This window comes from Salmo trutta, chromosome 20 (assembly GCF_901001165.1).
Source record: "Salmo trutta chromosome 20, fSalTru1.1, whole genome shotgun sequence".
NCBI lineage: Eukaryota > Metazoa > Chordata > Actinopteri > Salmoniformes > Salmonidae > Salmo > Salmo trutta.
This window is the reverse complement of record NC_042976.1, coordinates 27,075,181-27,147,269: the sequence shown is the minus strand read 5'-3', so window position 1 is coordinate 27,147,269 and position 72,089 is coordinate 27,075,181. Positions and strand designations below refer to the sequence as shown.

Sequence of the window (72,089 nt, the reverse complement as noted above, 5' to 3'; positions counted from 1 at the left end):
AATAATGAAAGATGAACGCCATGCTTCTCAGAGTGGTGGAATTTGAAAACCCTCTAGATGAAATTATTTATCCCTGTCAGTAGAGAGAGAGCGAGAGAGGGACAGAGAGAGAGAGAGAGAGAATACAAAAAAGGAAAGGGAAAAAGAGGAGAGAATGAAATGAGGGCCTCTCGCACTCTTTGATGCCAGTCCAATATTTCTGTGCGTGTGTGTTTGTATGCATATATGTGTGCGAGATTGTATGTATGTTTGTGTGTGTTTGGGAGTATGTGTGTGTTTGGGGTGTGTGTGTGTTTGGGGGTGTATGTGTTTGGGGGTGTGAGCTCACACAGCCCTGGTGCACAGGTGTCAACCTCAAAGCTGTTTCTGTTGAGAAGAAAGAGGGGTAGAATAAGAGGAAGAGGGAGTGATTAAACGAGTCCTGCTATTTTTTCTAATCTTCTCTAATTTACAGTGAGATGAAGAGCTCAGAGAACAGACTGCCTACGCAGCTCTGTACACACTACCTTTCTCAGTCTCAATGGAGACAACACACACACAGCACCTATACTCTCTCATACACTCCTCTGTCTAAAGTAAATACACACTAACACACAGAAATGTGCACATACACACAAACACAAAAACAAATGATTTGTTTTCAGCTTCTACAGACATTCCTTTACATGTATATCCCTGCCTAAGCTCTTCTCTCTCCCTCTCAGCTATTCTCCTTCCCACCACCTCTCCTTCTCTCATTTCTAGTACTGCTATCCTTGACCCTAGGACACAAAACACACACACATTCTCAATACACACTCACCTGAATAGACTACTGAGCTATCAACACACAAACACACACTCCCTCCTCATTAGCCCTGATTCCCCCTGAGTGACATCTTTAACAAAAGGATGCAGCGCTGCCGCCATGGCAACCATGCCTCCTCCATCTCTATGCAGCACCTCAGAGTGTTTAGAGGACACCATAAGTGATCTCCCTCTCTATATATCTGTGTGTGTGTGTGTGTGTGTGTGTGTGTGTGTGTGTGTGTGTGTGTGTGTGTGTGAGAGAGGGGGGGTCAAAGCAAATCAGCTGCACACCGCCCACACACACATTCACACACACACACACAGTCACACACACTCCCCCAAATCTGAGGAGTGAGACTAAGAATAGATCACCATGGAAGTGTTGTCTTTTCGGCTTCTTACTCCTCTCCTTTTTCTCCCCCCTTCCTTCTTCCATTCCTGCTATCATCATTTGTGGTGTGTTGTAAGTCACCCAATTCATTTTAGATTCTATCGCCTTCCCTGAGCTTAGCCCAGCAATAGCGCTCCTTCCTGGGCATGATGTCCCTCATGCAGCCCTGGTCCTGGATGTCCCAATTGGTTGGGAAAAGCAGGACACTCTTGGCATTATCTCAACCAGCTTCATGAGGTAGTCACCTGGAATGCATTTCCATTAACAGGTGTGCCTTGTTAAAAGTTCATTTGTGACATTTCTTTCCTTCTTAATGTGTTTGAGCCAATCAGTTGTGTTGTGACAAAGTATGGATGTTATACAGAAGATAGCCCTATTTGGTAAAAGACCAAGTCCATATTATGTCAAGAACAGCTCAAATAAGCAAAGAGAAACGACAGTCCATCATTACTTTAAGACAAGAAGGTCAGTCAATCCGGAAAGTTTCAAGCGCTATGATGAAACTGGCTCCCATGAGGACCGCCACAGGAATGGAAGACCCAGAGTTACCTCTGCTGCAGAGGAGAAGTTCATTAGAGTTACCAGCCTCAGAAATTGCAGCCCAAATAAATTCTTCAGAGTTCAAGTAACAGACACATCTCAACATCAAGTGTTCAGAAGAGACTACGCGAAGCAGGCCTTCTTGGTCGAATTTAATCAAAGAAACCACTACTAAAGGACACTAATAAGAAGAGACTTGCTTGGGCCAAGGCACACTTGACCAGCATGTCTACCACAGCATTTTGCAGCGATATGCCATCCCATCTGGTTTGGGCTTAGTGAGACTATAATTTGTTTTCAACAGGACAATGAACCAACACACCTACAGGCTGTGTGAGGGCTATTTGACCAAAAAGGAGAGTGATGGAGTGCTGCATCAGATGACCTGGCCTACACAATCACCCGACCTCAACCCAATTGAGATGGTTTGGGATGAGTTGGACCGCAGAGAGAAGGAAAAGCAGCCAACAAGTGCTCAGCATATGTAGGAACTCCTTCAAGACTGTTGGAAAAGCATTCCAGGTGAAGCTGGTTGAGAGAATGCCAAGAGTGTGCAAAGCTGTCATCAAGGCGAAGGGGGGCTACTTTGAAGAATCTCAAATATAAAATATATTTTGATTTGTTTAACACTTTTTTTGGTTACTACATGAATCCATATGTGTTATTTCATAGTTTTGAAGAGACTTGCTTCACTATTACTCTGTAGAAAATACCCCCAAAAAACTCCTTAGTCTTTGCCAATGACGAGTATATCCATAACATGATGCAGCCACCACCATGCTTGAAAATATGAAGAGTGGTACTCAGTGATGTGTTGGATTTGCCCCAAACAAAACACTTTGTATTCATGACATTTCTTTGCCACATTATTTGCAATATTACTTTAGTGCCTTATTGCAAACAGGATGCATATTTTCATATCACAACCATTAAACTCTGTTTTAAAATCCCCATTGGCCTCATGGTGAAATCCCTGATCAGTTTCCTTCCTCTCCGGAAACTGAGTTAGGAAGGACGCCTGTATCTTTGTAGGGACTGGGTGTATTGATACACCATCCAAAATGTAATTAATAACTTCACCATGCTCAAAGGAATATTCAATATCTGCTTTTTTCCTTTTTTACCCATCTACCAATAAGTGCCCTTCTTTGCAAGCCATTGGAAAACCTCCCTGGTCTTTGTGGCTGAATCTGTGCTTGAAATTCACTACACGAATGAGGGACCTTGTATGTGTTTAATTGTATGTGTGGGGTACAGAGATGGGGTAATCATTCAAAAAGCATGTTGACCACTATTATTGCACACAGAGCTTTACATTATTTTTTATATCATTTGTAAAAGTGTCTAAACAAAATTCCACTTTTATATTATGGGTTATTGTGTGTAGATCTGTAGCACAAAATCTAAATTTAATCCATTTTAAATTCAGGCTGTAACACAATAAATGTGGAAAAAGTCAAGGGCTGTGAACTTTCTGAAGGCACTGTACATATTTTATATATCCATGCATGCTGAACACACACACGTCAGTACATGCAGAATAAAGTGTGTGTGTGTGTGGTATTGTCCTGCTCTCCGTCTGGCTCCTCTGTTTCTGTGCTGTCTGAGGCCTCCTCTTCTCCATGAATACTAATGTGCTTCAAACCCCTGAGATCACCCCTCCTCCCCTCCCTCCATCCCTACCTCCTGCTCTTCCCTCCCTCTCTCCATTCCTTCCTTTCCATCTTTCCCCACTCCCTCTATTGCCCCTTTCCCCTTCTGTGCATCCCTCCCTCCCCCCTTTCCTCTTACTCCATCACCCTTCCTCTATCAGTCCTCCCCTCTCCTTCCATCCATTCACCTATGTTCTCTTATACCTCGCTCAGAGCTGAGTCTCCTGAATACAGCTTCCACACCAACTTACAGCTGTAGGTAGGTGTAGGTGTGTGTGTGATTACTGTTTCTCCTCTCTACCAGCCCCTCCAGTGAACCATCCAGCACCCCAGTCGTATACACTCCTTAAGCCAAACACGTTTCCACAGCCACAACATTATTCAGTTATTAACTTATAATTACACATCCTTTTTTAAGAGTCTTTTAAAACCATAAGTGCAATAAATGAAAAGGGAACAGGGGTTTCTGATTGTTGTAGAGTAGAAACAGACTGCTGACTGGACATTCTGGAACTTTACTGCTTTTCCACACAAAAAAGATTCAGTCTGGAAATAAAACCTCTGTGACTGCCAACAGGAGTGTGTGTGTGTGTGTGTGTGTGTGTGTGTGTGTGTGTGTGTGTGTGTGTGTGTGTGTGTGTGCGGATGACTGAACACAAAATGTTCCTTATAGAAAGAGAGCGAGAGGGGAGGAAAAGAGGAAAGAAGAGCAGAGGGGAGTGGATTAGGGAAGACTCCATTCAATGTGGGCTTTTAAAGTGGTTGATTTAATTGAATCAAACTCATTTTTTCCTTCATTAATATAGAACTAATTTAGATTGTTAGGAATTTGTCTTTCACTTTCTGATGTCAGATAAATCCTGCCATGGGTGCTCCCTCTGAAAAGGAAAGATCCTATACGCCGTGAAAAGGATGGAGAGAGAAAGTGGGAATATGTCTCTGCCTGGGTTTCTTATTGATGCAGATGGGAGAGGAGTGGATAGGGGGGAAGGCAACAGGCTGTACTGCCACAGCACAACCACACACATTCTCAAGACTATTACAACCCCTACTGGGGAACAGGGGAGAGACATGCTGGTGTTTACACAAACACACACATATTGCAAACACACAAAGCACACACACAAAGCAAGATGCACCAGGTGTGTGTCTGGACTCTTTTGAAGAGATGTCTCTGTATCGTACACATGCAAACATGCACACACAGTCTACATGAACACTTTGGGTTTCATCATCTTTTTTCCCTCTGTTTTTCCTTCTATTTCTCCTGTGTGGAGGGAGGGGGAGAAAGGGGTGTCTCATTCCCTCTCTTTGTTGCCGTTTGTGAAAGAGAGCACATATCCATACAGAACACTCTCTCCGGCAACCTCTCACTCTCTCTCTCTCTCTCTCTCTCTCTCACACACACACACACACACAAAGATGCACACCAGGGCAGCATCAAAGCGTAGAGGAATCACTTCAGCCACACACTGGCTGCTCAGTTGGAGTCCGTTTTCCCTGTTGAACCCCCTCCTGGCTTTCACTTGGTACAGTCCACGCATTCCTGCCAAGTAGCATTCACACATGGAGGGGAAGCTTGTCTCAAGCAATTGCTGACAAGCAACAAACAAGACAGACCCTCTGTCCCTTTCCCTCCCTCTCTTGCCTCTCCCCCTCCCCCTTCTTTAACCTCCCACCCACATACTCCTTACCCCTTCTGACCTCTCTCTCTCCCACTTTCTCTCTCTCCCACTCTCTCTGAGAATGTGGGGGCCCCACTAGACATGTATTAAATAGTCAGCTGTTCCTGGGCGTTCTCTACTCTCCTAACTGTCATAAACACGCACATGCAGCCGCTGGAAACCGTAAGGTTACCTAAAGAGCGATGGTATGTATTAACAGAATATTCATTGTTAAAAAATGAATGGATTTTTTGAGAACTTACTGTAGTAGTGAACCCCAACTATATATCCTCAGGTTTCAGTCCAATTCACATGGCGTGTTTGTATATATGGTATCTACACAACAATCATTATCATGAACATTATCATCTCTATAACGGTTAACATGATCATTATCAACAGCTGGATTGTCATACTCCTATGGGAATCATCATCAGCAGCAGATCCCCATTGATCATGATGATTGACATACTGAGTATGCCAATCCAGCTGTTGATAGTGATAATGTTAACAGTTGAGGAGACTGTATACATCCTGTGATGACTGGGACTGCGCAGTTGTATTTTGACAGGTGTGGCACAGCATTTAGGAAGTAACCTATTAGGAGATGGTGATAAAAGTATTTCCTAAGTTGGGATCAATAAAGTACTACTACTCTACAGATGGCCTGCCTGGTACCATGATCCTAGAGAACCCTATAGGCTGAACCCTAACCCTGTGTTGTTCAGTGTCATGGAGAGCGCTACACTTTAAAAAAATGCTATACCTGCGTTTATACATTGTGAATGACAACAGTTCCACTCTCAATGCGACAAATCTTTCCAACACTCCCCCTCGATAACCACCCAGCCTCAATATGAAATAGAACATCTCTACATAGTTTTGTGAACAAGCGTACGCTCAATGGATGTGGTTTGATGTAGATTACAATCGAAGTTACCTGCTGCAGTATATCTCCGAGTTCTGTGCTCAGCTCTTTTGCTGCCAGTTGCTCTTGGTGTATCATACAATGCGTCCATATGGCAGAGGGAGACACATTCATAACTAGAGTGCAGAGGCCTGCCCCCCGTCCCGTTATAGATAGAGCCCCATCTGTGCAAAAGCCCACCATTCAATCCCATGGAATCTGTTTTTCGTCACTAAACAGTAGCCACGCAGCACACTGAACATCCCCTGTGCCGTTTCATGCTCAGGAATCGTGAGACAGAACAATATGTCCTCATGAATTGCATCCCGACATGTAGCCAACAAATGTCAATGCATGGGCATCTCGGCTCTCACAGCTAACGTCCATTTGGAGAACATAAGCTGGGGAGTTTGAGTCGTTCAGTCAGTTTCCTCTTTATTGCTAGCTATAGCATCAATTCTTAGTTTCACAGTGTGATCTGACAAAGGTATTGATGTGAGTTTCTGTTCTTCTGCTGGCGGCCTCCCCACACATTGTTTTCACCATGTCAATTGCCGCTGGGAATATCAAAGTCTCTGCAATAATGTGTGGTTTCATAGTGTAACGGGCTCAGCCATTCACCGGGGGAATAATTCAAGTGCAACGGTCAAGTTTTCCTTCGCCATGATCTAAGAGCGCTCTCTGGTTGAATTTTATCTTTTCGATTTGAATCATTTTCATTTAGATTTTTAAGGTTAACCACATTACAATGATTGAGATATAAAGACGATATTATATATATATATATATATATATATATATATATTTAGGATTACGAAAACTCTCCAGCGATCCCTAGATTGGGAACTGCTGCTTTAGTCATCACAGTAGTGGAAAGTTACCAAACAGTATAGCAGAGAAGCTAACAATTATGATAATTAAATCTGTTAAATATACCAGGCAGGGGTGTCGTCTTCAAAGTCAGACTTGCAGACTGTGTGGAACCACTCCATCTTGGGGGACGGCGTGATCGCCTCACCATTTGCCTTTCCCTCCACCGTTCGTTCTCGTTAATGATCTTCTCAACTTGTCCCACGTGATCTGAGCCGTCTCCTTCACCTCCGGGGGCCTGTTGTTATTCTGGACCTACCTTCATCCTCAACGTCTTCCCACAGTTCCTACTAGTTTGTGGGAAACCACACTTTCAGTTCAAGATGGAACCTTGAATGCAAAAAGTGTTTTGTAGTATCCGGGTTGACCCATTTCTACACATTTCTACATTCCAAATCGATTCAAATGGCCAAGTATACACTGTAAAATGGTTTCCTGTACATTTACAGCATTATACTGGCAGCAGAGTTGCCCGCTAAATACTGTAAAATGTTTTACAGAAAGAAAAACAGTGCTGTATGGTACATTATACTGTAAATTAGCATACTGTAATCATTACAGCAACATAGCTGTATTATATATTTACAGTAATACTGGCAACTCTGCTGCCAGTATAATGCTGTAAATTTACAGAACAGCATGTAACAATCAGTTTTGTGGTACCAATACTCTTACTGTAATTGTAATGAGTTAATTTCATTGAGGGGAAGCGGAGTTTGTATTGTACAAGTATTTTACTGTAATTGTATGGGATTGGTGAAAGCAGGTTGGCTGCTAGGTAATGTGTTAAAATATTACAGCATATCAAATAAATATATATATATTTATAAACACTCAGCAAAAAAATAAATGTCCCTTTTTCAGGACCCTGTCTTTCAAAGATAATTCGTAAAAATCCAAATAACTTCACAGATCTTCATTGTAAAGGGTACACTGTTTCCCATGCTTGTTCAATGAACCATAAACAATTAATGAACATGCACCTGTGGAACGGTCGTTAAGACACTAACAGCTTACAGACTGTAGGTAATTAAGGTCACAGTTATGAAAATTTCTACTGACTCTGAAAACACCAAAAGAAATATGCCCAGGGTCCCTGCTCATCTGCGTGAACGTGCCTTAGGCATGCTGCAAGGAGGCATGAGGACTGCAGATGTGGCCAGGGCTATAAATTGCAATGTCCGTACTGTGAGACGCCTGAGACAGCACTACAGGGAGACAGGACGGACAGCTGATCGTCCTCGCAGTGGCAGACCATGTGTAACAACACCTGCACAGGATTGGTTTATCAGAACATCACACCTGCGGGACAGGTACAGGATGGCAACAACAACTGCCCGAGTTACACCAGGAACACAATGGCGCCGGAAGAAATGGCAGCAGTTTTACGGGCGCCCAACCAATTGTGCTATTATGTGGGTTTTTTTGCGTTATTTGTAACTTATTTTGTACATAATGTTTCTGCAACCGTATCTTACGGCAAAAAAAGAGCTTCTGGATACTAGGACAGAGATCCCTCACCTTGGATTAGACAAAGATTTTTTCTTCAACAAGCAAGACGCACAAGACATTCTCCAAACACCCGACAGGGCCATCATCCCCGTTATTTGCAAGAGGAAGCGACGCAGGTACAGAGGATAAAGAGCCGGATGCCTGGTCAGGACCCGGAAAAGGCGGGTGGGAAAGCTGCTGTTACCGTCAATACTACTCGCGAACCTGCAATCATTGGACAATAAACTAAACGAGGTACGATCACGAATATCCTACCAACGGGACATCAAAAACTCTAATATCCCATCTTTCACGGAATCGTGGCTGAATGACGACATGGATATTCAGCTAACGGGATATACGCTGCACCGGCAAGATAGAACAGCACACTCCGGTAAGACGAGGGGGGGGTCGGTCTGTGCAAATTTGTAAACAACAGCTGGTGCACGAAATCTAAGGAAGTCTCTAGATTTTGCTCGCCTGAAGTAGAGTATATTGTGATAAATTGCAGGCCACACCACTTGCCTAGAGAGTTTTCAGCTATACTTTTTGTGGCTGTTTATTTACCACCACAGACAGATGCTGGCATGAAGTCCGCACTCAGTCAGCTGTATAAGGAAATAAGCTAACAGGAAACCACTCCCCCAGAGGCGGCGCTCCTAGTGGCCGGAGACTTTAATGCAGGGAAACTTAAATCAGTTCTACCAAATTTCTATCAACATGTTAAATGTGCAACCAGAGGGAAAGAAATTGTAGATCACCTGTACTCCACACACAGAGACGCGTACAAAGCTCTCACTCGCCCTCCATTTGGTAAATCTGACCACAACTCTATCCTCCTGAATCCTGTTTACAAGCAAAAATTAAAGCAGGAAGCACCAGTGACTCGGTCTATAAAAAAGTGGTCAGATGAAGCAGATGCTAAACTACAGAACTGTTTTGCTATCACAGACTGGAACATGTTCCGGGATTCTTCCGATGGCATTGAGGAGTACACCACATCAGTCACTGGCTTTATCAATAAGTGTATCGAGGACGTTGTCCCCACAGTGACTGTACGTACATACCCCAAACAGAAGTCATGGATTACAGGCAATATTCGCACTGAGCTAAAGGGTAGAGCTGCCGCTTTCAAGGTGCGGAAGCTTACAAGAAATCCTGCTAAGCCCTGCGACGAACCATCAAATAGGCAAAGCGTCAATACAGGGCTAAGATTGAATCATACTACACCGGCTCCGATGCTCGTCTTATGTGGCAGGGCTTGCAAATTATTACAGACTACAAAGGGAAGCACAACCGCCCAGTGACACGAGCCTACCAGACGAGCTAAATCACTTCTATGCTCGCTTCGAGGCAAGCAACACTGAGGCATGCATGAGAGCATCAGCTGTCCCAGACGACTGTGTGAATACGCTCTCCATAGTCGACGTGAGTAAGACCTTTAAACAGGTCAACATACACAAGGCTGCGGGGCCAGACGGATTACCAGGACGTGTGCTCCGGGCATGTGCTGACCAACTGGCAGGTGTCTTCACTGACATTTTCAACATGTCCCTGATTGAGTCTGTAATACCAACATGTTTCAAGCAGATCACAATAGTCCCTGTGCCCAAGAACACAAAGGCAACCTGCCTAAATGACTACAGACCCGTAGCACTCACGTCCGTAGCCATGAAGTGCTTTGAAAGGTTGGTAATGGCTCACATCAACACCATTATCCCAGAAACCCTAGACCCACTCCAATTTTCATACCGCCCAAAGAGATCCACAGATGATGCAATCTTTATTGCACTCCACACTGCCCTTTCCCACCTGGACAAAAGGAACACTTATGTGAGAATGCTATTCATTGACTACAGCTCAGCGTTCAACACCATTGTACCCTCAAAGCTCATCACTAAGCTAAGAATCCTGGGACTAAACACCTCCCTCTGCAACTGGATCCTGGACTTCCTGACGGGCTGCCCCCAGGTGGTGAGGGTAGGTAGCAACACATCTGCCACGCTGATCCTCAACACTGGAGCTCCCCAGGGGTGCGTGCTCAGTCCCCTCCTGTACTCCCTGTTCACCCACGACTACATGACCAGGCACGACACCAACACCATCATTAACCTCTCTAGGGGAGGTGGGACGAAATCGTCCCACACTATTCAACAGCCAGTGACAAATCAGAGCGCCAAATTTAAAACCACAAAATGTCATAATTCAAAGTTCTCAAACATAGGACTATTTTACACCATTTTATAGATACACTTCTCCTGAATCGAACCACATTGTCCGATTTCCAAAAGGCTTTACAGCGAAAGCAAAACATTAGATTATGTTAGGAGAGTACATAGGCACAAATAATCACACAGCCATTTTCCAAACAAGCATTAATGTCACATAAAGCCAAACCACAGCTAAATGCAGCACTAACCTTTGATGATCTTCATCAGATGACACTCCTAGGACATTATGTTATATAATACATGCATGTTTTGTTCAATCAAGTTCATATTTATATCAAAAAACAGCTTTTTACATTAGCATGTGATGTTCAGAACTAGCATACCCACCGAAACCTTCCGGTGAATTTACTAAATTACTCACGATAAACGTTGACAGAATACATAACAATTATTTTAAGAATTATAGATACAGAACTCCTTTATGCAATCGCTATGTCCGATTTTAAAATAGCTTTTCGGTGAAAGCACATTTTGCAATAATCTGAGTACATAGCTCGGCCATCACGGCTAGCTAATTTGACACCCACCAATTTTGGGGCTCACTAAACACAGAATTACTATTAGAAAAATTGAATTACCTTTGCTGTTCTTCGTCAGAATGCACTCCCAGGACTTCTACAACAAATGTTGTTTTGGTTCCAAATAATCAATAGTTATATCCAAATACCGCCGTTTTGTTCATGCGTTCAGGTAACTATCCAAACGGTGACGCGCGAGCGCATTTCGTGATAAAAAAATTCAAAATATTCCATTACCGTACTTAGAAGCATGTCAAACGCTGTATAAAATACATTTTTATGCTACTTTTCTTGTAAAATAGGGATAATATTCCAACCGGGCAACATTGTATTCATTCAAAGGCTGAAAGAAAAAAATGGAGAAGTCTCGTGAACGCGCATCTCAGTCTCACTGTCCCCAGGCTGACCACTTACAAATTCTCCTGCTGTTCTTTGCCCAGAGACAGCAGACACCCCATTCCACTTTCTGGCGGCTTTAGAGAGCCAATGGAAGCCTTAGAAAATGTCACGTTGCAGCACAGATGCTGTATTTTCGATAGAGATGCAACAGAAGGACAACAAATTGTCAGACAGGGCACTTCCTGTATGGAATCTTCTCAGGTTTTGGCCTGCCATATGAGTTCTGTTATACTCACAGACACCATTCAAACAGTTTTAGAAACTATTTCTAGTTTCTATTTCTAGTATTCTAGTTTCTGGGCAGGAGTAGTAACCAGATTAAATCGGGTACGTTTTTTATCCGGACGTGAAAATACTGCCACCTATCCCAAAGAAGTTAAGTTTGCAGACAACACAACAGTGGTAGGCCTGATCACCAACAACGACGAGACAGCCTATAGGGAGGAGGTCAGAGACCTGGCCAGGTGGTGCCAGAATAACAACCTATCCCTCAACGTAACCAGGACAAAGGAGATGATTGTGAACTACAGGAAAAGGAGGACCGAGCACGCCCCCATTTTCATCGACGGGGCTGTAGTGGAGCAGGTTGAGAGCTTCAAGTTCCTTGGTGTCCACATCAACAACAAACTAGAATGGTCCAAACATACCAAGACAGTTGTGAAGAGGGCACGACAAAGCTTATTACCCCTCAGGAAACTGAAAAGATTTGGCATGGATCCTCAGATCCTCAAAAGGTTCTACAGCTGCAACATCGAGAGTATCCTGACTGGTTGCATCACTGCCTGGTACGGCAATTGCTCGGCCTCTGACCGCAAGGCACTACAGAGGGTAGTGTGTATGGCCCAGTACATCACTGGGGCTAAGCTGCCTGCCATCCAGGACTTCTACACCAGGCGGTGTCAGAGGAATGCCCTAAAAATTGTCAAAGATCCCAGCCACCCCAGTGAAAGACTGTTCTCTCTACTACCGCATGGCAAGCGGTACCGGAGTGCCAAGTCTAGGACAAAAAGACTTCTCAACAGTTTTTACACCCAAGCCATAAGACTCCTGAACAGGTAATCAAATGGCTACCTGGACTATTTGCATTGTGTTCCCCCCCAACCAACCCCACTTTTTACACTGCTGCTACTCTCTGTTTATCATATATGCATAGTCACTTTAACTATACATTAATGTACATTAGAGGTCAACCGATTATGATTTTTCAACGCCAAAACCGATTATTGGAGGACCCCAAAAAAAAGCCGATGCCGATTAATCAGCCGATTGTTTTTATTTATTTGTAATAATGACAATTACAACAATACTGAATGGAACACTTATTTTAACTTAATATAATACATCAATAAAATCAATTTAGCCTCAAATAAATAATGAAACATGTTCAATTTGGTTTAAATAATGCAAAAACAAAGTGTTGGAGAAGAAAGTAAAAGTGCAATATGTGCCATGTAAGAAAGCTAACGTTTAAGTTCCTTGCTCAGAACATGAGAACATATGAAAGCTGGTGGTTCCTTTTAACATGAGTCTTCAATATTCCCAGGTAAGAAGTTTTAGGTTGTAGTTATTATAGGAATTATAGAACTATTTCTCTCTATACAATTTGTATTTCATATATGACTATTGGATGTTCTTATAGGCACTTTAGTATTGCCAGTGTAACAGTATAGCTTCCGTCCCTCTCCTCGCTCCTACCTGGGCTCGAACCAGGAACACATCGACAACAGCCACCCTCGAAGCAGCGTTACCCATGCAGAGCAAGGGGAACAACTACTCCAAGTCTCAGAGCGAGTGACGTTTGAAGCGCTACTAGCTCGCACCCCGCTAACTAGCTAGCCATTTCACATCGGTTACACCAGCCTAATCTTGGGAGTTGATAGGCTTGAAGTCATAAACAGCGCAATGCATTGCGAAGGATTGCTGGCAAAACGCACGGAAGTGCTGTCTGAATGAATGCTTACGAGCCTGCTGGTGCCTACCATCGCTCAGTCAGACTGCTCTATCAAATCATAGACTTAATTATAACATAATAACACACAGAAATACGAGCCTTAGGTCATTAATATGGTCGAATCCGGAAACTATCATCTCGAAAACAAACGTTATTCCTGTCAGTGAAATACGGAACCGTTCCGTATTTTATATAACGGGTGGCATCCAGAACTCTAAATATTCCTGTTACATTGCACAACCTTGTAACGCCCTGGCCATAGAGAGGGGGTTTTTGTTCTTTATTTTGGTTAGGCCAAGGTGTTACATTGGGTGGGCGTTCTATGTGCATTTTTCTATGTTGGTTTGTTTTGTTGATTTTGGCCGTGTGGCTTCCAATCAGGCACAGCTGTAGAGTGTTGTTGCTGATTGGGAGTCACACATAAGTGCCTGTTTTTCCGTTGGGGTTTTGTGGGTAATTGTTTCTGTCTAGTGTTTTCTGTCTTGTGTAGAGTTAATCCTGACAGGACTGTTTTGCTGTTGTCTTTTGTTTATTTTTGTAGTGTTCTCTTTTTCATTAAAACTCTAATTATGAACACATCCTCCGCTGCACCTTGGTCTAATTCTGACGACGGCCGTTACAAACCTTCAATGTTATGTCACAATTATGTACAATTCTGGCAAAATAGTTCGCAACGAGCCAGGCGGCCCAAACTGTTGCATATACCCTGACTGCGTGCAATGAACGCAAAATGACACAATTTCACCTGGTTAATATTGCCTGCTAACCTGGATTTCTTTTAGCTAAATATGCAGGTTTAAAAATATATACTTCTGTGTATTGATTTTAAGAAAGGCATTGATGTTTATGGTTAGGTACAGTCGTGCAACGATTGTGCTTTTGCGCAAATGCGCTTTTGTTAAATCATCCCCCGTTTGGCGAAGTCGGCTGTCTTTGTTAGGAAGAAATAGTCTTCACAGTTCGCAACGAGCCAGGCGGCCCAAACTGCTGCATATACCCTGACTCTGTTTGCAAGAGAAGTGACACATTTTCCCTAGTTAAAAGAAATTCATGTTAGCAGGTAATATTAACTAAATATGCAGGTTTAAAAATATATACTTGTGTATTGATTTTAAGAAAGGCATTGATGTTTATGGTTGGAGCAACGTGTACCTAAGCGATTATATGCAACACAGGACAGGCTAGATAAACTAGTAATATCATCAATCATGTGTAGTTAACTAGTGATTATGATTGATTGATTGTTTTTTATAAGATAAGTTTAATGCTAGCTAGCAACTTCCCTTGGCTTCTTACTGCATTCACATAACAGGCAGGCTCCTCGTGGAGTGCAATGTAAAGCAGGTGGTTAGAGCGTTGGACTAGTTAACTGTAAGGTTGCAAGATTGAATCCCCGAGCTGATAAGGTAAAAATCTGTCGTTCTGCCCCTGATCAAGGCAGTTAACCCACCGTTCCTAGGCCGTCATTGAAAATAAGAATGTGTTCTTAATTAACTTGCTTAATTAAATAAAGGTCTAAAAAAATATATATATCTTTTTTTTTTTTAAAGAATCAGCCAAATCGGCGTCCAAAAATACCGATTTCCGATTGTTATGAAAACTTGAAATCGGCCCTAATTCATTGGCCATTCCGATTAATCGGTCAACCTCTAATACACACACACACACACACACACACACACACACACTGGGGTCCAAAATGATTGACACCCTTGATAAAGATGAGCAATATTGACTGTATAAAATAAATTATTCCAATACTGAGCTATATTGTATGCTCCAAAAAAATGGGAGATTATATTCTTTATACAAATACAATTGCCCAGAGGAAGAGATTTTGTAGTAGTTGTAGTTATTGTGTGCTAGGAATATGGGACCAAATACTAAACTTTTGACTACTTTATTTTTAAGAATCTTTAGGGGTGTCAATAATTTTGACCCCTACATTTTTGTGAAATAAAATATTACTTGAAAACAAAGTATTTTTCTCTAAGCAATTGTATTAGTCTAAAATAATATATATATATCCCCATTTGTTTAGCATACAATATAGCTCAGTAATTGAATTGTTTATTTTATGCAGTCATTATTGCTCAATTATTGTCAGTAATTTCGGACCCCACTGTATATATACCAAATATGTATTTTTTATTTAACCAGGCAAGTCGGGTAAGAAATCATTTTTTTTACAATGACGGCCTGGCAAGAGGCAAAAGGTACGGGGCTGAAATCAAAAAATAACTAAACAATGTAAGACAACATGAATAGACAGCACTGTAGAGAGGGTGAGTAATCGACAGCACTGTAGAGATGGTGAGTAATCGACAGCACTGTAGAGATGGTGAGTAATCGACAGCACTGTAGAGATGGTGAGTAATCGACAGCACTGTAGAGATGGTGCGTAATCGACAGCACTGTAGAGATGGTGCGTAATCGACAGCACTGTAGAGATGGTGAGTAATAGACAGCACTGTAGAGATGGTGAGTAATAGATGTATCTGATTGGTTTTGTCACCAAAGGCTGCAAGATACAGAATCAAGATCCTTCAGTGTAGAGCTTGAGGCATGCACATAAACCAGGGATGCAAACTGGTGAGGGCCCAAAAAGGTGACACTTTTTTTTGCACTGAAACATGCCAAATAAATCCCTTCTTGGGGGAAATGCAGGTTTTAACTAATAAAACAACAAAGAATATGATCTACATGCTCAGTCTCTGTGTGTAAAATAAAAAGTGGTTAATGTGAACGTAACTCACAGCTAAAAAATGTAAAGAAAGCAATCCAATGTTATTTGTTGCCTAGACTTCACTGCAAATGACACTCAAGTCTTGAGAAAAAAACAATACACTAATATTGCTGTTAGCCATGACAGCCTTTATAATAGAATGCTTGTGACCACACACACATCTAAATATTGCACTTGAGAGAAAAACATCTTAAGTGGAAATAAAACGAAAACAATCCCCCCTCATTCACAAGTGTTACTGTCAAGTTCAACACAACAAAAGCAATATCTTTGGGCTACACTGCACATTATTACATTGTAGAACAGATGTCCACAGGCAGAAAGTGTACAATGTGCCAGCAGAGCATGATACCCTTTGTTGGCATAATTGATCTCTTTCAGGCAGAGTACACCTGGCATACCCCTTTTTATCCACTATATTGAAAAAGTGAGATAGGGAAAGTGTGTGGTGTTCCTTTCACCTCTACACTTGATTGCTGAATGCACTTGTTTAACTTGTTATGGATAGGGGGCAGTATTTTCACGGCCGGATAAAAAACGTACCCGATTTAATCTGGTTATTACTCCTGCCCAGAAACTAGAATATGCATATAATTAGTAGCTTTGGATAGAAAACACTCCAAAGTTTCTAAAACTGTTTGAATGGTGTCTGTGAGTATAACATAACTCAAATGGCAGGCCAAAATCTGAGAAGATTCTGTACAGGAAGTACCCTGTCTGACCATTTCTTGGCCTTCTTTGTCATCTCTCTCCAAAACAAAGGATCTCTGCTGTAACGTGACACTTTCTAAGGCTCCCATAGGCTCTCAGAAGGTGCCAGAACGTTGAATGATGACTCTGCAGTTACTGGCTGAAAAACAGTAGCGCATTTGGTAAGTGGTCGATCTGAGAACAATGAGACGGGGGTGCGCGTGCACGTGAAGAGTCCATTTTACTTTTTCAGTCTTTGAACAAAAACAACGACTCCCGGTCGGAATATTATCGCTATTTTACGAGAAAAATCGCATAAAAATTGATTTTAAACAGCGTTTGACATGCTTCGAAGTACGGTAATGTAATATTTTGAATTTTTTTTTCACAATACGCGTCCGCGCGTCACCCTTCGTTACCCTTCGGATAGTGTCTTGAACGCACGAACAAAACGCCGCTATTTGGATATAACTATGGATTATTTGGAACCAAACCAACATTTGTTGTTGAAGTAGAAGTCCTGGGAGTGCATTCTGACGGAGAACAGCAAAGGTAATCCAATTTTTCTTATAGTAAATCTGAGTTTGGTGAGTACCAAACTTGGTGGGTGTCAAATTAGCTAGCCCGTGATGGCGAGCTATCTACTCAGAATATTGCAAAATGTGCTTTCACCGAAAAGCTATTTTAAAATCGGACACCGCGATTGCATAAAGGAGTTCTGTATCTATAATTCTTAAAATAATTGTTATGTTTTTTGTGAACGTTTATCGTGAGTAATTTAGTAAATTCACCGGAAGTGTTCGGTGGGAATGCTAGTTCTGAACGTCACATGCTAATGTAAAAAGCTGTTTTTTGATATAAATATGTACTTGATTGAACAAAACATGCATGTATTGTATAACATAATGTCCTAGGAGTGTCATCTGATGAAGATCATCAAAGGTTAGTGCTGCATTTAGCTGTGGTTTTGGTTTTTGTGACATTATATGCTAGCTTGAAAAATGGGTGTCTGATTATTTCTGGCTGGGTACTCTGCTGACATAATCTAATGTTTTGCTTTCGTAGTAAAGCCTTTTTGAAATCGTTTTGCTAATGTTTTGCTTTCGTTGTAAACCAATCAGTGTGGTTAGATAAAGGAGAGTCTTGTCTTTAAAATGGTGTAAAATAGTCATATGTTTGAAAAATTGAAGTTTTCGGATTTTCGAGGAGTTTGTATTTCGCGCCACGCCCCATCATTGGATATTGGAGTGGTGTTCCGCTAGCGGAATGTCTAGATGTTAGAGGTTTTAACAAGCAAAGCCTCATTTTCACCTTATTCTCTCATTCTGAAAATTAACCACATACTGTAGAGGGAAAACATTAGTTCACAGTAGTTATTTTGTTAGCTAGTTAACATTTCACACAGATTTCCAGTAAGCAACTTATGTGGATGACACTGTGCTCTCTTCAAGTGGCAGCAGTTTGACTTTGGTTTTTGAAAAAACTCAAACAGATTTTAACATCGTTCAACAGAATCTGTATGATTTGAAGCTTGTTCTGAATTCCTCTAAAACAAAATGCATGGTATGGCACTATAGAGCAAGTCAAAGTGTAGAAATATCTGTGAGTTTGGGTGGATGAGAAGTTGAGCATCACCACCCATGTAGAGGAACTTATCAGGAAATTCAAGCTGCTTATTGGGTTTTATTACCAGCACAAAGCTTGTTTTTCCTTTGACGCCAGAAAGGAGTTGATTCATTGTACTTTTCTGTCTGTATTGGACTATGTGATGCTGTTCATCAGGGATGCAAACCAGTCACCTTTCGGCGAAAGAGTGGAAAGGTAGTTTGTCAGTTACGCAGCGTGTCCCCTGGACGATAAAGTAGAGGTAGGTGAGAAGCCTGACCACAAAGATGGGGCTGATAAGGTGATGAAGCGTACTTCATGAGCTGTAACTGAAAATTAACTGTAATTTGGAAAGTTCGTGGTGAGGGAGAAAGTGTGATGGAACAAGTATTGTTAAGTATCTTGCTAGCTGGATCGAATTCTCCGTTAGCTAGCCAGATAAATTTTGAGCAACATTAGCCAACTTAACTGATCAAATAATTAAGTTTATGGCGTGACAATTAGCTGGCTAATAAAGTCAGACAGCTAACGTTAGCTAGCTAACGTTACAACATCAGATGAGCTAACCTTAACGTTAGTAACCTAACAAATTCACTATAGTATTAACTGGTATACGACTCCTTGCTGTTCAAGTTAGAACGCGTTAGTTGCATCAGCTGTCGCAATATGTCTCCCAATGTTGTTGATCTAGATCAGGGTTTCCCAAACTAGGTCCTAGGGTCCTCCTGGGTGCACGTTTTGGTTTTTGCTCTAGCACTACACAGCTGATTCAAATCACCAAATCACCAAACTTGGAGTATTTGAATCAGCTGTGTAGTGCTAGAGAAAATACCAAAACCAAGTTTGGGAAACCCTGATATAGATAATAAACAACTGGGTCTTACTGCACAACCATATGCCTTATCACACTGGGTTCAATTTGACAGGTAGTTCACAATGAATCACTTGCACTTCTAGAAGCTTCAAAACTTGCAGTGACTACAGGGCAAAACAGATCAAGGACATGGCAAATACTAAACCATTAAAGGTTTGAGGCTTGCTGCCACTCCAATCTGTCCCCTATACACATTTAATTGTTGGGGATCTACTACAGTAACACATATCAGTTAAACTGGTACAGCAATCTCACTCACGGGTGCAACAAATGTAACCTCTTACAAGGCACGCCTCAAAATATGTTTGAAACAGAAACAACAATACCATGCACCCACTAGTGGTCAAAAACTTTTTTTGCACTCAAAATACGGTAGGGTACTATATTCTTATTGTGGGGTGAAATTACATTACCATTTGAAATACAGTACTTCTTTAAAGTAAGGTACTGTTAAACCAACCATTGGAATGTATGGTATCATTTACCAGTTACACCTAAAAATCACCTGGAGTGCATTGCGATTTATGCCAATTTATTGTAAATAATATGGTACATTGCTGTTTGTTTTTACAGTATAATACAATAAAACTAAGGTAATATATTTTTTAAACTAGGCAAGTCAGTTAAGAACAAATTCTTATTTACAATGATGGCCAACCCTGGCCAACGCTGGGTCAATTGTGCGCCGCCCTATTGGACTCCCAATCACAGCCGGATGTGATACAGCCTGGATTTGAACCAGGGACTGTAGTGACGCCTCTTGCACTGAGATGCAGTGCCTTAGACCGCTTAGACTTTTGAATTGTTTGGCCTAGAAACAAGCCATTTTCTCTGTGCAGTCACAAATCTGCATTCAGTTTATTTACTATGGCACCCAGAGGCTGGGGTACAGCGAAGCCTAATCATTACAACAATTACTATTTGGGTGATTTTTTTTTTAATGATTTAAAAAAAAAACTGAAATAGTCTGCATCTCCCCTGACAGCATGAGATTGGCGTTTGAAACTGAACATTTTAATCTACAGTAGTCATAAGCTATTACTGTAAAGAAATATAGCATGTTAGTAATTTTTATTGGAGGCTTCCAAGTACAGTTAATAACAGTAATTTCTGCATTTTACCGATAATGCAGTGCAATCTACAGCATTCATTCTGTAAAACACATAAGGTATTTTACTGTGCATTCTAAGGTGTTTTACTGAAGTCTCTCAGTGTACAACAACTAAGATGAATGAATGTATGAGGAGTATGTGTGAGGTGGAGTCTCTACTACATGCCTCGCCCAGAGCAAATGCAGCACTGAGGACAGAAGGATGCTCAACATCGCCATGGTGATAGTCCCCTAAGACAAAGAGTAAAACCACTTTTTACCATACTGTAAAGATGAGATGTACAGTAGAAATCAGATAGTATAAAATGTTGGTACCATTTCCACAGATAGTAGAAATCAGACAAAGAACAAGTAACAGAAATACTGCCATAATCACTTCAGTGAGTAATTCAGAGTGTAGATGAGTAGAGTACCTAACTGTTAGAGAATAAATCCCAGTAGGTTCTGTTCAGATGGAGAGAGTTAATAGTTATGTCGTTTGTACAGCCCTCCAGACCCAGTATTCCTCACACACATCAGATATTAATCACCAAACTAGAAAGAAACCACAATCAGTCTCTTACCATCAGTAACAAGATGCTGTCTATGCAATGAAAAGTTGAGTCCCTGTCTCCAACACCATTTTTATACTAGATTTAAAGGCCCAGTGCAGTCAAAAACTGGATTTTCCTGTGTGTTATATACATTTCTATACTATGAGTTTGGAATAATACTCTGAAATTGTGAAAACAATGATAAAGCCCTTTTAGTGTAAGAGCTCCTTGAAAAGACCACCTGAAATGTTAGCCTGCTTTGGTGGGATGGAGTTTGTCTGCCTGGTGAAAGAGAGTTCCAAACCTCTCTGCCAATAACAGCTCGTTTTCTCCTACCCACTCAGACCACTCCCAGACAGTCCTATCAAAATTCTACCACTTTAATTGAAAACAATCACAGTAAGGTACTTCATTTTTACCCAGAAGTGATAGACAATGGTAAAGTATGATATGGTGTAATGTCGTGCTGTTATCAGGAGGAAATAAATGAATAGTTTTATAAACAGTTTTGCACGCTAAGCTGTCCCTTCTCTGGTACGGTTGCAACATGATGGTGAATTTTTTTCATAAACATGCAATTTTACAAAACACCTATACACTACACTACACATCCAATGAGTAAGGGCTGACTATATTACTGATACTGTCTGATACCCAGTCTGAATTAATCCCCTTGCCTTAGACACTTCATGATGGACCATTGACAAGGGGCCTTTTTTAGATCTGAAAGAACTGGGTTGGTGCGAGTCTGTTGTTTATTAGGTATGACCATATTATTGACACACACCTATCCAAAGTTCAGATCAACAGGGGGCCATTTAGAAGAGTAAAGATGGAAGAAGATTTCATTATTTTGCAGCGGCACCCACAGCCAATTCTCACTACCTAGTATTGGCTGCTATCTTGTGGTATTATCAGGTACTGCATGGTAATGTCCTTGGGATTACGTGAGTCATGGTTACATATCTGTATCTGAATACACCTGTGACATCACATCATTATGTTTGAATGAGAAGCAGATGCTTTTTATGTGCTGTTTGGGCACAGTAAATGGATTAGTGACCATCGCTGGTAGATTCCTGCCTTCTTTCATTCCTCCTAACCCTCTGGATGAGCACAGACTATGGTTAGTAGGACCATGAAGATGTGCCTGAAATATGTAGAATACTTGTCATTTTAAGTAACTGGGTGAATCCCTAATGTTTTGAATATATGTCCCAAGCTGATGCATTTATCAAACATGCATTTCTCAAGAATGAGAAGTGTTATACACCGTGAACAGAACATTAAGAACACCTTCCTAATATTGAGTTGCAAACCCCCACCACCTCCCCCTCACAAGGATGCTGGCCAACGTTGACACACGGGAAACTGTTTGAGTGTGGAAAAACCCAGCAGCTGTGCAGTTCAAAGGCACTTAAATATTTAGTTTTTCCCCATTCACACCCAATGGCACATATACACAATCCATGTCTCAAGGCTTAAACATCCCTCTTTAACCTGTCTCCTCTCCATCTAGTGACATCAATAAGGGATCATAGATTCACCTGGTCAATTTCTGTCATGGAAAGAGCTGGTGTCCTTAATGTTTTGTACATACAGTGTATATAGCTACTCTGTCTGTATTTTGCTGAAACTGTACAGTAGACAAGAAACAAATGTGAACAACTATTGTAATTTCAAACAGGAAAGGCAAAAATGTAAAAGGCAAACATTTATTCCATATTCTTTTTACAGAACCAAAAGGAGAGTGTCTGAATCGTCCGACTTCAAATCAAATTCGGAACATCTTCAATGTCTCCATAGTATGTGCACGCGTTGCATTCAGTACGAGAGAGGTTCTTAAATATGAGAAAAAAAGAAAAAAAAAGGCCAAAGATGCTAGTTTAATTAAAAAAGGAGAAACATATACAGTGCCCTCCATTATTGGGATATTGCAGTATTTTTCTTACTTTGGATCTATACTCCAGAAGTTTGGATTTGAAATCAAACAATGACTATGGGGTTAAAGTGCAGACTGGAAGCTTTAATTTGAGGGTATATCCATCCATATCAGGTGAACTGTTTAGAAATTACAGCACTTTTTGTAAATAGTCCTCCCGTTTTAGGGCACCAAAAGTTTAGTATTTGGTCCCATATTCCTAGCACGTAATGATTACACCAAGCTTATGACTCTACAGCAGGGCTGCCCAACCCTCTTCCTGGAGATCTTCCATCCTGTGGGTTTTCAGTCCAACACTAATTTAACACACCTGATTCTACTAATTAGCTGCTCAACAACACCTTAACTAGCTGAATCAGATCTGCTAAATTAGGCTTGGACTGAAAACCTTGGGTTGGGCAGCCCTGCTCTATGGACTTTTTGGATAAATTTGCTGTTTTGGTTGTTTCAAATTATTTTGTGCCCAATAGAAATGAATGGTAAATAATGTATTGTGTCATTTTGGAGTCACTTCTTTTGTAAATTAAAATGTGTTTCTACCATTATTACGAATAGTCCTGAATGAATCGTGAATAATAATTATTGAACGTTAGATGCACAAATATCAAGTTTGTAGAGTCACAAACTTGGTGTAATCATCGCATGCTAGGAATACGGGACCAAATACTAAACTTTTCAATACACAAGTGAATTTGTCCCAATATTTTTGGTGCCCCAAAATGGGGGACACTATGTACAAAAAGTGCTGTAATTGATAAACTGTTCACCTGATATGGATGAAAATACCCTCAAATGAAAGCTGGCATTATGCACTTTAACCCCATAGTCATTGTATCATTTCAAATAAAACGTTCTGGACTACCGAGCCAAAAGAAAACTGTATATAATCCAGAAAAAAACTTCAGTATTGAGAAAGTAATTTTAAAGATTCACATTTAGACATGACAGTTTTCCCTTTCATAGACATATAGTAACATTCGAAAAGACAAGGGGAGAAAACAGACCTGCAGTCAAACATGCAGGGATGTCATAGAACCCCCTTACCCCAAACTAGCTAACTCATGGGCCCAATCCCAAATGGACCCCGAGACCCTATGCACTTATGGAGATCTGAGAGGATATGACATGTGTAAGCAATATGATAATACATCTACCTTTCCATTTGATCTACTATGGGGAAGTTTCTCCATATTGCTTCAATCAATCAAATCTGCTACGATCTCCACAAGTGCATAGGGCATAGTGTTTAGGGGTCATTTTGTGATTGGGCCTATTCCCCCCTCCTAACCCCCCTTCCCAAACCCTGGACAAAGGTGAGACTAGAGAACCGATACATGAGTCGATACTAGCCACCTCATACCATCTCTGAACACCAAAGAGAGTGGAAGGAAACCCAACAACCCCCCTCGTCTACAGACTTTAAGACACACTCTCCAACTCCATCTCCAAATCGACCCCTATGAACCTTCAAGTATTTCCACCTGGGACTGTTCTCCGGCTACCCCTCCGTTTTACATCAACTTATTTTAGGTTTACAACAAAGCTATGGTATAGATGCACTCAGATTCAGTCTGTACATACAAAAATATTGATAGCAATAATAGTAATCATTATCATAATTTTCCGTAATTTCCATTCTAATCTACATACTGTGACGTCGTCGACCATTTAAATAGTGACCTCACAGTTGCCCCACCCCCTGAGTGTAATGTTCAAGTTTAAACCCCTGTAGCTACCTAAAATGCAAACAAGAAATTAAGTTCGGTTTTTTAAATAACATTAACAATCAAGAATTACCACAATAATCATCATCGTGATAGTAATTACATTTCTCCTGGTAGCCTTGTTTGGATGTACGTGCCTCTCCTCGTTCTGTCAGTCAATGTAGACAGCTTCAACCCTAAAACACAAATAGCACAATTAGGGGACTGAAGAGCTTGTCTGACAATGCACAACAGACAGGAAATATGTGATAAAGGCAAACTGTAGAATGATTTACCAAATACAAATCATCTTCACTGGCAGGAACAGTGCTGACATATACACTTGCTTAAAGGACAAAACAGACCGTGGTGTCAAACAGTTTTAAAGCAGCGATTGGCTGTCCTGTCGCCTCTGACACAGCTAGTCGACACCAGCAGGTGATCTACTGCACACAGCCAACATTGGTTATTACGTCTTGCCCTTAAGTGGGACAGAGGGACAGGGGACACTCACCTCCTTCCCCAGTCAGCTCTCAGGATGCAGCCAAACAGCTGCGACACTTATACAGCCTCTGGTCGTGGGTCCGAATGTGGTTCTTCACATTCCTCATCCTGAAGAATGTCTTATTGCACAGCTACAACACAGAGCCACAATATATATATCAGTACACAGATACAACACAGAGCCACAATATATATACACATACAGTTGAAGTCGGAAGTTTACATTAGGTTGGAGTCATTAAAACTAGTTTTTCAACCACTCCACAAATATCTTTTTAACAAACTATAGTTTTGGCAAGTCGGTTAGGACATCTACTTTGTGCATGAAAGAAGTCATTTTTCCAACAATTGTTTACTGACAGATTATTTCACTTATAATTCACTGTATCACAATTCCAGTGGGTCAGAAATTTACATACACTAAGTTGGCTGTGCCTTTAAACAGCTTGGAAAATTTCAGAAAATGTCATGGCTTTAGAAGCTTCTGATAGGCTAATTGACATCATTTGAGTCAATTGGAGGTGTACCTGTGGATGTATTTCAAAGCCTACCTTCAAACAGTGCCTCTGTTTGATGTCATGGGAAAATCAAAAGAAATCACTCAGAATTTTTTTTTTTTATTGTAGACCTCCACAAGTCTGGTTCATCCTTAGGAGCAATTTCCAAACGCCTGAAGGTACCACGTTCATCTGTACAACCAATAGTACGCAAGTATAAACACCATGGGACCACGCAGCCGTCATACCGCTCAGGAAGGAGATGCGTTCTGTCTCCTAGAGATGAACGTACTTTGGTGCCATAAAAAAGCCAGACTACAGTTTGCAACTGCACATGGGGACAAAGATCGATCTTTTTGGAGAAATCTCCTCTGGTCTGATGAAACAAAAATATAACTGTTTGGCCATAATGACCATCGTTATATTTGGAGGAAAAAGGGGGATGCTTGCAAGCCGAAGAACACCATCCCAACCGTGAAGCACAGGGGTGGCAGCATCATGTTGTGGGGGTGCTTTGCTGCAGGAGGGACTGGTGCACTTCACAAAATAGATGGCATCATGAGAAAGGAAAATTATGTGGATATATTGAAGCAACATCTCAAGACATCAGTCAGGAAGTTAAAGCTTGGTTGCAAATGGGTCTTCCAACTGGACAATGACCCCAAGCATACTTCCAAAGTTGTGGCAAAATGGCTTAAGGACAACAAGTCAAGGTATTGGAGTGGCCATCACAAAGACCTGACCTCAATCCTATAGAAAATCTGTGGGCAGAACTGAAAAAGCGTGTGCGAGCAAGGAGGCCTACAAACCTGACTCAGTTACACCAGCTCTGTCAGGAGGAATGGGCCAAAATTCACCCAACTTATTGTGGGAAGCTTGTGGAAGGCTACCCGAAACGTTTAAAGGCAATTTAAAGGCAATGCTACCAAATACTAATTGAGTGTATGTAAACTTCTGACCCACTGGGAATGTGATGAAATAATAAAAGCTGAAATAAATCATTCTCTCTACTATTATTCTGACATTTCACATCCTTAAAATAAAGTGGTGATCCTAACTGACCTAAAACAGGGAATTTTTACTAGGATTAAATGTCAGGAATTGTGAAAAACTGAGTTTAAATGTATTTGGCTAAGGTGTATGTAAACTTCAACTGTATACACACACACAATCAGTACAACACTGAACAAACATACATGCACACACACACACACAACATGCATACACACACACACACAACATACACAGAGGGAGGGGGGATGTTCAAAGACAGTTTCAGTACGTACAGGGCAGGGCCAGTGCTTGCCCTCGATGTGCCTGATGCGGTGCATGATGAGGGCGTTACAGTCCTTACAGGATGCCCGGCACTGCAGGCAGACGTGGGATGACTTGGCCTTGGGGGCCTGACTGCGAGGACCCCGCAGCTGCTTTAGCCTCGCCCGGCGGATCGAGTCCAACAGCGCAGGGCCTCGGCTAGGCAGGGGCTTAGCTGGCTTCTGCAGACAAAGAGGGAGAAACAGAATCAAATCGATTCCATTTTGTTAGATGACATTCAGGAACACGTATTTCTGAAGATGCTCTAATGCTCTCTTTTTTTCTGGATAAGTACCCATTCCCATGGTCATGACACCAGTTAGTTACATGGTCATGACACCAGTTAGTTACATGGTCATGACACCAGTTAGTTACATGGTCATGACACCAGTTACATGGTCATGACACCAGTTACATGGTCATGACACCAGTTACATGGTCATGACACCAGTTACATGGTCATGACACCAGTTACATGGTCATGACACCAGTTACATGGTCATGACATATTTTAGCTTAATGATTATGCATGTCAGTGGAGCGCAATCAACATGGAATGTTATCAAACTCAATTTACAATCTCCAAAAGAAGAATGTAATCTTATCTCAGATCAGACTTTTCTAACATAATCTAAGCGAGTATTAAAGTGTCAACATTTTGCTCCAGTTAGTTCCCAAAGAAAAAGTATGGCTGATGAGTAGAACACCCTCCTCCTCATTGACATTGGTTCAGCCTGTTTAACCCCTAACGGAATCCTCAGTCTGATGAATGGTGTTATGGAGAGATAACAGTTAACTTCACCCACCCAAGACCTCCCCTCTACTCTCCACTGTGGAGGAAAGCAAGGCTGCATCTCAATAGTTTCATCCTGGCTTCCTTTCCTTGATCTGTACTGGACATTTGAAAGTCCTTCAGTACACCTATGCCATTTCTTTCATCCATCTTGTGTTTTCATGTCAGTACTGAGATAAGGTGAGGACTGAGGAGAGCAGCAGCCCACTTTTTAAAATATTAAAACTCGCCCAAATCATAGGAGAACATGCAAGAAAAACTTCACTTACCCCCCCCCGGTGTTTACCTTTGGTATGTCCCGTGTAGCACAAGCACCCTTTGACCCTGTAGCTCTATCCAGGTGGGGGGGGTTGTGTTGGTGAGAGTTGACAGCCCTTGGTGGCCCCTGCCTCTGGGTTGGACTTTGGCTTACACTCCTTTCTTCCCTCTCCTTCTTCACCCTGTGGAGAGTAGGGGGGCCTCCTCTGGCCCTCAGGACCCTGGCTGGGGCCCCCCCGGGACCAAATCTCTCTCCCCTTGAGACAGAACGTGTTAGGCAGATATCCACACTCTCCTCCTCCCTCTTCACCCCCAACATGGGTCCTCCTGCCGGCCGGCAGAAGCTGAAGAGGAAGCCTGGGTCTAGGAGCTTGACAGGGGGCTTGATCTGCCTTTTGCCCAGCTCTGGGGAGGAGGACAGGGAGGGTGCCTCAGGGAAGGACCCCGCCACAGGTAGAGGGTCTGCTGGTTCCTCCTTGATGACCCTGTACAGAGGATGGCTGTGGAGGGGAGGAGGAACAGGATCAGGGCTGAGGATGCTGCTCGTCTTCCTGCTGCCCATAGCTCCAGGCCCTCTCTCCACGATCCTCCTCACTCCCTGGCTGCTCCCTGTCCTCATGCTCTCCTCTCTGGGCTTACGCTGGGCTCTCCCAGCCTCTTTCATGCCACTCTGCTTCAGCTTATCTTTGGCCATCGGACGCCCGCTGTTGTAGCGGAGCGCTCTGACAGTTTCTGTGGTAACATTGTGCCTGGGGTGGGCCCTGGGAGGGGAGAGCTGTGTGTTTGGGCGTCGGCCATGTGAGGGCAGGGGTGGTGCCGAGATGGCATAGTCGGCAGGTTCGGGTTTGATCCGGACAGTAGAGACGTTCCTCTTGGGCTTTGGAACTCTGGTGTTCCCAGAACGGGGTGGAGGGGGGTGGCTGGCCTCAACACCCCTGACAGAGCGCCTGAGATCCCTCCCTCCGTAGACCAGCCTGGACACGGGCTGCAGCAGGTCTGGTAACGCTACTTTGCTGCGCATGCTCCTGTCGCTGGGCGGAAACCGCCGGGGCTGCCTGGGTTTCTTCAGTCTCATGTCCTCCATGCTGATTGGATACTCAGGTTCCGTCTTTATGATCCTGCTCAGGAAGTGGGCTTTGGCAGGGGTACATAGGGGGAGTGACTGGGGCGGCCCCCCGTACGTAAGCCCCCCTGACGCCTGGGGGCGAGGTTTCCTCCTCTTGGTCAACGAATAGTTATTGACCTTCAACTTCCGGAGGCGTTTTTTCTGCCTCCAGCCAATCAGATCCTCTGGTCTGGGGAGGAGGGACGTCCTCTGTAACCCGAGCACGCTCATCAGACGGTACTTCTCCAGCGCTCGGAAATTATCTTTCTCATCCTCGTCTCCCTCTTCCTCCAGCTTCACCCTCACTATGGGGGCCTCAGAGCCAGTCCTCTGTGTGGAGGAGCTGCAGGTGGAGGCAGGATGGGGGACAGGGTGAGGTTTTCGGTCCCGAGGAGGGCTCTCTGTCCTGGGCAGCAGTCTCTGGACTTCCTGGGCAGCCCCGGGAGTAGAGCGGAGAAGACGTGTGTGGGGCAAGGAGGAGGAAGATTGGGTGTTTCGGGAGCGGGGGATGGGGGATATGTTTTTTGGAGGGGAAGATATTTTACAGGACGGAGATTTGAAGTCCATGAGCTTCATCCTGCGGGTGGGGCTGAGGGGGAGACCATTCTGCCCTAGGGGGAGGGGGCTGGGTCTGGGGGGGCGACGGGGTGACCGCCTGGTCGGGCTCTCCTCCCTCGACTCATTGGACTGATCCAGAATCTGTCTGAAGCCATCATCCACCCCCCTTACCCTTCTACCCCCAGCCACCCTCTCCCTGCCCTCTCCAGCCAACCCTCTCTTCCTCTTCCTCTTCCTGTCCCTCTGGTGGTGGTGGAGCTCCAGGGGAGATCCAGGGATCTGCGATGAGAAACCCAGGGCAGGGTGCTCCATGGTGGGGTATTGGGCGGCGTGGTATCCCTGCTCCCTCTGGAGGGCAGAACAGGCCTCCACGGCAGGCCACATGCCCAGGTGACGGGCCATAGTGCTGACCTCTGGAAGGTCCTCCTCAGACACACACAGAGTAGAGGAGTAGGAGAAGTCCAGCAGAGACATCAGGCTAGACTCACTGAAACCTACAGGACAGGGAGAGAGAAGGTGGTTAGACAGGTAGACAGAGAGGAACAGCTAGAAAGAGAAAGTCATTGAGTGAGTGAGATAGAAAGTTTGTCTGAATGAGAGAGAGAGAGAGAGAGAGAGAGAGAGAGAGAGAGAGAGAGAGAGAGAGAGAGAGAGAGAGAGAGAGAGAGAGAGAGAGAGAGAGAGAGAGAGAAAATGAGAAAGATGAAAGAAAGTGACAGTAAATATGGGCACAACCATCAGTCCAAACCCACAGACAGTTCAATCTAGTACAGGCTTAACTGAATGAACAACATAGGAATGCAATATGACATTTTATTAAATAGTTTGGGGAATGGCCTTGTCTGCGAGGTAAAATCCTCGGAGCCAGATCATATGATGGCAGGTCGCCCTACGGTGAGGGAAAAAAGTATTTGATCCCCTGCTGATTTTGTACGTTTGCCCACTGACAAAGAAATGATCAGCCTATAATTTTAATGGTAGGTTTTTTTGAACAGTGAGAGACAGAATAACAACAAAAAAATCCAGAAAAACGCATGTCAAAAATGTTAGAAATTGATTTGCATTTAAATGAGGGAAATAAGTATTTGACACCCTCTCAATCAGAAAGATTTCTGGCTCCCAGGTGTCTTTTATACAGGTAACGAGCTGAGATTAGGAGCACACTCTTAAAGGGAGTGCTCCTAATCTCAGTTTGTTACCTGTATAAAAGACACCTGTCCACAGAAGCAATCAATCAGATTCCAAACTCTCCACCATGTCCAAGACCAAAGAGCTCTCCAAGGATGTCAGGGACAAGATTGTAGACCTACACAAGGCTGGAATGGGCTACAAGACCATTGCCAAGCAGCTTGGTGAGAAGGTGACAACAGTTGGTGCGATTATTCACAAATGGAAGAAACACAAAAGAACTGTCAATCTCCCTCGGCCTGGGGCTCCATGCAAGATCTCACCTCGTGGAGTTGCAATGATCATGAGAACGGTGAGGAATCAGCCCAGAACTACACGGGAGGATCTTGTCAATGATCTCAAGGCAGCTGGGACCATAGTCACCAAGAAAACAATTGGTAACACACTACGCCGTGAAGGACTGAAATCCTGCAGTGCCCGCAAGGTCCCCCTGCTCAAGAAAGCACATATACATGCCCGTCTGAAGTTTGCCAATGAACATCTGAATTATTCAGAGGACAACTGGGTGAAAGTGTTATGGTCAGATGAGACCAAAATGGAGCTCTTTGGCATCAACTCAACTCGCCGTGTTTGGAGGAGGAGGAATGCTGCCTATGACCCCAAGAACACCATCCCCACCATCAAACATGGAGGTGGAAACATTATGCTTTGGGGGTGTTTTTCTGCTAAGGGGACAGGACAACTTCACCGCATCAAAGGGATGATGGACGGGGCCATGTACCGTCAAATCTTGGGTGAGAACCTCCTTCCCTCAGCCAGGGCATTGAAAATGGGTCGTGGATGGGTATTCCAGCATGACAACGACCCAAAACACACAGCCAAGGCAACAAAGGAGTGGCTCAAGAAGAAGCACATTAAGGTCCTGGAGTGGCCTAGCCAGTCTCCAGACCTTAATCCCATAGAAAATCTGTGGAGGGAGCTGAAGGTTTGAGTTGCCAAACGTCAGCCTCGAAACCTTAATGACTTGGAGAAGATCTGCAAAGAGGAGTGGGACAAAATCCCTCCTGAGAAGTGTGCAAACCTGGTGGCCAACTACAAGAAATGTCTGACCTCTGTGATTGCCAACAAGGGTTTTGCCACCAAGTACTAAGTCATGTTTTGCAGAGGGGTCAAATACTTATTTCCCTCATTAAGATGCAAATCAATTTATAACATTTTTGACATGCGTTTTTCTGGATTTTTTTGTTGTTATTCTGTCTCTCACTGTTCAAATAAACCTACCATTAAAACTGTAGACTGATCATTTCTTTGTCAGTGGGCAAACATACAAAATCAGCAGGGGATCAAATACTTTTCCCCCTCACTGTATGTGGGACTGCTGGCTCAAAACCCCTCCGCCCTGCTGGGGAGGAGTTCCAATGATGTGCCTTAAGGTTATTATAGCTGGTGGGGAGGTGGATGGTTGTCAAACTGTTGCTGAAAAACAGCAAGTGAGAGAACATCGGTAAGTTGACATAAATGCATCCCAAGATTTACACCCATTGATGGAAAGAGAGGAAGGTATTAATTGCCAGAGTAAGCCCATAGGTTAAACAGCAAGCATGAGGAATGAGCATTATTGTGTCACGATAATAGGCCACAAGGTAAATAGGTAAATAGCATTCTGCACATGGGAGAAGAAACAAGACGCTTTGCTGATGATGATATGTTTGTCTTCATTCCCACTATGCCCGTAAAATAGTAAACAAAGTGAATTATGTTATGCTGACTGGATGAAGTTAAACGAGCATTCAGACCAGCCATCCTGATTGAACTTTTGTAAATTACATATGTTGAGAAGACCAGAGGGGGGAAAAAGTAGGAGGAGAGACCAAACATGAGGAAGTGAAAAAGTGGAAAAGAGAGGGAGGTTGAAAGTGCTGTTAAATTCCTTTTCAGAGCAATAGCGGTCATGTCCATGCCAAAACATGGGCATCCACAAAAGGAGAGAGCAGAGTAGACGGAGGAAAACAGAGACAGATGGATAAAGTAACAACCCCATTCAGAAGTGTGTGTGTCAATCTCGTACCTGTGAGGTCGATGTCAGACCTGGAGCTAGGGGCGGAGTCCATCTCGGTGAATAATTCCTGAAAGTACTCGCTCACCGCTGCCAGCACCGCCTTGTGGGCGGAGTAAGAGCATCCGTCAGTCCTCAGAGTGATGTCACAGAACAGCCCCGCCTCCCGCTGGCTCCTCAGTTTACTCAGCATGTCACGACCGTGTGACATCATCGTCTGAGAGAGACGCCTCTCACCCACACGCTTCTGTAGGAGAGAGAGCGAATTAACACGAGCGAGAGTAGAACAGAGTCACCAATAATGTGAGAACGAGGGTGAGAAAGGGATTGAAGGAAAGAGAATGTGAGAGAAGGAAGTGTGAAAGAGAGCAAACATGAGTGGCAGAGAGATGGGGGAGAGAACGACATGGTGAAAACATCATTCAGTATCAGTGCCTTCACATCAGGATGCTCTATGGTGCCATCTCTTACCTTAGGTCTCTTGTTCCTCTGCTCCAGGCACGCTGGACATCCCCGGACAAAGTCTCGGATCTGGAAGTACATCCCTGAGGAAAAGGTCAATCATGTACGTTATTGCAATGATCATCAATACGGATGTTATATTAACGAAACAAACCATATTACACAGGCAGTGTTTTTGACCATTTGGCAATTGTTTTTTTTAACTGCAAAACAAGACCAGTATTTATTCAACGTAGTTCGACATTATACAGCATCAATCTGACTTATGTTGCAATATAATAACACCTCTGTCGAACACCTGCAGTTCAACTTCTCTTTTAGGTCTCTCTGACTTCCCTCTTTACAGAATAGATGAATACATCATCTCACCAGAGGATAGAAGGATAGAGAAGTTTGGAAACACTGAGCCTCGCATGAACATTACAATAACAGTCTACAATGTGATGAGATGAGGTGTAATTCTTTTGGCTGAAAAGCCACTTTCGGGAACATCCTAAGTGGTTTTAATCATTGTCCTGTGTAAAAAGGGTAGAGGAGTAGGAGAAGTCCAGCAGAGACATCAGGCTAGACTCACTGAAACCTACAGGACAGGGAGAGAGAAGGTGGTTAGACAGGTAGACAGAGAGGAACAGCTAGAAAGAGAAAGTCATTGAGTGAGTGAGATAGAAAGTTTGTCTGAAAGAGAAAGCCAGACAGTGAGAGAAAATGAGAAAGAGATGAAAGAAAGTGACAGTAAATATCGGCAGAACCATCAGTCCAAACCCACAGAGAGCTCAATCGAGTACAGACTTAACTGGATGGGGGATCGATAATAACCAACCACCGACCAGACTCACCCTCCCACCAGTAGTTCTCTGCCACTAATCTGTACGTATCCTCCAGGGAGTGGTGGCACATGCCTGGCCGCCGCCGGTGGAAAGTGGCGATCGCCCCGAGCCGTCGGTCCTCGTCTAGCACCTCCCGGTAGTGGATGAAGCCTCTCTCCAACTTCTTACGGTACAGCAGCCCATCAATCATGTCAAAGTTTGGCGAGCAATAAACAGACCCACGCCTCTGCAGAACACTGGGGGCGTCAGGCTCCCCCGTGGGCACCCGCACTTGGTCCAGTAGAGGTTTGGATGGAGAAAATGTGTCATCATTCACATAATGCATCTTATAGTTGCAGTCGCCGGCCATTTTAGACGGATGTTTTTAATCTGCTGTAGCCTACTTTTTCCTTATTGAGTCAATACCTCTTCCTCTCCGCTGTATGACAGCAAAAAATAAAAAGCTGTGCAGGACTACAGCAGAGGGAGCAGTCTGCGTCACGGCTGGAAGTTTCCCCGACCCAAAGTTTTCAAGTATACCTACATGAACTCCACGTGGATGCAGTGACAGGAGTGGATTGTGACCAATGATTACTCATGCATCAGGAACACATAGGATGCAACGGAACTTTGAAATGAACCCATTTGCAACCTATTTAGATAGGCTATTTATGTTGTATTCCATTGTGTGGTTAAAACAGACCAAGTACTGAGACAGTGGCACTATTACCCACTAAAATCAATATGTAGCCTATCCAATAAGTCAGCAGCACAGAACGATGTAAACTCTGTTAGTTTAGGATAAATGTCACCAGCATAGTTCAATGAAGTCAGCATCTCTTTGGCGATTATACATACATTCCAGGGTCATGATCATAATCCGAGCAGAGTCCAGTGTCTGAGTCGATAGGCTATCCTACACAAATTGTGTAATCCAACAGACACTAAACATGTGCAGTTCCTTGACAAGTCCAAGAGGTCATTTGATGATGAGGATGGAGTCAATAACAGTACACACGAACTGCCTATATTCCAGATGATTACGATGTAGGCTAGGTCTGGACAGATTAGCCTGTTTCAGTGGCAAATTGTGTTTGAAAAATAATGCCCTTTGGTTTTTCTTTATCCCAAATTCAGCCACTGTGCCCATAATCAAAATATTGGCTAATTACGATCGCACCCACCCAACAAATTATGAGGAATATCGCGCCAATCCCAGGTATAAACACAAGTGATAGGCTACAATGTAACCACTTACTGATCTTCTTAGTTCACATCACCGGGCGAGACAATGTATCACTGAAGTGCCAACAAGCCAAATCAACAGATGTAGCCAATGCATCCCTCTTTTTCTGATTGCAATTGTCGGGTAGCCTCTGTAGCTAAATGACGGCGACTCACTGCCCCGCTGGTGTAACTTGTGATTTCTTTCGCTAACTCGGAAGCAACATGATGATGCAGCGATCTATCCAGCATCGCGAGTTGAACGACCGCGTGAAGCGAGGTATCTCGTCGATCACCACAAATATAAAAAAATGTCAAAATAATGTCTCCAAAAACAACACAAGACTCGCATCTGTGGTATCCGACTCATTCCATATCTATTCCCTTTACGCAAAACCAGTCCGACGATCAAATAATCCTATATTTTTTTTAACTCGTAACCTTCCGTTGGTTACTACATGACAACCTAACTCGTTCTAACACTCGCAGCATCTCTGCCTCAATGCCTATTAGTAGACCCTTTAAAGAGCCCCGACCATAGACAATGCGATTGGCCATTGGAACTGCCAGTCAGATGGCGTTTTTTTCACGCATCAAGATAGGTTGTTGACGGCAGTTTTGCCTCGCTTGGTGTGATTTTTACAAGTATCAATTCCGCTACTTCTTATTTATCAGCCAATACCTCTCTAGGGAATTCATATATTCTTAGATAATTCTCCTCATGCATTCAGACCAATAAATGTGATCAGATACCAAGATGTTCAGGTATTCATCTGCTATGGGCTATAAATAACATGTTTTATAAATGCACTTCACCCACAAAGTTTATTAATATGAATGCATTATATGCAGTAGCTAAGATACTGTATGTGCCCCCAAACTGGAAGGCAGGAGTAGCAGTATTTCATTTAATTTTGTATCACCGAATTTAGAACCTTTATTATATGGATTATGGGCTTTACAGTCACATTAATATGCTTCCAGTTGTACATAGCCACGACAAGGCATTTTCCATACTGACAGTGTGACGTAAGACCAGAGTGGACCATACATTAACAAATACACACACCAAGCGCTATGCACCTGACTATATAACAGACTCTGTAGTCCTTAACCTAATCGTCATCATTATTATCATCATCATCATCCTCTTCTTCCAAAGCATGACATGCAGCAAGCAAAAAAAGCGATTGAGGCAAAATATACACCACTACTCTAATGACAGATTCTGCCCTAAATTATTCTTGTGTACATTCACCTGTGGTTGGAAAGACTAGTGATCAGTTCCAGTGGTCAGATGAAGCAGATGCTAAACTACAGGACTGTTTTGCTTGCACAGATTGGAATATGTTCCAGGATTCTTCCGATAGCATTGAGGAGTACACTACAGAGGGTAGTGCGTACGGCCCAGTACATCACCGGGGCCAAGCTTCCTGCCATCCAGGACCTCTATACCAGGCGGTGTCAAAGACTCCAGCCACCCTAGTCATAGACTGTTCTCTCTGCTACCGCACGGCAAGCAGTACCGGAGCGCCAAGTCTAGGTCCAAGAGGCTTCTAAACAGCTTCTACCCCAAAGCCATAAGACAGCTAATCTAATGGCTACCCAGACTATTTGCATTGCACCCCCCCCCCCCCAGCTGCTGCTAGTCTCTGTTATTATCTATGCATAACCACTTAAATAACTTTACCTACATGTACATAATTACCTCAATTACGTCAACACCGGTACCCCCTGTATATAACCCCGCTATTGTTATTTAGTGCTGCTCTTTTATTATTTGTTATTCTTATCTCTTACATTTTTTGGTATTTTCTTAACTGCATTATTGGTTAAGGGCTTGTAAGTAAGCATTTCACTGTAAGGTCTACACCTGTTGTATTCGGCGCATGCGACAAGTACAATTTGATTTGATTTAAGGCTCTAAATGCTCACCTTTAAGGCGTTTGAATCTGCAATTGGGCAAGAGGAGGCACCTTACTACCTTGCTGCCTTATTATTGCTAATCAGTTTCGTAAATTGTTCCCTTACACATTCGGTTGTTGCAGGATATACTGACCATGTTGGCTTTCTCAGTGGAGGAGGGTGTGGTGAAGATTTGAGTGGCAGTAGAAGATCAGGCTACGACAGGGGTCAGAGTTATCTGCCTGAAAACAAAAGGTAGAGAGTGGTTTTAAGATGATCCTGGGTATTTGTCAAAGGGCAACCTCTACCAACAAACATCCAAGACCGAGTAACCACCCAGTTACAGAAAAACAAGCAAATTGAAAGATGAGGTGTTTAATTGATTCTGTGAACTTCCTATGTGTGAAATGAAACCAATGTCTACAGAAGATGTCTGCTTCTCATACGATTGTCCATGAGTGTTTGTGAATAGTTAAACTATTACCATAAACACATAAACAAGCAGTGTGACTTTCACAAGGACATATCGACCCCTCCTCCTCTCTCAGGCATTATAATCTCACCTCAGTGTCAGACAATGGGTGGGTTTCAATGTATTCTATCGTGCTTCCTCTCATTTTCCTTCCTTCATACACTGTTCTGGATAGGCCGATAGGATACTTGTTTTCACACGTCCAATTGTTTAACATAAATGTCTTCCAGGTTTCAGGTATCTCCAGTAATTTGTTACATGGATACATTTAGTTGAAAACCTGATGCAACTACCATTTTAAAAGATGTTCATAAATTGTCTTACTTGACATATTTACTTGGCTCCTATAAGGAGCATAGGCCATTGACGAATGTCCTTCATCCCCTTTGGTTCGTGCCGGGGAAAGTTTTTTCAGGTCGCACCAGTTGAGGCCACTCTCGGTCATGAGAGACGGAAGAGGAAGAGGAAGCGAGACATCCCACTCCCTCATTTTTTCTGTTTCAATGGAAGTCAATTAACTAATTAGACCAGACCCAGCTGCTATCACATTGGTGTCTATGGGAGAGACACCCCCTTAAGTAGACAGGAACTGACCATTTCTTTCAATGGTAAACGGCCTGAGTGAACTGTCTTAATTTATCCACCATTTTTGCCATAATCTCTGCCTGGAAGTCTCTCCTCCAAGTGTTTTTGGGTCAACCCCTCATTCTTTTCCCCTGGGGGTTCCATTTCATGGAAGGCGAGTGGTTGGTGGCCAGTTTTCGTAGGGTGTGTCCAATCCAACTCCACTTTCTTCTTATTTGTAGTTCAACATACACTATATATACAAAAGTATGTGGACACCCCTTCAAATTTGTGGATTTGGCTATTTCAACCACACCCGTTGCTGACAGGAGTATAAAATCGAGCACACAGCCATACAATCTCCATAGACAAACATTGTCAGTAGCATGGCCTTACTGAAGAGCTCATTGACTTTCAACGTGGCACCGTCATAGGATGCCACCTTTCCAACAAGTCAGTTCAACAAATGTCTGCCCTGCTAGAGCTGTCCCGGTCAACTGTAAGCGCTGTTATTGTGAAATGGAAATGTCTAGGAGCAACGGCTCAGTCGTGAAGTGGTAGGCCACACAAGCTCACAGGACGGGACCGGCAAGTGTTGAAGCGCGTAGTACGTACATTTTATTGCCTGTCCTCGTTTGCAATTCACACTACCGAGTTCCAAACTGCCTCTGGAAGCAACGTCAGCACAATAGCCGTTTGTTGGGAGTTTCATGAAATGGGTTTCATTTACATTTACGTCATTTAGCAGACGCTCTTATCCAGAGTGACTTACAAATTGGTGCATTCACCTTATGATATCCAGTGGAACAACCACTTTACAATAGTACATCTATATCTTTTTTTTGGGGGGGGGGGGGGGGGGGTTAGAAGGATTACTTAATCCTATCCCAGGTATTCCTTAAAGAGGTGGGGTTTCAGGTGTCTCCGGAAGGTGGTGATTGACTCCGCTGTCCTGGCGTCGTGAGGGAGCTTGTTCCAGCATTGGGGTGCCAGAGCAGCGAACAGTTTTGACTGGGCTGAGCGGGAACTGTGCCTCCGCAGAGGTAGGGAGGCGAGCAGGCCAGAGGTGGATGAACGCAGTGCCCTTCTTTGGGTGTAGGGACTGATCAGAGCCTGAAGGTACGGAGGTGCCGTTCCCCTCACAGCTCCGTAGGCAAGCACCATGGTCTTGTAGCAGATGCGAGCTTCAACTGGAAGCCAGTGGAGTGTGCGGAGGAGCGGGGTGACGTGAGAGAACTTGGGAAGGTTGAACACCAGACGGGCTGCGGCATTCTGGATGAGTTGTAGGGGTTTAATGGCACAGGCAGGGAGCCCCGCCAACAGCGAGTTGCAGTAATCCAGACGGGAGATGACAAGTGCCTGGATTAGGACCTGCGCCACTTCCTGTGTGAGGCAGGGTCGTACTCTGCGAATGTTGTAGAGCATGAACCTACAGGATCGGGTCACCGCCTTGATGTTAGCGGAGAACGACAGGGTCACGCTAAGGCTCTTAGCACTCTGGGAGGAGGACACAATGGAGTTGTCAACCGTGATGGCGAGATCATGGAACGGGCAGTCCTTCCCCGGGAGGAAGAGCTGTGGTGATCCGGGCAGTCCTTCCCCGGATCACCACAGCTTGAGGTGGTGATCCGTCATCTACACTGATATGTCTGCCAGACATGCAGAATTGCGATTCGCCACCTGGTTATCAGAAGGGGGAAAGGAGAAGATTAATTGTGTGTCGTCTGCGTAGCAATGATAGGAGAGACCATGTGAGGATATGACAGAGCCAAGTGACTTGGTGTATAGCGAGAATAGGAGAGGGCCTAGAACTGAGCCCTGGGGGACACCAGTGGTGAGAGCACGTGGTGCGGAGACGGATTCTCGCCACGCCACCTGGTAGGAGCGACTTGTCAGGTAGGACGCAATCCAAGAGTGAGCCGCGCCGGAGATGGCCAACTCGGAGAGGGTGGAGAGGAGGACCTGATGGTTCACAGTATCAAAGGCAGCAGATAGGTCTACAAGGATGAGAGCAGAGGACAAGCCTAAGATCAGCATCCGCAATGCCAAGCATCGGCTGGAGTGGTGTAAAGCTCGCCGCCATTGGACTCTGGAGCAGTGGAAATACATTCTCTGGAGTGATGAATCACATTTCACCACGTACGAATCTGGGCTTGGTGGATGCCAGGAGAACGCTACCTGCCCCAACACATAGTGCCAACTGTAAAGTTTGGTGGAGGAGGAATAATGGTTCGGGCTAGGCCCCTTACTTCCAATGAAATGAAATCTTAACGCTACAGCATACAATGACATTCTAGACAATTCTGTGCACGGGGAAGGCCCTTTCCTGTTTCAGCATGACAATGCCCCGTGCACAAAGCGAGGTCCATACAGAAATGGTTTGTCGAGATCGGTGTGGAAGAACTTGACTGGCCTGCACAGAGCCCTGACCTCAACCCCATCCAACACCTTTGGGATGAATTGGAACGCCGCCTGCAAGCCAGGCCTAATTGCCCAACATCAATACCCAACCTCACTAATGCTCTTGTGGCTGAATGGAAGCAAGTCCCTGCAGCAATGTTCCAACATCTACCCAGACAAGTGAAGGCGATTATTGCAGCAAAGGGGGGGACCAACTACATACTAATGCCCATGATTTTGGAATGAGATGTTCGATGAGTAGGTGTCCACCTACTTTTGACCATGTAGTGTATTTTACATTAGTTATCTTTTTTGTTTGTTTTTAGTCCCACTATACAGCTACCCTCAACCCCTTCCATCGATCACCAAAGACCATCCAGTTTTAATTTCTAATTGCCATATATTTTCCCACTGTGCTGTGATGTTTCACAAAAGTTCGGAACCTTTCTATTCTCATTGTTTCTGTAGTGGCTAAATTGTTCAATATAATCGTCCTAATACAATTTCCATTCTAATCCTTCAACAACAATGGAGAGAAAAAAAATGTTTGTCTTGATGCATACAAATCCAATGTGCAGTTTGATTCATTTATTTGTCATTCTTCTGGATACAAAAATGTAAAGAAAATTCTAACAAAACGATTGATTGATTGACTATAACTTTTCAAATCACCCAGTAGTGCTATTTGCCGAGTTCACTCCGGATAAATTTTGCAATTCATCAGCCATTCCTGAACCTGCGACCATAAACAAGCTACATATGGTCAGTACCTAAACATGCGATCTAATGTTTCTGTCTCTTCGCAGCAAAATCTGCAGAACTGCGATGGTGGTATCCTCCATATACAGTTCCAGTCAAAAGTTTGGACACACCTACTCATTCAAGTGTTTTTATTTATTTTTACTATTTTCTACATTGTAAAGTAATAGAAGACATGAAAACTATGAAATAACACATATGGAATAATTTAGTAACCAAAAAAAGTGTTAAACAAATCAAAATATATTTCATATTTGAGATTCTTCAAAGTAGCCACCCTTTGCCTTGACAGCTTTGCACATTCTTGGCATTCTCTCAACCAGCTTCATGAGGTAGTCACCTGGAATGCATTTCAATTAACAGGTGTGCCTTGTTAAAAGTTAATTTGTGGAATTTCTTTCCTTCTTAATGTGTTTGAGCCAATCAGTTGGGTTGTGACAAGGTAGGAGTGGTATACAGAATATAGCCCTATTTGGTAAAAGACCAAGTCCATATTTAGGCAAGAACAGTTCAAATAAGCAAAGAGAAATGACACTCCATCATTAATTTAAGACATGAAGGTCAGTCAATCTGGAAAATGTCAAGAATTTAGAAAGTTTCTTAAAGTGCAGTCGCAAAAAACATAAAGCGATATGAAACCGGCTCTCATGAGGACCTCCACAGGAAAGGAAGACCCAGAGTTAACTGCTGCAGAGAATAAGTTCATTAGAGTTACCAGCCTCAGAAATTGCAGCCCAAATAAATGCTTCACAGAGTTCAAGTAACAGACACATCTGAACATCAACTGTTTAGAGGTTGAATGCTCGAATTGCTGCCAAGAAACACGGGCAATGGACAATACTCCGGTGGAAATCTGTCCTTCGGTCTGATGAGTCCAAATTTGAGATTTTTTGTTCCAACCGCCGTGTCTTTATGAGACGCAGAATAGATTAATGGATGATCTCCGCATGTGTAGTTCCCACTGTGAAGCATGGAGGAAGTGTGATGGTGCTTTGCAGGTGACACTGTCTGGGATTTATTTAGAATTCAAGGCACACTTAACCAGCATGGCTACCACAGCATTTTGCAGCAATTCGCCATCCCATATGGTGTGCGCTTATTGGGCCTATCATTTGTTTTTCAACAGGACAATGACCCAACACACCTACAGGCTGTGTGAGGGCTATTTGACCAAGGAGAGTGACGGAGTGCTGCATCAGATGACCTGGCCTACACAATCACCCAAATTCAACCCAATTGGTTTGGGATGAGTTGGACCTCAGAGTGAAGGAAAAGCAGCCAACAAGTGCTCAGCATATGTGGGAACTCCTTCAAGACTATTGGAAAAGCATTCCAGGTGAAGCTGGTGGAGAGTATGCCAAGATTGTGCAAAGCTGTCATCAAGGCAAAGCGTGGCTACATTGAAGAATCTCAAATATAAAATATATTTAGATTTGTTTAACACTTTTTTGGTTACTACATGATTCCATATGTGTTATTTCATAGTTTTGATGTCTTCATTATTACTTTACAATGTAGAAAATAGTAAAAATAAAGAAAAACCCTTTAATGAGTAGGTGTGTCAACTTTTGACTGGTACTGTATATATAAACATTCTGTTGGTTGCAAGAATTTTGGATTATAATTTAAATTGAAAAACAAAGTTTTGAATCCAGAGTCCTTATCAATTCATAAACCACGTGCCATGGAATCTTTACATCGAAAACCTCTTCCCAACTATTTTGCAACCTGTATGACTCAACTGTCATTTTTTTTGGTCCTTTAATTGAACTGGTACACTTTTTTTATTTATCACAATTTCCTTTCACCAATTTTGGTCTTTAATGCAGGGCCGACTGTAACGGCCGTCGTCAGAATTAGACCAAGGTGCAGCAGAGGATGTGTTCATCATTAGAATTTTAATTAAAAAAAGAGAACACTTTACAAAAACGACCAGAAACAGTCCTGTCAGGAAACACACTGAACAGAAACAATTACCCACAAAACCCAAAGGAAAAACATGCTCCTTATGTGTGACTCCCAATCAGCAACAACGAACTTCAGCTGTGCCTGATTGGGAGCCACACACGGCCCAAAACAAAGATATACAAAAACATAGAAAAAGGAACATAGAACGCCCACCCAATGTAACACCCTGGCCTAACCAAAAAAGAACAAAAACCCCTCTCTATGGCCAGGGCGTTACACCGACAGACAAGTTCCTTCTCCTCCTTCCATTTGCCTCCTCCATTTTTGTAGTAACGCTGCAATCTTTTGGTTATACTTTTGGATAGAGCAGACATTTCCATATTTTTGTTAACTGCATGTGTGACATAACTCCACCAGTCCTATTTATGATATAATTTACGAAGAGTATACAGTTTTTTTTTATCCATTTATTCTTTATCAATTAGTATATTTCAGTTTAACCAAACTATTTGTTGTAATATTTGTTCTCTCTTTTCTGGTGGATTAAACAGAAATTGCAACCAGCTTTCTATGGCATGTTTTTAAAACATTGTGATATTTTGGAGATTATTTTCCTTTCAAATAACCAAAAGTGAGAGGTTGTAATCTGAATAAAGGGAAAAAGGCCATTACTGAACACTGGGTGAGCCATTCTTACTAATCAGCTAGAGAACCAGTTTGAATTTAATTGTTTGTTTTTGTATGACTGAAGCCTGTAGTGAGAGGTCCAATCCTTTAATATTTAATAATTTCTGCCCTCCAAATTCATATTCCCTATATAAATAGGCCCGTTTAATTTTGCCCGGCTTGCGCTTCCAAATAAAGTGGAATATCATTTGCTCATATAATTTAAAAAAACAAGTCGTTAGGTGTAGGCATAAGTAAATAGGAAAACTGGGATATGGCTAAAGGGTTATAAGGGTGATTTTTCCACAAATAGACAGGTATTGTCCTTTCCATGGTAGTAAGATTATCAATTTTGACTAACTTTTTATTAAAATGTATTGTAGTAAGATAAAAAAAAAAATCAGGATATGAATACAGAGCATGTCCACTACTCCATCAGACCATTTTATTGGTAAACTACACAGTAATGTAAAAGTTGTATTTTTTAGCAATCCAATACATACGGTGCATTTATCATAATTTGGTTGTAATCCAGAGAGATTAGAAAAATTATCTAGATCCTTTGAGGCTGTGCAGGGATCCACATTACAGATTTAAAAGAAAACATGAATTGTCAGCATACAATGACACCACGTTTTAATCCCTGGATTTCTAGCCCCTTGATATTAATGGTTGGATCTGATTTCAATAGCTAACATTTTGATAGCCATAATAAATAGATATGCCAATAGTGGACAACCTTGTTTTACTCCTCTTGACAGTTTAATACTTTATGAGAAGTAGCCATTATTTACTATTTTACACCTGGGGTTACTATACATAACTTTAACCCATTGTATAAGAGATTCTCCAAAATAAAATAGTCCAGGCATTTATAAATTCCAGTCGTACTTTATCAAAGGCATTTTCAAAGTCAGCTATGATTACCAGACCTGGTTTCCCAGATAATTCATAGTGTTTTTAGATTTACCACCTGGGTCCTGGGAACATTCATGGGAATGTTTAGAGACGTAACAAATACTTTTTTTTTTTTAGACAAGCATGTTACCAAAATCCAAAAAGCACAATACACAAACATTCATATAAAAAGGAGAAACGACCCCAATATAACACCAATACAGACAACCATTCAGACTAAAGTCAATGACCATTGTACAGTTTCATACATGAGCTAAGCTTCATTTGGACTGAGGTGGTTTTATCTTATATGTAACTTTCTGTTTCTTATCCTTTATTTTTAGCCAGGTACATTTTTATTTAAGAATTAAGGCACGAGGGGGTGTGGCATATGGCCAACATACTACAGCTGAGGGCTGTTCTTAGACACGACGCAGAACTGGTTACCAGCATAATTAGAGCAGTAAAAATAAATGTTTTTTCATACCCGTGGTATACGGTCTGATATACCATGGCTGTCAGCCAATCAGCATTCAGGGCTGGAACCACAGTTTTTAATTTACATTATACAACGGGTGAGTCTAATCCTGAAAGCTGATTGGTTAACAGCGCATTCCAGCCGGTGTCTATTCCACAAGTTACCACTGGCTAAATCTATGATGTTAAAATGCGTATTTACTCTGTTCCATCTGACTGGACAATCCACTGTCTCATCAGCCCAGGCAGGGAAGTTCTAAACTTTAAAAAGCATCTGGACATTCTCACATTTCTTTTAGACTAACATTTAGTTTTCAACAATGGAGATTTGTATGAACCTTGCTGTCTTTCTCTCTGACATTTGCTTCAATATTCGAATTCAATCTCCAGCTGTCCCATAGTAATGAACTTGTAGGGGTCGGGACGAGAAAGACGGGCAGCGTTTCTCAGCCAGTCGAAATCATGAATCAACTGGGATAATTTTTATGAATATACACAAAGAAATGTCAACTGAAAAAAGGTCAAATGAAACAAAGCTAGTTTGCAGTCTTTCCAGCTTCTGTTTGAAGTTATTGTAGCTGTGTTGTTAGCTAGCTCCTCTGAACAACAGTGTCCTGATGAGAGAGCACATTTTCTATGCCAGGCTAAATCGCGTCTCATTAGCTCATTGTTATAGATGTTTCCAAATAAATGTCACTAGAAGCCAGGAATAAGAACGTTGCCAGCCAGTATGGCATAGATACAGAACAAAAAGACTGAACGAACAAACGACCAGCCGGCTTGGGTAGCAACCCTAGATTTGTGTCCAGACTATATCTTGAGGAAGGATGAAATAGTATGAATAAATTCATAAAAATAACCTTATTTGAATGTGTTGGTAACCCGCTGTATAAAATTGATTATGCCCTCGAAGACGGTGTTTGGAGGATATATTGGCACGGCTAACAATGCTTCTCGGGCATTATCACTTAAATAACTACCTGGTTATCCAATTAAATGAGCTACAGAATAATTCAGGATGTGAAAATGACATTAGGAGGAAACACCAGTCTTTGCTCTGTGAACTCTTGTGAGCGTGTGTGTGTAAATTAGGTCACACCAGTCTCTAAGCAGTTCTATAGGCTAGACACTTGTGAGAGTGTGTGTGTGTGTGTAGGATGATAATATGCGAGTTGCATGTTGACACCACTCTGTCCTGCAGAGGGTTCTTGGCAATGAGGGGTCCTTAGGGGTTGGGTGTGGCCCCTGAGGCTGGAGCCACCCCAGTCTTGCCTGCCAGGGTGCTGGTCTTGGGCCGCTTGGACTCTGGGGGCTGGCACACAGGGTCGGTGGGGGGAGAGGGTTGTTCTAGGGGGCAAAGATGAACCAAAATACATGCATCAATCATAGGCAGAACACTGGACTGAATAAAGGATTTTACATAATTTAGTATCCTCAGATGTTCATTTTGTTTCATTGGTTGGGCGCTCAGAGGCAGACCCCATTACGAAGACCCTGGCCTTGTTGTAAAGTGCTTGGCAAATCCCTGTGTTGGATGTTGCATGATATACTGACCATGTTCGGCTTTCTCCGTGGAGGAGGGTGTGGTAAAGGCAGCTGGAGATCTAGAGACGACGGGAGTCAGAGATATCCGTCTTAAAACAGAAGGTAGCGAGAGAACACTGACTTAGAGAGAGGGATTCTACCAGGCTCTTGAGTGGTGGCTAAGGAATAAGTTCCAAAATACGGCTTTTATGTAGGCCTACATAAGAAAAACTTGCACCTAATTTAGGATTCACAGGGAAAAACTAAACCTGCAAATAATAATAATCTAACTGCATTTCTTCCCACCTATGCTCTTTCTCTCCTCATTCAATCTCCTCCCAGACTGATAATGACCGGGGACACACACACTGCCCATCTTGTCTGCCGGCAGCCTTTCAGGATAAATCGGTACTTGAATACCAGACAGTAGCTAACGACCAATACACGCCACAAGCTCTGTCATTATTTTGTCTCACACGCAATGTCAACAAATTACTTATCATCCACAATGTGGATTCAGAACCTGCATAGAGATTCTTAGATACTGCACATTAGAAAGAGTAGGGGGGATTCTGCACATGGAAACAGTAGGGGGGAAATGGTTCAATGTCCTTCCCTAGACTAGGCATGCTGCCCTGGCTGGTGCTCCCATCTCCCACCAGCCTATCCCTGTCTAACTGTTCCCTTCCATCCAGTGATCATGTGGCAGTGACGTAGTAGCTGTGTGTCGGTACCAGGCAGTCAGTCTGGCTCCACTCACCACCAGCCATTTGAATGGGAGTTCAGGTTTTTTACATACATTTACATGCCATAGTTTTGTATTGGAGAGTGTAGCCTAAATGCCCGGGTGCTGCCTTTACATCAGGCTAACTCGTTGTAGCATCTAGGCAATAGCATCATGGTTGAGAACAGGACAGTTATGAGGTTATGGACCAGGGGCAGCCATTACAGGGAGAAGGGTTTCATCTAACCTTCGATTGTAGTGGTCGCTCACATGATGAATGATTCAACGAGGATCAAGGTACATTAGCGTGCAAATGCTACTCACACATGCAGAAACGCATTATCATGGAACATACGCACCAATGCACAAACTCTGACTGGCAGGCAAGCATTACATAGATTAGACAAGTACAAAAATACACACACACAATGGTCTGTAGATAAAACATCCATGACATCTTGTGTCTGTGCTCTTACCTGGGGACAGGTTCTTTAGGGGTGGTGCTAGCTTTAGGGGTGCTGGGGTCAAGAGTGTTTCTTTGTGCCTTTGGGGTGAGGCAGGGCTGGGCTGTAGAGGGGGTGAGGCGGGTGTTGGGGGTAGAGGCGATGAGGTGTGGCTGCTGAGGGGTGGAGGGGTCGCTGATGCTGGCTGTGGTGGGGATCTTGGGGGAATTAGCAGCAGTGGCTTTGGGGGCGCTGGGCTTGCCCCATCCCTCCAGGGTGTTGAGGGTAATCCTACGGGGCTGTGGCTTGGCCTTGCCAGGGTTGTTCTTCTCCTCACCCCCAGGGACCAGGTGGTTGGCATGGGAGGTGAGGGAGGAGAGGGGGGTGCTGGGGGTCTCTTTAGGAATGGCGTGGACCGTGGCGGTGCTCTCTGTGGTTTTAGGGACGGGGGACACCGTGCGAGCCATGGCAGCCTTCTTGCCCTTCTTCTCTGGGCCGTTGCCGGGGGTGACGACCTCCAGGACTGGGGGCTCCTTCAGGGGGGTGCCCAGCTCGCCAGGAGAGAAGGAAAGGAAGGAGCAGTAGCCGTCTGTAGAAGACACCGCCAGGAAAGAACCGTCCCGAGACCTACAACAGCACATCATCACTAAATAGACTGGATGGAACACAGACTGGAATAATACTACAACAGCACATCATCACTAAATAGACTGGATGGAACACAGACTGGAATAATACTACAACAGCACATCATCACTAAATAGACTGGATGGAACACAGACTGGAATAATACTACAACAGCACATCATCACTAAATAGACTGGATGGAACACAGACTGGAATAACACTACAACAGCACATCATCACTAAATAGACTGGATGGAACACAGACTGGAATAACACTACAACAGCACATCATCACTAAATAGACTGGATGGAACACAGACTGGAATAATACTACAACAGCACATCATCACTAAATAGACTGGATGGAACACAGACTGGAATAATACTACAACAGCACATCATCACTAAATAGACTGGATGGAACACAGACTGGAATAATACTACAACAGCACATCATCACTAAATAGACTGGATGGAACACAGACTGGAATAATACTACAACAGCACATCATCACTAAATAGACTGGATGGAACACAGACTGGAATAATACTACAACAGCACATCATCACTAAATAGACTGGATGGAACACAGACTGGAATAATACTACAACAGCACATCATCACTAAATAGACTGGATGGAACACAGACTGGAATAATACTACAACAGCACATCATCACTAAATAGACTGGATGGAACACAGACTGGAATAATACTACAACAGCACATCATCACTAAATAGACTGGATGGAACACAGACTGGAATAACACTACAACAGCACATCATCACTAAATAGACTGGATGGAACACAGACTGGAATAATACTACAACAGCACATCATCACTAAATAGACTGGATGGAACACAGACTGGAATAATACTACAACAGCACATCATCACTAAATAGACTGGATGGAACACAGACTGGAATAACACTACAACAGCACATCATCACTAAATAGACTAGATGGAACACAGACTGGAATAATACTACAACAGCACATCACTAAATAGACTAGATGGAACACAGACTGGAATAATACTACAACAGCACATCATCACTAAATAGACTGGATGGAACACAGACTGGAATAACACTACAACAACTTATTATCACAAGGAGTAGTCAGAAGTTACCCCCAAACACTGATACAGGGTCAGATATTTTTCAGTGCAGTTTGGGATTGGGGGATAGGGTCATCAGATCCTAGATCAAGGGCCTCTACTTCAAGCTCATCAAAAACAGAGCAATACAAGACATCTGAAGAGTGTGTGTGTACCAGGTGAGGTCGCTGAGTGTGTGGTAGTGGATGTTGGACACGTAGCCGAAGGGTAGGGTCTGCTGAGTGTCATAGAGGAAGATGGAGTCCTCTGATGCCACAGCAAACACCAGTCTGTAGGGCAAGCCAAACATGTTAGGCAGGGGCTGGGCACTGCCATCTGTAGGGAAGGAAGGGAGAGTGGAGTGGTGAGGAGAGAGGAAGGCATAGAGAGGAGAGGAAGGGAGTTAGCTATCCTTTTTTGCTATTTGTGTGTCCTTACCATCTCCCTTCTTGGTCCTCAGCTCAAAGTAGACAGGGCAACAGCGTACAGCCAGGGTGGCTTTAGCAGGGCAGGGCAGGTGAGCTATGGGCCTAAGATACAGAAAGGCAGATACAGGTTATACCCATACTCTGATACAGAAGCAAACTGCAGGCTGTGACAGTCTCAGTTCATTTCACAAAATCTTCATTGTACCCAGAGGGTTATTGGTTGGCAGCAATGACCTCTTGAGGCTCTTCCTGGAGAATACGTATGTAGTGTTGGTGACGTTCTCCCCTGCCTCCACACACCCCGCTACACATAGAGAGAGAACGCAGAGGAAGGACAGAGAGAGAGAAAGGGGGACAGAGAGAGGGAGAGACAGAGAGAAAGGAAATGGGCTAAACAGGATGTCACCTATGACCTCCACATCACAGGATATGACAGCAGCACAGGACACAATTTCTTCCTGTTTCAAGTCACCAGACGAATGCACAGAGTAATTGTTTTCATGTGTGTGTGTGTGTACCTGGGGCAAGCAGAAAGGATCCGTCCGGTGTGAAGGTGAGTCGCCTGAAGAAAGACTTCATGCTGTCATCATGGAACATTCGGTACTGTTTCACCTGCACACAAACAAATAAACACCATTACATCATTGAGTGTTCAGTGTGTGTATGATTGTTTCGTGTGAGTGGATGGGAGATTGTCCACTCAGCTCATACTGACCTCTCCCTCCACAGCTGATCCAGAGCTCATCTTACTGACACTGTAGGCCTTCTTCCTGCTCTGAGTACTGTACACACGCATCACCCTGAGACAGAGAGAGAGAGACGGACAGAGAGAGAGAGAGGGAGACGGACAGAGAGAGAGAGACGGACAGAGAGAGAGAGACGGACAGAGAGAGAGAGACGGACAGAGAGAGAGACGGACAGAGAGAGAGACGGACAGAGAGAGAGACGGACAGAGAGAGAGACGGACAGAGAGAGAGAGAGGAGAGAGAGAGAGGAGAGTCAGATTGGCAATCAATCATATTACATTGTTTACCAGTTGATGCTGGTTCATTGTTTACATGTTAGTTCCACTAATCACTGATTAAGGGAGAGACAAAATGGCTTCTCACGCAGAACCAGTGGCTGTGTGTGTTGTGTTCCTACCGGTCACAGCTGAGTGTGGCCACATACTGGCCCAGCGGGTCCCAGGTCACTCCCTGCACATAGCTCTTATGGTCATTAAAGATGCACAGCTTCTGACCTGAGAAATATAACACAGGTAGTAACTGTTTTGTAACTAATGAACAGCATGCATTCACCGAGAGTAAACATAATAGACAACACAGAGGTACAACTCAACAGACACATCTTACCCTTTGTGACATCCCACATAATGGCAGTGTTGTCCACAGAACCAGAGACCATGAAGTTCCCATCCCGGGTCCAGCTGATATCATACACATCCTCTATGTGTCCCCTACCAAACAATTTAAACAACAATCACAGATGTGGTTATGAAGTAAGACATATCAAAATATTACAGGGAGGGGACCATGCATTGTAGATAAGGGCATCTATTAGAGGGTCTTACCTCAGGGTCTTGACCACGCTCCAGCTCTCCTTGTTGAGCTGACTATCCTCCTCCTCCTGGAACGATTGGGCCTGTTCAGGCTCCTTACTGTCGTTTAGCTTCCACAACAGGATGGCTGCATCTGTTACACAGTCATTACACTCACATGGAAAAATATACTCTGTGGACTGAATCTCTTATCATAGCAATTTACAAGTACTTGGATTTCTTGAAAGATCCCACATCGAAGGGCTCAGGCACAAGTTGGATTTTCTTTTGTCCGTAATAAGTCATGTTTTTATTGTGAAGCGATAAAAGAGGCTTGTTTGCACTATTTTTATGCTTATACTTGATTATGGTGATATCTTGTACATGTACGCCCCTGTGAGGTCATTATGTATGATAAACACTGTACCATGGGGTGGTGAGGTTTGTTACCAACTCCAAAGCTCTCACATCACTGTATCCTCTATATGCAAGAGGGCTGGCCTTCGTTAACTCTTCAGGGGATTAAATCATTTGTACGTTTTTATTTATAAGGCCATACTGAGACAGTTCCCATTTTTACTAGTGTAACTACATTATCGAGCAGGCACATGAAAAACTATCGCCTGACTCATGACTGTGTTTTGTTGATTGTGCCTAAAGCCAGTACAGAGCTAGGGGGAAAAAGCTTTCCAGTTCCCTGCCCCTTCCGCTTGGAACGAGTTTCAAATGGTCCTGAAATTACAGGAGCTCGTCCCTTTAAATGAGTTTAAAGCTAGGTTAAACACTATGACGGAAAATGAAGTGTGTGTGTGTGTGTGGGGGGGGGTTCAATGTGTACATTCATGTTTTTTAAACTGTAGTACTTTGTGTTGTAAACGTGTCTGCAACTTTGTGTGCTGCTATTTAGGCCAGGTCTCTCTTGTAAAAGAGATAGTTAATCTCAACGAGATTGGTAAACACAAAAATAATAAAAATAGTATATTATTGTTGTGTTGGCATCAATTGATTACAATACCAGAGGTGCAAAAAGATGGCGGCCTCCATGCACTTAGCACAAATGACTTGTTTGCCAAGTTTTCCGTATTGTACATTGCTCTCTGTTACTCTTTTTTTGTATCGTCATAATCACAGTGAACATGATCCCATTTTTAGCTTCAAGTTTGGAAAATGTAACCATGTCGCACCATAGTTTTAAAACGCCATGATGTCATATTTGAATTCCGACATCTTTATGCACCTTCGGCATTGGAGAAGCTGATCACCCTTGTTCCATTTTATTTGCTATATAAGTTTGCTACATAGTGACCCACCATCTCCTCCAGAGGCGAGCAGCTCACTGTTGGGGCAGAAGCGCACCACGTTGACGGCCTTGGTGTGCCGCGCCAGGTTTGACAGGAAGTCCACCACTGCCTTCCCATCAGGCCCCATCTCCACACGCCACAGCTGACCACAGCAAGTGACACCACACGTTACAGCATCACACAGAGCCACTACACGCGTTAGGTCATTGTCTCTGAAAGCATAACTACATTGTTCCCTTACCAAGCAGTGTGTGAGAGAGTGAGAGAAAAAGGCCCTCTGCTAATGCATACAAGTGTTCAGTTTGTGTGTAACTATGTAAGTGTGTGTGTGAGAGTAAGAGACATTTCGCTGCACCTGCCATAACATCTGAAAATCTGTGTACATGACCACTAAACTTTGATTTGAACAATGTGGTTATTTTAAACAGCTAGCTAGTACTCACCCTGACAGTGGTGTCCACTCCTGCTGTGGCCAGCCTGTGTATGCGGCCCTCTGAGTTGTGCTGGAAGTCCAGACTGTAGACAGGCTCTTTGTTGTGCCACGCAATCTCACATGTTATCACCTTCATCTTGCTATTAAATACAGGGAAAGGAAGAAAGAGTAAGGAGAATGTCAGCTAGAGATACTAGCTATAACTAGCAACTGAACAAACAACAATTGTTGTGTTGTTGACACCAACAGTCACTTGTAAATGAGAAGGCAGTGAAGAAAGTTGGGACATTAGCAACTTTCAAGTGCTCTACTCGCATATATTCATTGTAGCTCAGTACCTACTAGTAATTTTTCTTAGTAAAGCCAACATGTTCGTTAGCTTACCCAGAGCTAAGTTAGCTCAATTGCTAGCTAGCTTACGTTAGCTAGTTCAGATAGCTAGCTGTGTGATGAAGTAAACCACTTGCGACGACCTAATGAACAGTGTTAATGTTATATTAAATATTGAATTACTCAAATATGCATCCAGAACACCTGCATAATAAACATGTATCTTTATCTACCTGTTTTTCCGCTGTTCACTTCTCTGCTGAGTCCAGTCTACAAGCAGACTGCACAGACAAAACAACATTGGTTTCCCGCGTAGAGTTCGTCCATAACTTCCGGTAGAGAAGTCAACAGTGATAGGAGGAGAGGGAAAGGGGGCGGGTATGAGAACCTGCAACATCAGAGATGGTTCCGGGTGCTGCAATACCAGAGTAATCCAAATGGCGGCAGAGAGTACACAGACTCTCTTGAGTCTGGGTAATTTCAAGGGGTCAGCAAATTGACATACATACATACATACATACATGCATACATACATACATACATACATACATACATACATACATACATACATACATACATACATACATACATACATACATACATACATACACTACTGGTCAAAAGTTTTAGAACACCTACTCATTCAAGGGTTTTTCTTTATTTTTTACTATTTTCTACATTGTAGAATAATAGTGAAGACATCAAAACTATCAAATAACACATATGGAATCATGTAGTAACCAAAAAAGTGTTAAACAAATGTGTTATGTGTTATTTCATAGTTTTGATGTCTTCAATATTATTCTACAATGTAGAAAATAGTACAAATAAATAAATATATATATACATACATGTAAATATATATATACATACATATATATACACACACATCTTAAAAAATATATATTTTCCTTTATTACTTTCTAACCCTACCACCCCTCCCTAATTGGAGTAAACTAGTGAACAATAACCCTTAGGCTTCTACTTCCAGCTTATACATACTATATACTTTTTATGGCACAGTCTATTTTACAATAGTTATATTTTGTTTGTTTTTACTCCTATCCTTCCTCTAACCTCAACCTCTCCCATCTATTTATTTCACAAAAGTTATGAACCTATATACTTTTTATGGACACAGTATGTTTTACATTAGTTATCTTGTTGTTATTAGTTGATATTAACCTTCAGTTCCATTCAACCCCTCCCATCTCTCTCTTAACACCATCCACATTGGATTTATAATTGCCATATATTTTTCAACTGTGCTGTGATGTTCACAAAAGTTCTGAACCTTTCTATTCTCATAATATGTACAGATTATACATTAAAAATCGTTTTTTTTGCTGAAGTGTTGTTATATTATTGATCGATTGACTATGACTATAACACCTAGTAGTGTTATCTGCAGAGTTAGCTCCAGGTAAATGTTGCAATTCTTCAGCCATTCCTGGACCTGTGACCAAAAACAAGCTATATATGGACAGTACCAAAACAAATGATCTAATGATTCTGTCTCTGGGAAGGTTGTATCCCCCCATATATATAACAATCTATTGGTTGCAAGAATTTTGTATTGTAATTTTAATGAAAAATGTAAAGTTTATAATCCGTTTTGCGTATCAGTTCATAAACCATGTGCCATGGAATCGGTACTTCGAAAATCTCTTCCCAACTATTTTGCAATCTATATGGCACAGCTGTCAATTTTTTTGGTCCTTAAATGAAACTGGTATATTTTTTTAATGCAAGGCTGACAGACAAGTTCCCTACTTTTCCCCCTTCCACTGTCACACCCTGATCTGTTTCATCTGTCCTTGTGCTTGTCTCCACCCCTCCAGGTGTCACCCATCTTCCCCATTATCCCCTGGGTATTTATACCTATGTTTTCTGTCTCTGTGCCAGTTCGTCTTGTTTTGTCAAGTCAACCAGCGTGTTACTCCCTGCTCCTGCTTTTTAATTTTCTCTATTTTTTGTTAGTCATCCCAGTTTTGACCCTTGCCTGCCTTGACTCTGAACCCGCCAGCCTGACCATACTGCCTGCCACACTGTACCTCCTGGACTCTGACCTTGTTATGATCTTTTGCCTGTCCATGACCATTCTCTTGCCTGCCCCTTGGATACTAATAAATATCAGAGACTCGAACCATCTGCCTCCCATGTCTGCATCTGGGTCTTGCCCTGTGCCCTTATATCCCTTTTCCTCTTCCATTTTTGCGGTAATGCTGCATTTAGTTGGTTGTAATTTTGGATAGAGCAGACATTTCCATTTATTTTTGTCAAACCTGTATCTTTGTAGTGACTGGGTGTATTTATACAACATCCAAAGTATAATTAATAACTTCACCATGCTCAAAGGGATATTCAATGTCTGTTTTTTTTTTTTACCAATAGGTACCCTTCATTGCGAAACATTGGAAAACCTGTCTGGTCTTTGTGGTGGAATCTGTTTGAAATTCACTGCTCAACTGAGGGACCTTACAGATAATTGCATGTGTGGGGTGCAGAGATGAGGTAGTCGTTTAAAAATCACATTAAACACTATTATTGCACAGAGTCCATGCAACTTATGTGACTTTAGCACATTTTTACTCCTGAACTTAGACTTGCCATAAAGTGGTTGAATACTTATTGACTCAAGACATTTCAGCTTTTCATTTTTTATTCATTTGTAAAAATTACAAAAAACATAATTCCACTTTGACATTATCGTGTGGCTCAGTTGGTAGAGCATGGTGTTTGCAACACCAGGGTTGTGGGTTTGATTCCCACGGGGGACCAGTATGAAATTTTTTTTTTTTTTTTTTTTTTTATGCATTCACAACTGTAAGTCACTCTGGATAAGAGCGTCTGCTAAATCACTAAAATGTAATTGGGTATTCTGTCAAAAAATCTAAATGTAATCCATTTTAAATTCAGTCTAACACAAAACAAATGTGGAAAAAGTCAAAAGGTGTGAATACTTTCTGATGGCACTATATATTGCAGGAGTCAGGGATGAGCATGTGGTTGTGGTTTGAGTCTAAGAGTAGAGTAGTGAGTCTCTGCTGTTCAGTAATAATGTTTATGAAACAGTCATTTCCGGGGGGGTAGGGTATTGGTCAGTATAAGAAAAGAGCTGTGAACACTACGAGCGACAAGAAACCTCGAGAGATAAACCACAGAAGACTCTAAATAAATAAAACATGGATTTTTTTATTACTGACACACCGTGACGACCTTAACATCGGAAGCAGGACCCCGGTTAAAGCATAGAGAAAGGGGAGAGTATAAAGCATCAATATACGATGCCCCAAAAAAAACGTTTTCTAAATATGTATAGAACCCAAATACCGCCCGCAAATGTGCTGATTGATCAAGTGTTGATGTCTAGTGGGCAACTATGGGGGTATATGTTTGATTACCCGGCCTGTAGAGTGAAACTCTATACCGTAGCCGAATATACAGACCAGACCTTAGGAGTGGACTACAGGACTGAAGACTAGAATGTGTTTCACAAGGTGGTGTGTCCCGATCTGAGTGTTATCACAAAGGGGTATATCTTGTACACGGGCTACGAGGCCCAGTGGGAAGGTACCCCTGACTCCTCAGGAGGAATATTTCATAGGGTGAAAATACAAAGAAAGAATGGACTTCCATGAGGGTGCGTGGAGTTCTATATTAGCAACGAGAAAATCCGCAACGGTACCATCCGTGATGGTGGACTGACCGGCGATTTTAGGTTGCGTATGCTTATTCCTATTAAAAGTTGGGATATACTGGAATTGAAAATGTTAGAGTTAGTGGATGCTCTTTTTGTACAGAGCCAACGCCGACAGAGTATTGTTAAACTAATGAAGTGCATTATACATATGAATCCTAAAGATTATGATTCAAAGGAACCCCCAGAAGGGTGATCCCCAGAAAAAAACGAAGTACGTGGCTGTTACGTTAACCACGCCCCGATACCAAAGGAATGGTTCAACAATAAAAGGGGGTGGCCATAACTCCTATGATTCTTCATGTCAGCATATACCATGGATTTTCATATACCAAATCAGAACTCCAATATGTTATGGGTACCAGACCATAAGGACTCTATGCCTCACAGCCCTCCTTTCTACTCTCCCTAGGTCAGTACTATTTTTGTGGATACCATCAAGGCCTCTGTAGCCACACGTTTAGATGTGGTGATTGGAGAATATATAAGAGAAAAATGCCACGGTTGTGAGATCAATCATCCCAGCCAGCGACGACATCCTTGTTTATATGACCCACCCAAGTCCTTCTTCTTCAATCACTTTGAGGAACTGGTGAAAAGACTGTGGTCCGGCCGTTTTATACCATCAATGGTCAGAGTCCTGGAGTCTATGGGTCTTGTGCCTACGGAGCTGTGAGGGGAACGGCACCTCCGTACCTTCAGGCTCTGATCAGTCCCTACACCCAAAGAAGGGCACTGCGTTCATCCACCTCTGGCCTGCTCGCCTCCCTACCTCTGCAGAAGCACAGTTCCCGCTCAGCCCAGTCAAAACTGTTCGCTGCTCTGGCACCCCAATGCTGGAACAAGCTCCCTCACGACGCCAGGACAGCGGAGTCAATCACCACCTTCCGGAGACACCTGAAACCCCACCTCTTTAAGGAATACCTGGGATAGGATAAAGTAATCCTTCTAACCCACCCCCCTACCCTCCCCCCAAAAAATATATAGATGTACTATTGTGAAGTGGTTGTTCCACTGGATATCGTAAGGTGAATGCACCAATTTGTAAGTCGCTCTGGATAAGAGCGTCTGCTAAATGACGTAAATGTAAATGGTAATGTATTCCTAGGGTTTATGGTGTAATAGAGGCTTTCCTACATGAACTGAAGGAGGCGATTTTCATCCATGAGAAACTCAAAGAAATCAGGCAAGCACTGGTGGACGACAACAAATACAAGGAAGCTTAGGTGGCTGATGTATTGACGTTCTGGCTCAATAAACCCCAAGATATCGAGTAACAATATTTTTTTTTTTATTTAGATATGAAGCAATGGGTAACTACATGCATACAATGTTAGATAGAATAAATACATTTTTTATTTTAAGAGAATTTACAAATGTTATGCACCAAATTATTGAAAATAAAGTGAACAATGTATCGCTCTACACAACTCACAATACAGGGGTTTATGCAGAGCGTGTGTTAAAAATGGAACAAATCACGAGACATGTAAGACACGGAGGAGATGTTTGTGTTTTAAAAATTCAGCGATATAAGCTTGTAAATGTAAACCAAGTATACCATGTGTTGCATGCATGGGACATTGAGAAAACGGGTACTAATATCTTTCTACATATCCTGAATTGTATGGATACGTAATACTTAAAAAATGTATGCAAAAATAAAATGCAAAAAATGGAAATGAAATGTTCTCGTTATTTGAAAGGGGCTCATTAAGGTTAATGTACATCAGAGAGGCAAGAAGGATGGTGGAGCAGATGATGAAAAACATTTATTATACCCCCTCTAACCCAGGGTCTTATGGGGGAAGGAGAGGTTCCAGAGAGCTATAGCTGAAGAAACAGGTAGCAGGTTAGGCGATGCTCAAGTGAATTATGCTTACACTCTGCATAAACCTGCGCGAAAACTATTTCCACATAATAGAGTTTTTTCTACACATCCCTTGTCCCAGTTTCAGGTGGATCTATGTGACATGCAGGCCCTTGCAGATAAAAATGATGGAAATCGATACATGCTAACGGTTATAGATATTTTCTCTAAAATAACATTTGTAAGGGTCTTAAAAAATAAAAGTGTGGCAGAGGTGACCCGGGTCTTTGACTCTATCTTGAAGGAAGGAAGAGCACCCAAGAAAGTGCAGTCTGATGGCGGTAAATCATTTTTTAATAATATTTTTCAGAAACTCATGAAGAAGCACAATATCGTACATTTTGCTACAGGTTCAGATTTGAAAGCTTCAGTTGTTGAATGCTTTAAACAGAACTTTGAAGGAGAGGGTGTGGAAATACTTTACGGCTCGCAACACCCATAGATATGTGGATATAGTTCAATATTTATTAAAGGGTTATAACTACAGCTACCATAAGAGTACAGGGATGAAACCCTCTGAGGTCTCTTCTGAAAACTCTTTTCAAGTCTTCAAAAATCTGTATGGTTTGTTCCCCCTTCACCGTAAGAAAAAAATAGATTTTAAATTCATAGTGGGGCACTTGGTACATATCTCCAAGTTGAGGGGTGTTTTCGACCAAAAATATGAGCAAGGTTACAGCGATGAGCTGTTCACAGTTACCGAATGTCTACCACGCATACCTCCGGTCTACAAGTTAAAAGATTATGATGGGGAGCTTATAGAGGGTTCCTTTTATGAGAAGGAACTCCAGAAGGTAAAGATGGGTAAAGACAAAGTCTTTCACGTGGAGGAGATTCTGGATCAAAAGAGAGAAAAGGGTAAAAAATGGTTGCTGGTCCGTTGGAAAAACTGCCCACAAAAGTTCAACAGTTGGGTATTAGGAGGAGGTGGTGGAGGCAGTGCGGGTTCATTTAAACCCTCATGCATGGTAAAAACACCATCATTCGAGTGTACACAGGAGTGCATCATGGAGCACAGTTTGAGTTTATTATTTTTGAGTTTATTTTATTTTTACAGGGACAGTGCACATTAATCAGCGTTTCAGTAAAAGTGCCGGTTTTAGCCAGCTGGCTAATTTTCAACCGCAGTCCCTGGGCAGGTTATTAAAAACAATTACAATATAGACAATCATTGAGCAATGAGCACACGCAGAGCAACATAGGACAAGCAAGACATAGCATACAAACAGAGCAACATAGGACAAGCAAGATGTAGCATACAGACAGAGCAACGTAGAACAAAAACGAACAAGACAAAATCCATAAAAGCAACAAAGTGTTTCCACACCTCACAAGCTACAGACAACAGACAACATGGAAAGCGGCAATACACAGCTAGGGATTATGTTCACAAATCTGATTGACCTTTAGCCATGTCTTCATGTATTTTGTGAAAGTGTGATATGTGGTGCAGTTATGTGTGTCTGATGTGTCTGACAGTGGATTTTATCCGACTCTCCCCAGAAATGAATCTGCAGATATATATAGGAATAGCAAAAGTTAGAATTATACAACCAATTTTCCAAAGCTTATAGAGTTATCAGAGTCCTGGGAAGTAGGTCTCAGCGAGATTACATACCCCCATAGTTGGTATAAAATCAAGGATAAGGACCGCGATTTTTATTGTAAAAGGATATCTGAACCCCCAAAGCTTATAAAGCTTAAAAAAGGATTCTATAGAACTGAAGAGAGGCTCATCTTTGAGTTGAATGGCCTCCTAACCCTGAACAATATGAAAATACTATTGAACTACAATCCTATTCACAAATGTGCACAAACCTCAGGGGATGATGAGGGGGGTATAAAGACCGGTGGTAATTTAGCCTACATGTTGGAGATGAATTCCAATAAATGGACTATGTGAAAGATAAATTATTCCCATTCCCTGCGGATATACATGCAGGGTTTTACAAGATGTTTGTGTATACCGACATCATATCCTATCAAAGGGTAGGAGACAGTTATGTGCCCCTCCTGAGAACAGTTCATATAGATGGAAAGGATGGTGATGTAGTCACTGTTAACTATGACAAGCCACACTATGTACCTGTAAGCAAGAAATATATTGAAAATCTTCTAGTTGAGCTTAAAACGGATCAGAATGAAAATATATATGTATATTTTTTTAGTTCACCTTTATTTAACCAGGTAGGCTAGTTGAGAACAAGTTCTCAATTGCAACTGTGACCTGGCCAAGTTAAAGCAAAGCAGTGCGACACATACAACAACACAGAGTTAATAAGAGAGGTAAGGCAATAAATAGGCTATGGTGGCAAATGAATTACAATATAGCAATTAAACACTGGAATGGCAGGATGTGCAGAAGGTGAATGTGCAAGTTGAGATACTGGGGTGCAAAGGAGCAAGATAAATGAATACAGTATGGGGATGAGGTAGATTGGATGGGATATTTACAGATGGGCTATGTACAGGTGCAGTGATCTGTGAGCTGCTCTGACAGCTGGTGCTTAAAGCTAGTGAGGGAGGTAAGAGTCTCCAGCTTCAGAGATTTTTGCAGTTCATTCCAGTCATTGGCAGCAGAGAACTGGAAGGAGAGGCAGCCAAAGGAAGAATTGGCTTTGGGGGTGACCAGTGAGATATACCTGCTGGAGCGTGTGCTATGGGTGGGTGCTACTATGGTGACCAGTGAGCTGAGATAAGGCGGGGCTTTACCTAGCAGAGACTTGTAGATGACCTGGAGCCAGTGGATTTGGCGACGAGTATGAAGCGAGGGCCAGTCAACGAGAGCATACAGGTCACAGAGGTGGGTAGTATATGGGGCTTTGGTGACGAAACGGATGGCACTGTGATAGTGTCAGTAGTTGCTAGGAGTAGTGGTAGGAGTCAGGCGCAGAGAGCAGAGGTAAGGAACTTTGTGTTTATTAAATAAAACACAACACGATCGACGCCAACACAACCGGCGTGGAAAAAATGCAAAGTGCCCAGAACAGGTGCACAGCATGCATAAAATATAACAGTAGTAGATCGCCAGCACATCCAAATACAAAACACAACCTGATGCTAAATAATCCCGCACAAACCTGGGCGGGCTAACCAGGCTTAAATAACCAAAATCAAAAGACCCAAATGAGGAACAGGTGCAAACAATAAGACATACCAAACGAAAAGGAAAAAGGGATCAGCGGCGGCTAGTAGGCCGGTGACGACGACCGCCGAGTGCCGCCCGAGCAGGCAGGGGAGCCACCTTCGGTGGGATTCGTGACAGATAGACTGCATCCAATTTGTTGAGTAGAGTGTTGGAGGCTATTTTGTAAATGACACCGCCGAAGTTGAGGATCGGTAGTATGGTCAGTTTTACGAGGGTATGTTTGGCAGCATGAGTGAAGGATGCTTTGTTGCGAAATAGGAAGCCGATTCTAGATTTAATTTGGGATTGGAGATGTTTAATGTGAGTCTGGAAGGAGAGTTTACAGTCTAACCAGACACCTAGGTATTTGTAGTTGTCCACATATTCTAAGTCAGAACTGTCCAGAGTAGTGATGCTGGATGGGCGGGCAGGTGCGGGCAGCGATCGGTTGAAGAGCATGCATTTAGTTTTACCTGCATTTTAAGAGCAGTTGGAGGCCACGGAAGGAGAGTTGTATGGCATTGAAGCTCATCTGGAGGTTAGTTAACACAGTGTCCAACGAAGGGCCAGAAGTATACAGAATGGTGTCGTTTGCATGGAGGTGGATCAAAGAATCACCAGCAGCGAGAGCGACATAATTGATGTATTCAGAGAAGAGAGTCGGCCCGAGAATTGAACCCTGTGGCACCCCCATAGAGACTAACAGAGGTCCGGACAACAGGCCCTCCAATTTGACATACTGAACTCTATCGGAGAAGTAGTTGGTGAACCAGGCGAGGCAATCATTTGAGAAACCAAGGCTGTTGAGTCTGCCAATAAGAATGTTGTGATTGACAGAGTCGAAAGCCTTGGCCAGGTCGATGAATACGGCTGCACAGTAATGTCTCCTATCGTTTAGGACCTTGAGCGTGGCTGAGGTGAGGGCCAGTAACCAGTTCTGAAACCAGATTGCATAGCGGAGAAAGTACGGTGAGATTCTAAATGTTCGGTAATCTGTTTGTTAACTTGGCTTTCAAAGACCTTCGAAAGGCAGGGTAGAATAGATATAGGTCTGTAGCAGTTTGGGTCTAGAGTGTCTCCCACTTTGAAGAGGGGGATGACCGCGGCAGATTTCCAATCTATGGGAATCTCAGATGACACGAAAGAGAGGTTGAACATTCTAGTAATAGGGGTTGCAATAATTTCGGCAAATAATTATAGAAAGAGAGGGTTCAGATTGTCCAGCCCGGCTGATTTGTAGGGGTCCAGATTTTGCAGCTCTTTAAGAACATCAGCTATCTGGATTTGGGTGAAGGAGAAGTGGGGGAGGTTTGGGTGAGTTGCTGTGGGGAGCGCAGGGCTGTTGACCAAAGTAGGGGTAGCCAGGTGGAAAGCATGGCCAGCCATAGAAAAATGCTTATTGAAATTCTCAATTATTGTGGATTTATTGGTAGTGACAGTGTTTCCTAGCCTCAGTGCAGTGGGCGGCTGGGAGGAGGTGCTCTTATTCTCCATGGACTTTACAGTGTCCCAGAACTTTTTTGAGTTTGTACTACAGGATGCAAATTTCTGTTTGAAAAAGCTAGCCTTAGCTTTCCTAACTGCCTGTGTTTATTTGTTCCTAACTTCCCTGAAAAGTTGCATATCACGGGGGCTATTCGATGCTAATGCAGAACGCCACAGGATGTTTTTGTGCTGGTCAAGGGCAGACAGGTCTGGAGTGAACCAAGGGCTATATCTATTCCTAAGTTCTAAATTCTTTGAATGGAGCATGCTTATTTAAGATGGTGAGGAAGGCACTTTTAAAGAATAACCAGGCATCCTCTACTGACGGGATGAGGTCAATGTCATTCCAGGATACCCCGGCCAGGTCGATTAGAAAGGCCTGTTCGCTGAAGTGTTTTAGGGAGCGTTTGACAGTGATGAGGGGTGGTCGTTTGACCACAGACCCATTACGGATGCAGGCAATGAGGCAGTGATCGCTGAGATTTTGGTTGAAAACAGCAGAGTTTTATTTGGAGGGCGAGTTAGTTAGGATGATATATATGAGGGTGCCCGTGTTTACGGATTTGGGGTTGTACCTGGTAGGTTCATTGATCATTTGTGTGAGATTGAGGGCATCAAGCTTAGATTATAGGATGGCCGGGGTGTTAAGCGTGTCCCAGTTTAGGTCACCTAGCAGCACGAGCTCAGAAGATAGATGGGGGGCAATCAATTCACATATGGTGTCAAGGGCACAGCTGGGGGCAGAGGGTGGTCTATAGCAAGTGGCAACAGTGAGAGACTTGTTTTTGGAAAGGTGAATTTTTAGAAGTTGAAGCTCGAATTGTTTTGGTACAGACCTGGATAGTAAGACAGAACTCTGCAGGCTATCTCTGCAGTAGATTGCAACACCGCCCCCTTTGGCGGAAAATGTTATAGTTAGGGATGGAAATTTCAGGGTTTTTGGTGGTTTTCCTAAGCCAGGATTCAGACACGGCTAAGACATCTGGGTTGGCAGAATGTGCTAAAGCAGTGAATAAAGCAAACTTAGGGAGTAGGCTTCTAATGTTAACATGCATGAAACCAAGGCTTTTACGGTTACAGAAGTCAACAAATGAGAGCACCTGGGGAGTAGGAGTGGAGCTAGGCACTGCAGGTCCTGGATTAACCTCTACATCACCAGAGGAACAGAGGATAAGTAGGATAAGGGTACGGCTAAAGGCTATAAGAACTGGCCGTCTAGCACATTCGGAACAGAGAGTAAAGGGAGCAGGTTTCTGGGCACGATAGCATAGATTCAAGGCATAATGTACAGACAAAGGTATGGTAGGAAGAGAGTACATTGGAGGTAAACCTAGGCATTGAGTAATGATGAGAGAGATATAGTCTCTAGATATGTTTAAACCAGGTGATGTCATTACATATGTGGGAGGTGGAACAACATGGTTGGTTAAGGCATTTTGAGCAGGGCTGTACAGTGAAATCAGACAGTAATCACTAACCAGGACAGTAATGGACAAGGCATATTGATATAAAGGAAAGGCATGCGTAGCCAAGCGATCGTATGGGTCCAGTGAGTGGTTGGGCTGGCTGGGGACACGGCGATTCAGTTAGCAGGCCGGGCCTAGCACGCTAGCAGTTAGCAAGCCGGGGCTTGCAAGCTAGCATAAGGGCCTTAGAGGGACGTCGTAATGGGGAAAGTCTGTTTTTGCCTCGTGCGGTGACGTCGATAGACCAGTCGTGGAATTAGTAGGGTTCCAAGTAGCAGAGAGGTCCAAGTCCAATTGGCAAAATGGGTATTGTGGTCCAACAAACTGCGGTCCAACAAGCCGATGGATCAGCTAACAGTCCAATATGCTATAGATAGCTAGCAGGCCGAATTTACTTATGGTAAAACGATTGTAAAACTCCACTTTAGATCCGCCAAAGCTTCTCTACATATCTAATTTATTAGTAGTATTATATATACATATTTTTATAAACATAATACAAATTAATTAAAATGGTTATGGTACACCACCATCTCGACCCTTACCGATATGTATCACACTATGTTGATCAAGTGAGTAATGGATTACCCGGTTATCATGGAACCCCTACCATGTATGGTTCGGGGATAGGCGGTATATTTCGTAACCTCTTTAGGATGGTTTTACCATTTATGAAGAGAGGCCTTAGTATAGCCAAACCTCATTTAAAATCAGAGGCCAAAAATATAGTAAGTGAGGTGGTGGCTAATGCTATGACTAGATGGGCATCATCAGATCCTGAGCATCAAGAAGGCTCGAGTCTTATGCTGTTGTCTCAAAGACCAAAAAAGAGACCTCCTGGTATAAGGCGAAGGCCGGCCCTTAAAAAGCGGAGGCTAACCGTTAAAAGAAACTCAGTAAGTCAAAGACAACGTAAAGTGAATAGGTCTGGACCAAAAACTGCAAAAAGAATACTCAGAAGTATTTTCCAAAAGAACAAGCAACATGGCTCTTTTACACCGCATGTCCTCTGAAGCTATAAAGACAGAGCTCGATCTTTTCACTGCCCCCTTAACCCAATTTTCAATAGATAGGTCCTGTTATGTGGAGATAGCCCCACTCTCTGCCATTACAGACAATGGACCTATAGAGTTTCTCATCCCAGGCCATGGTGACAACTACCTGGACCTCAACAACACCTTATTACATTTACGTCTCAAAGTGACCAAAAGAGATGGTACTAATATTGCAAATGATGCTAAAGTGAGTCTCATTAATTACCAATTGGCGACCATCTTCTCCCAAGTGAATGTGACTTTGGGTGAACGACATATCAGTCAAAGCAGTGCCACCTATCCTTATAGGGCTATCCTGTAATGTTTACTTAACTACTACGAAGACACTCTGAAGACACAATTCAGCGCCGGGCTGTTTAGCAAGGATACTGCAGGAGCATCTATGTGTCATGACGTTGGCCTGGGGGTAGGTTTATGACCCCCCCCCCCCATAAATACCTTTCTCCCTTCCCTCTCTCTCAACTCTACAGAAGGACTCTTGAAGAGCCTTTGTTAAGCATATAGAGTGGGAACATCAAAAGGTGGGGGGAAAGGAACCATATTTCGGTAATCCAACCAGTTGAAAATATGTGTTGGTACTTAATGAATATGATGTTAGTTCGGCTGTCATCTGAGACATTCTTATTAATGATAGGATGACATAAACTGTATCTTGGAAGATTACACATTATAGTTATCAGATTCACATGGAATTGTTGTGCAATTTAAATGTTTAAATATGAAACTATGTGTGAAAAGATGAAATGTAATTTTAGCTTCCAAATGAGAGAATTGGGTTTTCATAAGGTTAAAGCTCTGCTCCATCAGTGGCCCACCCCTGTGAAGAGACATTGGTTATAAACTATGAAACACACCCTTCTCTCCCTCCACTATATGAGCCCTTTGCGAAAATATAACTTTCAGTTCCGAGTACGCGAGGCCTGCAGCCTCACGTTAAAAAGGACTCAGATAATAAGCTATTCCAAGGACTTGTGGACTTGAGGTCCCCACGTTGAAAGGACAAAGACCACCTACAGAAATAAGCCAACTTCAGCAAGAATCGAACGAAATTAGCATCGAATTTCAATGTGAAGGTGACGACCTACATGCTGGAAGGATGTATTTCGACTATACCAGCCAGAATATAGCATGAGCTAAAAGTATGGCAACTTGGTATGAACTTTGAACTCTTATTCACTCCAGAAATGATACCTCCTAGCCGCTGTAAACGTGGGCTAGGAAAGGACGGACAAAGGACATATTCTAACAAACAACACGATACTACCAAGTATCCAGTTTACCACCAGAGACACTCTTCAAAGGACAAGGAAAATCTCTGTTGGGCAACACGGCCTTCCATCTACTACCAACCTATTGAAGCGCAGCTCAGAGTAAATATTTATTACATTTTCCTTTTCCAAATGGGCGGTAATTTAGAATGCATAAGATACTGTATTTACGATAGCATAGCTTCTTCCTTTGTTACTCAAGTCTTCCCGCTCTTTCATTCAAGCCCAACCCCCTCTCTTTCTGTAACCAGCCGTCATACAGGTTCCGTCCCCCAGGGACGTTTTCTTGTAGGACATAATTAGTAATCAATGTATGATCCATTCTGTGTTTATGTAATTCTGTGTGATTATTTAGGTATTTAGTAAATAAATAATTAAACAAAAGTTGTATTGCTGATTCAACTTGTTAGCCAGGGTTCGTGAAGATAACCAAGAATTTACAACTTTCAGATGAAACTGAAACAAGGTGACGATTGAATATTGACTGCTATTGATGTAAAAGACTACCAGGTCTAAGAGTTTATTCGGAAGATAACAGCTCTATAAACATTCTTCGTGGTGCCCCGACTTTCTAGTTAATTATCTACCTGATTAGCTTAATCAGGTAATATTAATTACAGAGAAATGATTTTATAGAATAGCATGTCATATCACTTAATCCGGCATAGCCAAAGACACAACATATGGAAGACATAGACCCCAGCACAGGTGAAAACAAAGGACTGGAGGCACGTGCTCGCTACTGTGATGAATCTCGAGAGTTTCATCTGCTAGGGCCTATACACTCTGACATTTTCTTTCAAGAACGTTTACTCTTAAATTCGTTTGATTTAAGGCTAAAATTAACCAGGGCCAAGGATGAGATTGGTCTGATGTCTGCCCAAGACGGTGACTATAGTTTATAAGTGTTGGGGGCTACGCTTTTTATAAAAAAAGTGTCTGTATCTCCGGCAGTTCGTCTGGGTCACACACAGGCTTTGATGAAAGGAAATGCCCTTTACCCTCTCCAAAGAATTACCATGAAAACATTCAGCATACCTGCGGGGAGTAGAATCTGCAGTCAAGAAAACCTGTTTCTAGGCCCGTTACTCCGCTACATCATTATAGGCTTGGTTGATCACGCCTCTAATACGGGCAGCTTACATAAAAAATATTTTTTTAAATCAGCATTTCAATGCAGAGTATGTATGTAGCTCTCTGTCAGGACAGACGTCAGGTCCCAGCTAAGGCTTTCCAACCACAATTTAATAACAACATATTTGTGCGAGAATTTTACAATGTATTCCTGGCTACAGGGAGGCATCTAAAAGGTCTCTCTTTACCTATTGACAGAAATTATTTTGCAGAGGGTTACACATTGTATGCTTTCAATTTATCACCGGGTGATGACACCTCAGGAAATCTGTCTGTGGTGTCCCAAGGTAACCTCAGGCTGGAAATGCGTTTCCGTACACCTTTAGCTTGTACAGTTAGCATGATTGTTTATGCATGCTCTGATTCAATCTTGGAAGTGAATGCCTGAAGACAAGTCTTAGTGGATTATTATTAACATATTAAGGATCATTGAGAAAAACATGAATACCCAAGAGCTAGGTCTCATGAGCCGCTTGATTGGAAAACAATTTTGTGGAGTATGGGCTTGTGATGAACTACCTATTGAGAAATGGAAGGATCGACTGGCCATGTTTATTGTCAATACCCATCCTAAACACATGCCTGGTGAACATTGGCTAGCTGTGACATTAGAAGATGAAGAAGGAGGTAGAAAAATCTCAACTTTTTTTTATTCCTACGGCTTTCCCCCCGGATTTTCACATTTCCCCCCCATCTATTAAACCGTTTTTGAACAAAAATGGATCAAAGATCTACTACAGCATCAAACAAGTACAAGATAACCTTTCTAATACACGCGGTCAACACTATGTATTCTACCTGTGGTCAACACTATGTATTCTACCTGTGGTCAACACTATGTATTCTACCTGTGGTCAACACTATGTATTCTACCTGCGGTCAACACTATGTATTCTACCTGTGGTCAACACTATGTATTCTACCTGCGGTCAACACTATGTATTCTACCTGCGGTCAACACTATGTATTCTACCTGCGGTCAACACTATGTATTCTACCTGTGGTCAACACTATGTATTCTACCTGTGGTCAACACTATGTATTCTACCTGCGGTCAACACTATGTATTCTACCTGTGGTCAACACTATGTATTCTACCTGCGGTCAACACTATGTATTCTACCTGCGGTCAACACTATGTATTCTACCTGCGGTCAACACTATGTATTCTACCTGCGGTCAACACTATGTATTCTACCTGTGGTCAACACTATGTATTCTACCTGTGGTCAACACTATGTATTCTACCTGCGGTCAACACTATGTATTCTACCTGTGGTCAACACTATGTATTCTACCTGTGGTCAACACTATGTATTCTACCTGCGGTCAACACTATGTATTCTACCTGTGGTCAACACTATGTATTCTACCTGTGGTCAACACTATGTATTCTACCTGCGGTCAACACTATGTATTCTACCTGTGGTCAACACTATGTATTCTACCTGTGGTCAACACTATGTATTCTACCTGTGGTCAACACTATGTATTCTACCTGCGGTCAACACTATGTATTCTACCTGTGGTCAACACTATGTATTCTACCTATGCCAAAGAGCCCGTGGAGTTTCTTTTGAAGATGTTATGTCTCTTTATGATGATTTAAGAAGTAATGATAGCACTGACGAGTTGTTTTGTTAGAAAATATCAAAAGTGTTTAAGTATGTGTCCTTTAAGACCCTATAATCAAGGTGTATGCTCACGACAAATGTTAAATTGTATAATTTTTAAAAATAAAATGTATTGAATTTAATCAAAAGTCATTCAAAAGTCTAACCACCCTGAGTGATCAGGATTAGGAAAAGGTCCGGAGGCATTCAGGGGTGAGGTAATACCGTATTGAAAAACATTCCTTTTATAATATACAATATATTCATGTTTATAAACAGGCATATTTTTATTTAGATATAAAAAGCATTCATTATATTGTAATTTAACTCACAGTCAAAATTGTCCATGGGGGGATAAAGGATTCCCTGATTATCTTTTAGCTTTTATGACTTCAGAGCTGCAAAGCTAATGTGTCCTAAATGAGAAAATGTAAGGACTCTCTGCTTATAGGGGAGTAGGGGACAGATATCCTCTTTGTTTTAGAGGATGGCCTGATTGATTGCGACAATCACACCATGACACATCCTGAGAACACATATAAACAGTTTTCTGACGTTTTTTTCTTTTTCTTTTTTTCTGACCGTCCATTTTTTATGCCGATAAGTCTTTTGGAGGTTCAGAGGTCATGAGGTCCTTGGCCGACACAACACCCTACTGTTTTCAGACAGTTGTTTCAAAGACCTTCCACACACACACATCTTCCCTGAACCACTTTCTCTTGTGTAGAGAGGAACATATCGGGGGACAGACAGAGACAGAGATTTCATTCATTGAAGATAAATACACTTGTTTTTTTAAAACACTTTATTTTATTCTAAAATGTTAATACATAAATGCCATTTATATCCTTTAAATGTTTACATGTATTCTTCCTTTTTTTAGAAAATAATGTCAGCATTTTTCTTTGCTTGTAACCAAACAACATCCCACACACAACCACCTGTTGGGTGGTGGCATATGTCATTAGCTCCACCCCTGACGCTACAGATCCTTGTACACACACACACACACACACACACACGCGGAGAGAGAGACAGAGATTGAATGAAATATCAGGCTATGTACATTACATTTCTTTAATCTTTAGTACCTAAATGCATACATTTTACACGTTATTATTGAACAATCCTTCATATACATGTTTTATAAGTAATTCCTTTCTTCAAGAAAAAAAAGGCATTGGGAATTATCTATGGTAAACCAACACCTCCATCAGTCTCTAAATCCCCATCATCAAGATGTGGCCGGTTCAGACACTGTCTCTTCCCCCCATGATCTCCAGCGCCTTCCAGGTTTCGCATGTTTTCATTCCCTGGATAGATCAGCCAGCCTTCTTGCCTTTAGGCCCAGGTTGTGTCTTGAGGACAGAAGCGCCCATCGATGCAAATGTTCACGATTTTGGAAAAGAGTTTCCACGTTTCATCATTTCAAGGACTTTAAAGTAATCTCCCCATCTAAAGCTAAAGATAGGCACAAAATAGTTGACCTCTGTGCAGGCTTTTGAAAAAACATACGAACTAACTGATTTGGTGGCATTTAAACTATTGAATTCGGCACAA

The 72,089-nt window shown here is 42.6% G+C and overlaps 2 protein-coding genes across 4 annotated transcripts; both read right to left on the bottom strand.

Annotated features, from left to right (window-relative positions):
• Positions 1–22,663: 22,663 nt before the first annotated feature.
• LOC115155805 (serine/arginine repetitive matrix protein 1) lies at positions 22,664–35,862 on the bottom strand. 2 transcript variants are annotated; one of them, XM_029702765.1, is made up of 7 exons: positions 34,119–35,862; positions 33,292–33,365; positions 32,833–33,067; positions 28,002–30,130; positions 26,895–27,104; positions 25,122–25,242; positions 22,664–24,804 (listed from the first exon to the last, which is right to left on the bottom strand). In XM_029702765.1, exons 1-6 carry the CDS (start codon positions 34,456–34,458, stop codon positions 25,141–25,143), a joined length of 3,090 nt encoding a protein of 1,029 aa, XP_029558625.1. In that variant the 5' UTR covers positions 34,459–35,862; the 3' UTR covers positions 22,664–24,804; positions 25,122–25,140. The 2 variants fall into 2 exon arrangements, with proteins under 2 accessions (XP_029558625.1, XP_029558626.1); XM_029702766.1 differs by having other exon boundaries at positions 33,292–33,862; positions 34,119–34,206.
• Positions 35,863–46,142: 10,280 nt separating this feature from the next.
• Positions 46,143–54,130, bottom strand: LOC115155804 (chromatin assembly factor 1 subunit B). 2 transcript variants are annotated; one of them, XM_029702763.1, is made up of 14 exons: positions 54,045–54,130; positions 53,492–53,621; positions 53,058–53,190; positions 51,781–51,901; positions 51,563–51,666; positions 51,354–51,450; positions 50,926–51,010; positions 50,729–50,822; positions 50,445–50,514; positions 50,221–50,312; positions 49,959–50,118; positions 48,085–48,678; positions 46,915–46,994; positions 46,143–46,707 (listed from the first exon to the last, which is right to left on the bottom strand). In XM_029702763.1, exons 1-14 carry the CDS (start codon positions 54,110–54,112, stop codon positions 46,586–46,588), a joined length of 1,950 nt encoding a protein of 649 aa, XP_029558623.1. In that variant the 5' UTR covers positions 54,113–54,130; the 3' UTR covers positions 46,143–46,585. The 2 variants fall into 2 exon arrangements, with proteins under 2 accessions (XP_029558623.1, XP_029558624.1); XM_029702764.1 differs by having other exon boundaries at positions 46,915–46,964.
• Positions 54,131–72,089: the final 17,959 nt, after the last annotated feature.

Bases quoted from the DNA above. Each gene is read 5' to 3' on its own strand.
- LOC115155805 (XM_029702765.1), bottom strand. From the start codon at position 34,458: ATGGCCGGCGACTGCAACTATAAGATGCATTATGTGAATGATGACACA. The intron at 30,131-32,832 runs GTACGAGATTGA...CCTGTCCTGTAG, and splicing joins GTCTGACATCGACCTCACAG to GTTTCAGTGAGTCTAGCCTG. The intron at 27,105-28,001 runs GTAAACACCGGG...CTTTGTCTGCAG, and splicing joins CTACACGGGACATACCAAAG to AAGCCAGCTAAGCCCCTGCC.
- LOC115155804 (XM_029702763.1), bottom strand. From the start codon at position 54,112: ATGTTGTTTTGTCTGTGCAGTCTGCTTGTAGACTGGACTCAGCAGAGA. The intron at 51,011-51,353 runs GTAGGAACACAA...TCTCTGTCTCAG, and splicing joins GCCACACTCAGCTGTGACCG to GGTGATGCGTGTGTACAGTA. The intron at 50,823-50,925 runs GTCAGTATGAGC...GTTTGTGTGCAG, and splicing joins GATCAGCTGTGGAGGGAGAG to GTGAAACAGTACCGAATGTT.